Below are 72,089 nucleotides of genomic sequence, written 5' to 3'. Positions count from 1 at the left end.
ATCATAGCAGAGTTATGCACATGAATGCTATGAAAATTAGAATCTCTTTTTAAGGTGTTTTTTTTATATTTTCTTAGATTTTTTGAAAGTACACTTCAGCACTCTGTATTGAAGAGACTAATTCGATGCTATAATCTCACATTTGGTGAGGGTTATATCACATTATTAAACTGGCCTAAAATATGGGGTAGAATTTTAAATGTGCCGACTTGCACCCATACCATGTTTTAAGCTATAAGGTCTAGAAAACTGAAGGAGTGTTTTGCATGTCCTTGTGTGTAGTTCTGTTCTTTATTTGATAGTATGTAGGCCATTATGTAAGACAAATGGAGGACATGACTGAGACATACACATAATGAACGATAATAAGCAAAAGTGGATAATGCTATTTCTTATCTTTTAGGACTTAAGAGCAGGGAAGAAGCAACTAATATGAAAAGTACAATTAAAAAAAACAAGGAAAGAATATTTTTATATCATTCCTAACCTTTGGAACTCAGTCCAAAAGATATCTGACTCCTGATTTCAGCAGGATTCAGAGCAGTGTTAAGTCTCTATGATATATTTTTATTAATTAAAAATATTAAGAGTGAATAAACATGAAAAATTATTGTGAAAATCAATAGGGAAAAGAATGGTGAAAATAAGGCAGAAATACAAGAGTAAACATGGATTTAGTAGTGTATTATCTATTTCTTTTGCAAAGCTGTAAAGATACACTTACAAACCAGATAATAATTTAAATGGGGAAAATTAGGAAACAAATTTATTAAGAGGCATGATTTACGTTAAAATTATTGCCTCAGAAATACTCATTGTTGAAAATAAACCTGAGGGAATGCTTTTCCACTTACTATAAGCCTGATTCTTGATCTTGCAGTATGCTAAGGTTTGCTTCTTGGGCTGTGTGCTTTAATTGTTTTGGCTCAGCATCATGCCGAATTGCAACCGTGGCCTTTAACTGCTAAGAGGATGTAACTCTAGTAAACAGAACAACATATCCATGGCAACCTACAGTTTTAGTTCTAACTTTTCAAAACACAAAAAGGTAATTATTTTTTTTCTTTATATTTTTATATTCCTATGGCTCCTAATAGCAGTGATGACCTCCTGGCTGGGCATTTCCAAGCTATTAATGACAGACTGAGTTATGCGACCTTGACTTCACCTGCAGCCATTAACTTTTCTATCTAGTCATTAACTGCTGAGAAATGCCCTCCCTTTTGGTCATTATTTCTCATATATGCATTTCTTAAATAGGCATTTTCTGTAACAATTACATGTCAGAGTAATTTCATATTTTTTATTAATAAGTACTATCTTATCTTTGTGTTCAAGCCACAGAGATCCTTTGACATCTAGCAGCTTGCACATCATTTAAGTTTCTAAGGAAGAGGTCATCATTTATGCACAGGCAAATGGGAGACAGAGGGCTTAAAACATCACATTTTACATGGGAGGAAAAAGCCTTGCATCATTTGAGTTAAATCTATGGAGCATATTCAGAAATGCTGAGGAATTCATTTTTAGATCAGGCATTTAGATGTACAATGTATGCCACAATACCAGCTAGAAAACCCTTAGCGTTAATAGTAAAGGTGACCTCTAAGTTATCCCTCCTGACTACCGGATCTTTAGACAAAATGGTTAGTAATTTCAGTGGGATTAATTTGCCAGCATTTTGCAGACCCTTATCTTATTTTCTGGAACTCATAGAGGGATCAGAATCCACATGATATATTTCTCTTATCTGTCAGTGCAGCAGCATAAGATAAAAGAAGATTCTTATTGAATGGATATATTTTTCATTGTCCTTCATACGATAGATTAAATGGGTCTTGTATGATTTTTCTTTTCCTGATAGAGCAAGCCATACTTCTACATAAATAACTTCTGTGTAATTTGAGAACTCTTATGAAGAGCTCAGTAATCAATTTCTGTAATTAGTGGCCTTACCTGGATCAAAAACTAAATGTTGCTGGAGGGGAAAAAGGTTGTAGCATTATTTTCAAAGGTGGGACTTAGTTGTCTGCATGAATGACAAAGAATATTATCATATATGCCTGGAAATACCAGCAACAGAGGATTTGTTTAATTTATTTGTTCCTGTAACTCAGACATACAGTTATACTTCTGCAAACATTGTTTGTTCAATGAAGTGCTTAGTCCTTTGCATAGGAAATGTCTCTGACAATATCCTTGACTAACAGGAAATATCTGTCCTATGAAAAGAAAAAATGTTTCCAGGAGACAAAATTTGTTGTTCTTTTTGTTGTTTTTTTTTATTTAGGTGTCTGGTTTATTAGAACATATCATCCTAATTTTGTACAATAGAGGGGAAAAAAGCAGAGAGAGGTGAATGAGGCCAAAAGAACGTAAACTAAGGAAGTAAACTCTGCAAATCTTGATAAATGCAACTCCACCAGTAAGTGACAATATAGGTGAAACATTTCTCTTTTAAACTTTTTTCCATTAGTTTTTTGACAGGAGTACACTAGTTCAGCTTTAATGAGATTCTAGTGTAAAAACTTCAGGGCTAAATAAAAGAAACAAATCAAAAGGACCAGATGATTGCCATTTAATGTGAAAGAATGAAAGTGCAAACAATCATTGTATGACATCTAGCTGTGCTAGTCACTGCAGAATGACAGGTAGAACAATTCAAAGTTACTGATCTAAAGATGGAATAACAGCTCATATGTTTGAAGTGCTCAGAAGATGAAGAAATAAAACAGACTCTAAGATAAGACATGGTTAAGCCTTTTAAATTCCATGCCTTATTGTCAGTATCATTTGAACGCTTTTGTACACATTTTTTTTTTTCCCTCAGAAACTATTTTATCGAAGGAATTACTTTTAAGAGCTGATTTTTATTATTATCCTTCAGGCTGAATGGTGTGTTTTGTTTTTCAACACGATGAGAAAAAATGTACACAATGAAAAGTATATTACTAGTTTGCTAAGCACCCATATTGTATACATTCAGAAGTATGTATTCTGAGGATATATTGTTAAGCTGTGCATTTTAAGCAAGCTCAATAATTCACATGCTAATTTACTCTACAGGTAGCCTGACTTTTTTAACATGCAACCTAACAAATTTGTTATGAATTTCTGTTTATATTTTTCTTGTCTATTCTTTTCTTGATATTATTTTAAGGCTCTAAGGAAAATCACCTATTCTTTCTTTCAGCAAGCCTTTTTATCAGTGGAATAACCTATTCTAGTTACTGCTGGAAACAATAATCTGTAATTGCTGCTTTCAGTCCTAATTTGGCCTGTCTCTAGTTTTTCATCTCAATCTAATCTAAACCTATTTGAGCAAATAAAATGATATTTACCTCATCCTCTGTTACAAGCTTTCAAGATTACAGGCTTCAGGAAAAATCAATACAAAATACCAGCTTAGCAGCAGGTTTGTGCTCAGAAAGAATGCTAACTTTTCTTCCCTGCATTTTCTGACTCTACTCCCCTGGAGTGAAAGCAAACCTTAGACTATAAGGAATGAAGGGGAAAAAAAGAAACAAAAAAAAATCCAGCCTTCAATGATGTGTTTGGTTCATGGTTAGTAGCCACTTTTGAGCTTACACGCCAAAGTGCAGTGCATGGTCAAGCTCCTAACCTTTAGCTTCTGCTTCCACACTACACATCTTACAGAGTTCACCAAAAGGAAGGATCTCGACCTCACGGATGATTTTTCAGACTCAAATACCATCTTCATTTATTATTTATTTGCTTCAAGCAGTTGGGATTTGAGGTATCATCATACCTGACTGACTGATTTAAGGAAGTGGCCACCTCTCTGTGGGGGAATCTCATGAGAATAAAATCCTATTACTTTCCAAAAAGATTACTTCATTTGCTCCCTGAAATAAGCTTTTGATGAAAACATTTGAATGTTGAGTTTGTAAACAACCAAGAATTCTCAGCAGTGCTACCTTTTTTTCTTTTTTCTTTTTTTTTTTTTGATGCTGAAAAGGATGTCTGGTTGTTTTTATTTTGATTTTGCTTTGTTCTGTTGTTGGGCTTTTTGACCAAGAAACCAATTAATACAGAACGAGGGGTCTTTATAATAACTGTACTGTACCTATCAACCTTTTCAAATTATTTGTTCTCCCTCTTTGTGAAACAGAAAAGTTCTTCCTTTTAAAACTTATGTTGGACTTCTCTTTCATAGCTCTCTCTACAGGCTTCCTCTTCCCACCCCCACCTTGTGATTAGTCTCTGATTTGAAAAATTATGAGGAGTTATTGCATCTCTCGTTTTAGACCCAGTGGGATAGTAATCAGGTAATAGTTATATAGTGTTTGAAAAAAGCTCTAAACCAAGTCAAATATTTAACTTAATCACTCCTTTTTGAAATATTTAATTCAGGACTCAAGTTTTCTCAGAAAAGTAACAAAATAGGTACGTCCTTTTCTTTGGCTGCCTGTATAACAGTAACACAGACACGCTCAAAAAAATAAATCACTTAAGTTTTTATTTCCTCAAGAATAATAGCAGTTATATCAATGCATTTAGGGAAAAAATAAAGATTATTTTAAATAAGAGATTAAGACCTAATTGTATTCACCTAACTGTGGTTACTAAATTACTAGCCTAGTCACTCTAGGCACAGCAGTAATCAATGGAGGGAGATAAGTACCGTCAGAGTGCTTGAGTCTTAGGTGAACTGAACTGCCCTTTGGAGATGTTTATTTATTTTCATTGAATATAGAGGGTGGTCAAGGTAACCTCAGGTGTTTCATCCTAAACTTATATAGGATAAATCCTAAGTGATAATTTTACTGCTAGCATCTTCTAAGCCATAAGACCCCTTTTCTGCAGACCTTCTGTCACCCATATAGGGTTCTCCAGAAACCCAGAGTGGCTGAAATGTCTATTAGTTTCTAGTTCAACCCTGACAGAAGCAACCAAATCTTAGGAAAAGCAGTTCCTACATGTAATTACTTTGGTTTTTTAAAGTGATTTGTTAGATGCAAGTCTTTGAAAAATGGTAGAACATTATCTCACTCCCCTCGTGTGTCCAAGATTTGCCAGTGTTTAGGTGAAGTCAAGTCTCTCCTGCATCTCTTTCTTTTTCTCTCCAGTCCTCTTACCTGTGGTAATGATTTATCCTGTAGTCTCAGACGATTATGTGTCTCCTTTCTAAAGAGCAAAATGGGACAGCTTACACGAGCCAGAGCTGTTGTTCCAAGATCTCCACAGATTCTTTTATCACTTACATTGAGCTCATGTTTTGAGGCTATATTTTCTTAATAAAAACAAAAATCTGAGAAATATAATTTTGAAAACAACCACTGATATTTTATACTACTGTGTATTGGTCCCATTAAGCTTCATGAAGATTGATCCCCATTTTTTAATCTAACATAAGATTATTGTGATCAAATTGCCTGTGTATCTGTCAATTGTGCTGATAACTTTTGAAGTCTTCAACCAATTTCAAGCAAATTTGACATACAGGTAAAAGTCTTAAGAATTCTACATTCCTGCAGTAGGCTGATACTGCCTATCCCATCCATATACACAATTCTTCTGCCAGCAATGAGGTATTGTGTCCTGTTTAGCTCAGGACTACAACAAGAACTTTAGCTCCACTTTATCCCTGTGTAATTTCTGGACTCCACCAGCTGTTTTGAAGAATCTCTCAGCATTTTAGGCTAGTTTTACAAAATTAAACTCACCACATCTATATATATTTTTGACCAAAACCTTGACCAAGCACTGTTCTATTCCAAGAGCTCCTTTATATTTAGTTTTCACCACTCCTACTGTAGCTGTTTCCAGATAAAGCTGGCTGAAATAATACAATCATATAGCATAGACACAGTTATATATGTTAAAGGTGTTGAAACATTGGTGTAACCTCCTTCTAAAAAGTTACAAAAGTTTTCACTGACTGCTACAGAAAGTATTTCACCATGGCAAAATAAAAAAAACCTGACTCATTAGACAAGTGCAGAGGGAAGTATACACTCAGTGAAAATGACAAATTCCTTCTTCTTCTTCTTCAAAAAAAGTCTATGACATCTTTTAGCAGAATGTTTTTCTACGTCTATGATTTTTAGGAAAAATCAAATGGAGGTGGCTGAAAATCAGCAAAGCTTGGGGTTCATCCTGATTAGCTGCCTGGACAGACTTTCTGTGTCAAGGGACAAGGGATATTTTGTTCAGGGAACTACTGCTAGATCATTTAAAGTATTTAGGCAGCTGAAAATGTAGACAGGATGAATCCTTCAGTTTATCTTCCAAGACCATGGTGCTTGAGGATTTTTGAAGATTCCAGGAGATCTCATTTGAGTATTTAATACCTATATAATTTTAAAAACTGGTAGAAGAAAGATCAGTGTCATACTGAGCCAATGATGCAGTGGACCAATCTTCAGTTCAATTCAGTTTTGGTCATTTTTGAGGAAGAAATTATGAGGGGTTTTTGTGAAAAGAAACAATACTCTAGACATTCTAATCTCCTAAACTTAAAAATATTTGAAGGAGGGAAGAGATGCTTCAGCACAGTTTCAATGGAGGGAAGCTGGAGAATGCAGAATGCCTAACTGCATCTCATTCAATCAGTGGCTTTTTGTTGATCACGGACTGTAGTAAACTCCAATGGAAGATTGGAGGGTGGTTGCCAGACCAGACTGTCCACAGTGCCCCCCCCCCTCCCCCCCCCAGGTTGTGCACAGCAGCAGGAGATCAACATCACAGTTGGGAACTGGAGTGAACTTGCACAGGAGATGGTTATGCCTGCTAAGTATCCCAAGAAGTACCTAGCAGCTTTTCCCTAGCAGAGCAAAAACAAACAGTAGAGCAAGGACAGGGCCAGTTTCATCCAGTAAAATCTGAAAAAAAAATCTTTATTTATCAGAAACATCTTGTGCTATGGAATCCATAGTAACAGACACAGGAACACAGAAGACTGTGATACTTTTACAAGTACTGAATATATTATAAGAGTATATTCAAGCAGTAAAGTGCCATGTTAGTAGAAATGTTACATCCTTACATAGCCCTCTGTAAGATTTTATTCTACTATGATGCCAGTGGTTAGAAGTGACATAGTGTAAACTTCTGTGATGTAATGTAACAAATGAAGAGAAATAGCTGCCTCCAGAGGACAGTTCAGGAGCTCTGTACTGGAGGAGACATTTAAATGATATCTATTCACTCCCCTGTGCTCCTCCAGTCCGTTTACTGTAGCCACATGTTTTTAGTAGTCTTGTATTTCACTGATAAGATCTTCAGAAAACTGGTATATTTATACCGTTTCTAATACAATGGAGTATTACCTTGTAAACCCTTGGTGCCACCAATATAGGAATCAACACAACTACCACTGTAAATAGCAACAATAGCACTAATAGAAGTATTCATTAACAGTAATAACAAATTCTCTCAATTCCTAGTCATGCATTTGTAAGAAAGACAAGCTTTTTAACAACGTGTCAGTGCTGTTTTTTGAAGAAATAATACTTTCTGAAGGATTAAAGGTTGCATAATTGTAATGACATGACTTCCTCTGGAAAGTCTAAGTTGACAGAAAACTCTGAGAATGCAGAGACAAAGGAGGCAGGCTGATTCTTAAGGGCAGCTGCTCCTTCCTCTTCTGAGCAGGGTGACAAGAAAAGGTAAACAACATAATGACAGAAGTCACACCTCCACAGCTGCCAAGAAACCTTTGTCTTCCACAAGGTGGTCAAAACCTAAAATTCTCCTGTAGATGCTGAGAATCAAACCATGGCACCTTCAGACTTAAAAGAAAAAGTCTCAGCCAGCTGTGCCACAGAACTGATATTTAAGTACTTTTTGCTATCTCAGGGTGCAAAGACTTGTCTTACCTTTCTAATACTGTCAGGCTCTATATTTATTGTCATCAAAGAGCACTGGATTTCTTCACGTATTTTTTTTTCTCCTTGAAAGACTGTTAGGCTCCTCATTTTTTGGTTTTACATGCCTATCAGTTCTAAAAATAGTTTCTTTGTTTCTGACCTCACTTCTAGTAATCTAAATGTAGAATTTCCAAGATAAGAATTTGGTTCTAAGTCTCACTGCCTTTAGGTGTTGAACCTAACTAATTGTTTCCCCTCTCTGAAACTTAAAACTCACAGAATGCCATCATAAGACCTATTTTTAAACCACAGTTTTGCAGCACTGCATTCCCTCCATTCTTCACTAGCAAACATTTTTTCTTGGTGGCTTAGCCCAAGGATCTAAACTGTACTTTGTTGTTCATCCTGCACATCCAATTCTGCAATTGTACCCAGCCAAGCGGTGTGGGTTTGTGCCTAACATTAATTAAGTAAAACAGATAACTTCTAATACGTGGCCTCTCAATTCTGAAAGGCTAAATTACATCAAAGGAAAAAAGTATAGAAGTGAATGTCTTAACACTAAACACTATTCATCCATATGCCCAGGAAATACTGGAGAAGTAAAGAAGCTTTTGGATGCTACACAATGCAGAACTGCTTTGCCCACATGTGCAAATAATGATAGTCTAAGGGGGAACACATAAAGAGTCTTTCCCCCAAAAAAACCCAGACATGATAAAGGCTTCTACTTTGCTTATGTCACCTCTAAAAATTATTTTATTTGAACTAACACGTTTTCTTCTGACTTTCCAAGGAAAGGCAGCAGCATGCTTAATTTGGGGGGTTATTAAATGCAATTTTTGTGCCTTTCCATGTTCTTAAAAAGTAAACTTCCTAAAACACCACTAAGAAAAAAAAAAAGAAAGAAAAAAAAGGAAATTCATGCAGAATGGGTAATACTGAAGGAAATTCAGAAGTTTGGACAGCTTTCCTTTTACTTTTCCATTGAGATACTACTTTTTTTCTGAAGTTTGGAATAGTTTCCAACTATTGGCTTTTTTTTTTTTTCTCCCTGAGATGGTTATTTTTTCATATTTTCTCCTGCTGCTGGGGATTCAGTCTCAATTGGAGGAAGCAGGCATTGAGGTCAAATTGCAGCTTAAAAAAGTGTTCAACCTCTATTTCAGGGATGAACAGAAAAAAGACCCAACAGTCCAAACAAATGCAGAAACTCAGAGAGAAGATTTATTGGTAAAATAAATCCCACCCATTCAGATGATGAGAAATTAATATTATTAGTCAGAATATGCTTCTACTTTAAAGACAATCTAGGTGTCCTTAAAGCTGAGATTGTAAGTATCTTTAAATTTTACCAATTACTTGTACATAGAGGAATTTGGATTGAAATGAAATTCAGCATGCTATGCAGCTGTAGAAATCTCGCAGTAAACATCCTTTTTTATTCTATATTCTTAGCTTGCATTTCTTGTACTTCTTGGTGGATTTTGCCAGACATATTTTGCTGTATTTCAGTGAATAAATTGTAATTTTTAAAAGCTTTTTTCCTAATTTACAGAAGTAATTTTTTTTTAAATTAATATATACAGCAGAACATTCTAAGTTTAAGAAAATTAATTGTACAATGTAATGAAAGATTTTTCTAGATCTAAGACAACATAATTTAAAATAGTCAGCTTAATGTTCTGAAATATAATTTTGCTTTTGTTGCAGTTGAAAAATGAAGGTTTCTTTTATATACTGTATATCCCAAGATGATTTCAAAGCACTTACACTTAGAAAAGCTAGCTACTATTACATATGAATTTTCAAAGCTTGCCAAGGCTTTGGAAGGAATGATGAAAATTACTATTGCACGACCTTCAGGTTTTCTTTGTTTCATAAAAGGCTAAGATAGCATTTTTGTCATTTTTCTTTCAGCTCAGGTCTTTCATCATAAATATCAAAGCATGCAATTATGCCTGCTCGTATCCTACCATATTCTACCTGTTTTCTATCCATAGTGATGGTGTTCTCTTTTAGGATACCTTTTTCTTTTGTTTTTCACAAATCTGAAAGAAGTCCCATGTTTTTGTTGAGTGCCATAAATTGTTCATGAAATGTATGTTGCACTGATTAAAAAGAAGAAGAGTTGATTAAAATGGCTTTTATTCTTTTCTTCTAAGCAAAATCCTAAAGTAATGTTCAAGTGTCAAACCTAACAGGATCATAGGAGACTGATTTGGCCTACAGGTGGAATTTTTAAATACTGCTCATTGTAAAAATGGGATGATCTGCTCTTCTATTAAAATTAGTTTCACGCTGAATTATTCCTGTTGTTCCTTTTCATTTTTCATGTATAACTTGTTGTTCTGTCTTGTTGTGTGGTTTCATATGGCCTGATCATCAAAGACATAGAATGCCCATAGCTGCTGTTGCCTAAATTAAGTCATAGTTTCATAATATACTTTAAAATTATGTTACTTCTATGTCTTAACTACTTCAAATGAGTGTCCATTTTCTTTTTTGCATGTGTTTACTGATCTCTTCCAATTTACAAGGCATATTGGCATAGCACAGGTGTTATGTTAGACTGAAAAATCCATGGTTCATTTGCTTCTGAAATATCTTTTTTATTTGGTTTTGGTTTTTTTACAACCAATACCTTAAACACTAATAACAACTTATACAGTAAAAAGATTAGAATTCTATTAATTGACTGAATAAAAAAATTTTCTTTCTTGAAAAACAGAACAGCAAGCCTTTTTGTTAGTGCTTGCAGGAACACACCTCCTCATTTTTTTGTTTATTATGCTCAGATTTTTATCAAATTTACAATGACACAAGGAATACATTGTTTTCATCAATTTGAACTGTGCTGTCACATGAATGTGAACTTACTGGCTATGTCTTAAGTTAAATGTCAAGGCATATACATTTTCTACATAGAATAAAATTGATTTCAAGTTTCTTTTAACAGTGGTGGAGCAAAAAAAAATCCACTGTATTTTTGAACCAAGTAGAACTGCCCCAGCATGTGTTAATAAAAATGTATATGCATAAATAGCAACAGTGTTACTCACAGTACCTAACATAAAAAATATTTTTAACAATAATAATTTGAACTATCAAAACCTTACTATTTAATAAGATTTGCTGATGTGAGATTGTGATAAAATGAATTAAATTGTTCAAAAATAAAAAGCTTAATTTAATTAAGAGAATAGGCATTTTTCAATCCTCTTAAAAAAAGAACATGAGAAAGGAACAAGCAAAAGGGAGAGGCTTTCAGAGGTTTTTTTTGCATATAGCTTTTGAAAAGTCCCTCTTCAGCATGTAAATACTCCCAGCAAAACCCTCAGCATAATGGCTATGTGTATCAATACTGCAAAAGAAAGGAAGATGACACTCACCATAAGAGAGTTCATTAATTCTTAAGACTTCTAAAATATTAATAGGACTTTCAAACAACATTGCTTGCTTATGCAGTGTCCATTCAGTTCACTGTGAAGTTGAGATGATAGGTGGAAATTCTTAGATTACTATATATCCTTCTTCCTACATCACAGTCTGTGCTTGCTTATTTTCCACACTGAATGATAAATATGCTCAGAAGTTATTGTACATTAAAAAAACCCGACATGATAAAGTATCTGAGAGCTATAAACAAAGCAGCTGCTTTAGAAACTTTTTAATATCTGTAGCAACTCATGAAGGATTTCGGCTTCTGCCCATCTGAAATCCTCTTGAAGCAACTTGGCTTCTACAGTGTCTCTTTCTATCAGCCAAAAACTGCATTTCAAATGTTAAACCTCAATAATAAAGGGATCTTATATTGAATACCACTAAAAGGCATTTTGTTCTCCATCCATAATACTTGGATCTCAGAATGCTTTAAAACCTAGCCATAAAGCAACTGATGCTAAATTTCTTTTTAATTGAAAGAAACTCCTTAATCTATTTTAGCATTCCTTATGCTTACTATAGAATAGCAATGACACTGTTATTTTTTGCAGATTATAAATCTATCTCCCTATAAGCATATCATCATCCATGCTGAAATAATAGCTTCAAATAATAAAAGTTTGCCTTTGCCTTTGTTAGGAAAACCATAAAAATGAATTAAAAAGTATGCAAAGTAATAGGAAGACATTCTAAAGTATTCCCTTTTGCCAGAGGCAGACACTATTAGAGACTGATGCAGGTGTAATATTTATGATCAAGGCTGAAGAGGCCAGAGCTTTGTTAATAAAATTAAGGAGGTATTCCCAATTGCACAAGTGTAAAGTGTGGGTTCCAACCCAGAACCAGGCAGACTACTTCAAAGATAGGGGGTGGAGGCTTTACTTATTGCTTTCAGTATAAGCAATAAATAAATAATAAAATAAAAAGGTGAGATGAAATGTAGTATAGTTGGAAACAAAGAACCAAGCAATAGAAGGTAATATACATAATAGCAATTATGAATTACAATGATCACTGGAACGTCATGGCAGCAAAAGAACAAAATATGCTATGTAGTTGACAGAAATCAGAAAAAGGAAAGAGTCTTCTTCCCCAAATACTGCATAAAATATAAGGCAAGGAAAGGTGTCAGCGAAGGGGGTTCCAGTGGTGAAAATCTGTATATTTAAAGGTTAGCTCTCAAGAATAAATGTAAGCAAGTTGTATTGCATTACTGACTTTATCATTAGGAAAACAATATTGAATGCTTAGCAATAAAGAAGCTCAAAGATGGTACTAATTTTCTATTACTATTAATCACTATTTCTGATAATTAAATAGTAATAATAATCTGATTCACTTAAACCAGCACAGTGCCTCAACAAGCCAGGTTTAAAGATGAGTGATCCTTTAAACCATTTCTTTCTAGAATTACAAATTCTAAAAGCACACAGAAGGAGTAAATTGGAAGTGATAATATACAGGAATTGTTTGAAAACAATGGGGCCACTAAGCAGAAGTGACCACAATATAAATTATTTCAAAATTGCAGGAATGAGACTCAAACCAAAAACAAGTACTGTGACATCAAATTACAGAAAGGATTTTTCATTGGGGTTTTGTTGTTTCTTTTAATAGCATAACTAGTCAAAATGACCCTAATATCAAACATGGGGAAAATTAAATTTTGACTCAGGATAGACATATGTTGACTGTGTTATAACAGAATTATGGACAGCATAACTTACTTCAGCAGAAAATGTAAGACAAATGTCAGTATTTGTAAATGGAAAAATCTGCAAGATTACTTGAGCCAAGCTGGAAATCCTATCTTTGTGAACCCAGTAGAAAGAATCATAAATTGTGTCAGACAAACATTTAAAATAGAGTGAGAGATCCAAGAAGACAAAAAAAAAAATCATATATCCAGAGACTAAAAAACAAATAATGTATTATTTAAGTATGAAAGAAACAGGAGGTATGTGTGAAAATTTGTGGTCTTCGGGGTTCCCAAGGGCTTATGGGACAGACTGTGAATGATAAGGACCTAGCGAGAAAACAGTTCATTTCTTCCCAACAGTATTCATCTTAGGTCATGCAGTATCTTCAAGAGGAGCTCCTTCTTCAATGTTAATTCTACTGTACCATTATCTTCAGATGTCTTAGTTTATGGATGACAGCTGACACCAAGCTGAGTGGTTCATTTGATATGCCTGAGGGAAGGGATATCATCCGGCGGGACCTTGTCAGGCTTGAGAAGTGGGCCCAAGTAACCCTTGTGAAGTTCAACAAAACCAAGTGCAAGGTCTTGCACCTAGGTTGTGACAATCACAAATATCAGTACAGACCAAGGGATGAATGGTTTGAGAACAGCCCTGTAGAGAAAGACTTGAGGATATGAAAAATTGGATGTGAGCCAGCAATGTGCAGCCCAGAAAGCCAACCATATCCTGGCTGCATAAAAAGAAGAGTGGCCAGCAGGTTGAGGGAGGTGATTCCCTCTACTCCACTTTCATGAGACCCCACCTGGACTGCTACATCCAGCTCTAGGCCCCACAGTGCAAAAAAGAGATTGATCTGTTAGAGCAAGTCCATAGGAGGGCCACAAAAAAGAGCAGAGTGCTGGAACACCACTCCTATGAAGAAAGGCTGAGTTGAGGTTATTTAGCCTTCAGAAGAGAAGGCTTTGGGAAGACCTTATTGTGGCCTTCTAACTAACTAAATAAATAAATAAACTGGGGTCAGTGACCAGAAACTAAATTGTTGGAAGAAGAAACCTAAGCTAGGAACTCACCAGAGAAAATAAATTGTCTCACAAAACACCAGTCAGGCCAAACTAGCCTCAGTCCTTGACTAACTGACTTTGTTATCAACAGCACCAGGAAAAAGGGGGAACGGGATAGTGAGACAAGGGGAGTCAAAAGAATCTCAGTAGACATAATAAAGGGGGGTGAAAGATGATGTTTAGTGCTTACATTGTTGAAATTAGCTGAGGTAGAGACAGTCCTTGATAAGAAGAGCTGGTCCCAAGAACCAGCCAATGAGGTAAAGACAGTCCTTGATAAGAAGCAGGAGCAGGCCCCAAGAGCCAGCTAAGACTGGTCTTGCGGCTTGGGTGAATACCAAGAAATCACTGAGCCTGCGCAAGGAAAGAGGTTACTAGCGGTGACAAAGAGGAGTCATCTATCTTCATCTCTGAGACCACCAGACGACCACCATAAAGAGGCCCTGCGCAGGCGCGCTTGGGAGGGGACTATGGAAATGACCTCTCGGAGCAAATTTTAATATGAAGCGGGGACAGGTCATGCATATGTATAGGCGTATTGTGAATATGTAATACCTGACTGTATAAACTTGAGGCGAACTGCCGAGTCGGGCGCGCACGACTTTGGTGGGACTACCCCCCGTGCCGCCCAGCGCTGAATGAACATACCTACTTTACAATCTCACTGATTGTGGAGTCTGTTTTCCGCACGTCAATAGGGGCAGTACAAGCTGTTACGTACATCACCAAAAGTAATGTGTTCACTTCCAAGTACACTAAAGTAGTTTGCAATAGTGTATTAATGCAACATACTTAAATTCAAATGCAAAATCAATGAAGCTGAAGTATCATGAAGAAGTCTGACAGAGGAGAAAACCAAAAGTGACAGTGCAAAGTGAAGTGGAATTTAGGTGCTACTAGATTTCTAATAAGTTCATTTATATAATATCTTTCATAAAATGGTACATAAAGAAGGCTGAATCCAGAGCACCAATTCAGATATCCAATAGAATGTTAATCAGGAGACCTTAAGGACAAGTAAGTAAAAAAAGATGAAATATTATATATGACCATGTGATGACTCAGAGATTGGTTTTAGGAAATTTACCAGTAATTAAATAACTGGAATGATCTTCAGTACAGTAAAATGTTTCCAGGGGTATGGAGACCCTTAGATCTGTGCACTAGACAATTTTTGCTATGCCATGTACTTCAGTGTATTTCTGTAGGACACTTGAAAGGTATGCTAGGACATTATCATTGTAACTGTCCGATCTAACATGGCAGCTTGCTCTTCAGGATCTCTCTGAAAAAAACATCTCTTTCAGGGTATACATGTATGTATATATATACTTCCTGGTAGCTGGGAGCAAAGACAAATTAACTTAAGATTGTAACAAAGAATAGGTCAGCAGAAATCTGTATTCAGCAGAGGAAACAAAGTTCTAGCCACTCATATCTGACTTTTCTTTAGCCTTAGACAGAGTAAATCAAGCAACAAGATTCACTAAAGGTTGCAGAAGTTAAACCTTGTGTTTGTAAATCTAGTTAATTATGGTATATATGTTTGCTTTTCCAGCAAAGCCAGTGAGAGGGAAGGAAGAAGAGATATACATTAGTAAGAGTCAGGTGTAAAGGAGTTCATTTTTGCTTGATTTTCAGTTTCTTGTCAGTTAAGATTCTTTGGATCTTTCTGTATAGAAAACTACCACAAAGCCTTCCTAAATGTATTTAGCTTTTCTTGGGCTAATCCCTTAGCAATTCATTTGTAACTATCCATTCAATTAGCATAGCACCTATTACCCTTGAAATTCTAGGGCTTACTACCTTAGACAAACTAAAGCTTTAGGAAGTGTTAATTAGGAGTTACGGGACTTAATTAAGGCGGAGGAAGAAAAAGAGTTCTCAAACACCATGTTGCATTGTAACATGTATTTCTATTCAGAATAACAGTTAATTCTGTTAGGAATAACAGTTAACAGTATTTTAGTTTGAGGATCCATACATCAAACAAGAAGAAAAAAATTAAAGTTTGACTTGCATAAGCTTTTCGAAGTGAGATATGTTATGTATAAAGCCACCTCAGTTCCAGCATTGTTACAAAAGGGATAACTGAATGTCTTAAGCAGAAAAAACTTTACTCATGTCCTGTAATTCAGGTAGTGTTCCATAAAACACAAAATTCCAAAAATGTCTGGCTGGGATATTAAGCATGCTGGAACTTCAATCTCTAAAGGTCTTCGGTGAACAAGTGTTAAAAAGGGTTCTGAATATTCCTTCCACTAGTAAGAATCCACTAGGAAGGAAGAAGATTGACTAAAGCAGTGTTTTGACAAGAAGAAACATTTTCAAAATATTATGTCAAGTCCTGAATAAAGTTCTTTTGAAGAAAAGGTGTGGCCAGATTTTAACCTGTGTCAATAAATGAAGTATTATTGCATTTGGTCTTTCACTGTCTTTATAAGTAATGCTTATTCAAACAATACTTCCAAGTGACTTTGGTTTGATCCCCCACTTCAGGAGGAAAATACCTGTCTGATGAATCAATATAGATATATGTAGATATATCAGGCAGATATTTCCTCATTCAAGTAGTTTGATCAGAACAACATTTTGTGCATGCTTAGAAATATTATCTGCTATGATATAGATGTCTACCACTTTTCTGAATATACTGTCCACAATTTTATCCTCCAAATCAGTTTTAATTTTGGAAGTGAAAAATGTTAACAGACTCAGAAAAATGTCTTCTGGTAAGTTAAATGGAAAAATCTACATGAAAATCACTGAAACATCTGACAAGCCACCTAAAACTAAATTCATAGTTATTAATGGCATAATAGAGTAGCCTTTCATATTATGATCATGACTATGGGACAGATGTGTCTTGTTTCATCTTTATTGCAGCTTCAAGGTTGCAGTTCATCCATGGTGAATATACTGCAGTCATGTGGAAGCACTCTTCGTGGTGAAACATTTGAGATCCAGTCTGTAGACACAGCCAAAGCATGCAAAGATTAAGTTTTCCTGTAAGGTAATCTTAAAGAAGGATTGGTGTCCCCTCACTCTGTCTTTGTAACTGTAAGAGATAGGCTTAATACTATCTAGCCTGTAGAGGAACTGTATTTTGAATTATGCTGCTTCAGAACAGTAAGTAGGTTCTACCTCTGAATAACTTCCTTAAGCATGGGTCCAGATCCATGGAAGTTAGTAACACTTTACACTGTCTACTCCTCTGCTTGGGCTAATTAGAAAAAGAATTGAGAGTCTTGGTTCCCTGTTTTCCTAAATAAAGTAAATGTGATAGAAAGATCAGCAGACAATAGGGCGAAGGTGATAGCCAGGTAGTGGTGAAGGCCAGCTGTAGATACATAAATACCCAGGAACAAAGGGAGTGTAGAAAAGGAATAGTTTCAAAGAATTGTTCCCTCCCTGTGTTGCTACTGATGTGGGTGCTGCACTTAAATAGTGCAAGTACAGCATAACCACGGTCTCTGCGTTACCTATTTTTCCCTTAAACTTTAGATCACAAAGTGTGATGGCATCAGTTAAGCATGACTGCAAACAGTCCTTTAAAGTATTACTGTACATTGTGATATTAAACCATTTCTTGTTGCAATCAGAAGCAGAAGAGACCACTTAATGCTGGATACATATATGATAATGACAAAGAGATGGTAGAAACAGTGTGATCCTTTTAAGTTTTTATTTAATATATTTATGACCTATATTTCTTTGGGTTTCAAAGAGACTGAAAGAGTAAAAATTGTGATAATTATATCAAAAGCCTGGAATATCAATAATATAGGTACCTGTATTAAACAGAACTTATGCAAACTGTGTTTTTTATTTTAGCATTTTTACTTCAGCCTCCTAAGTTACAAAAGATGCAGACGCCTTCTTATATCTAGCCTTGAAGGTGATGCAGTGTATTGATTTGACACATCTTGAGACCTAATAATCAAATACATGTTTTTATGATTGGCTGATGTTGCCTTGTGTCTGGCTGCCTAAAGAATGTTAAGTTGACTGAGGTCATCTGTAACCTATAGATAATCTACACGACTAATAAAAATGCTAAATAGACTGTCAATCTGTTTTCCAATCATATCAAACCTCCTAATCCAATTTGTAATTTTCAAGATGAAACTAATCTAAAAAATAAAATAAAATATAAATGTTTACTAGAACAGAGTGATATATTTCTGGTACACATCTAGTTGCATTTTAACATTTGAGCTTTCTTTTGAAAGGCTATGATAGTGAATAACATAGCCGGGTAAATTTTTAACAGATCTTTATGGACAGAACATTGTACTGGTGATTATTATCCAAAGTAAAAAAAAAACTCAGCTGTATGTGAGCCTCAGATATTTGGAATGCATTACTCTATAACCTTAAAAATCCAGTTTGTGCTTTCTCATAAGGTATTTTCAGGTGCAGATTCATATCTAAGTACTGTATCTGGTTGAAAGTATACATTATAAATATAATAGTAATATTTGGTACTGCATACAATCAACTACAAACATTTTCTTTTGCTGATGTGGTAAAATGTTGTATATTTCAATTGAGTGGACTTAGAGATATAAAACATAGGAACTGTGACTATGGAATACTGTATTTCAGTGCCATGGCAAAACCCGAAATTTAGCTGTGGATCCAAGACTACCCTTCTTCAAACTAGTGGTGTTAGCAAAGAAGCTGTGGTCCAAAAGTTCACACTGTCAGAGAGTAGGTATTATATTTTCTTTCTAAGATGGACATCTAAAGAAAATCACATGTTAATATAGACTATTAATTTCCATTTTCATCGTTAGTGAGATAATTTCCTAACTTCATTTAAGCTTGGTTTAAACTCACACATAGCAATATATTGGAGGGTTCATTGTTATGTTGTCAGTCTTGTCCAGTTATGTGAATACAGATTTTACAGCATAAACCAGTCTGTAAAAATTTACCACAACTTTCTGCTGCAGGCCCTTTAAATCCAGTAGACTCACAGGCAGATGTGGCCATTTCCCAATTCACTATTTGCCAATATATTTTAAGTTTCTCTTCAGTTTGTTTTTTAAAGATCAGATTCCTGAAATAATGTAAATATGTTTAGGTTAGAGCATTAAATATTGATTTTGAATGTTTTTAATTATATAATTAATATAACAACTCAAACAGATCCATACATGAGAATCCTATTATTTAGCCTTTGTTTTCAGTGGTACAGCAGTGTATTATAAATACAGAATACAGAGTTAAAAATTTTAAGGCCCAAAATTTGTCTTGGCTTCTGGTGTCTTGTTCAGACTGGGGAACTTATGGTATTTTCCATCCAGCCTAATCTCCTCATTTTCCTTCCCATGAAAACCAGAGAGAAGGGGAAAGGCTGCAGTGTTGGGTTCCCACATTTCATCCTAAAATAGGATGGAACAGAGAAGACTAGGAGGTGCTCCTACATGCCAGCCATGCTACCACTAAAGATTAGCTAAAAAGACATAAGTAATACTCTGCTTAGTAGAAGAATGACGAGAATGACGTTACATGCCCTGTTCTAGGAGAGGTATTCACAATACTGAGCAAGATGCTCAACTTCCATATACAGTGAATGAGAAGAGCTTTGTACTTCATGATAGAATGTCAGGTGTGCATGATGACACAAGATGCATTGAGACAGTAGGAAAATGTAAATTGGCTTCTACTGGCTTCTACTCTCATCATGAAATAGATTTGCAAATATTTTACTATATTTTTCAATCACATATGAGGGTTACAGCTTATTTTCTAAAGCTTATTTTCTTAGTTACTCTTTCATGGATCCTTCAGAAGTAATGTATAGCTTTCCAGGACCTTTCAGACAGTTTAAGGGGGGCATTCTGCTTTCAGGTAAACTTTGATGACGTTTTCAGACATTTTGCCACAGTCATTGTTTCTTTTAAAAACAAATAAACAAAAAATGGGGTGGGTTTTTTTTTTTCCTAAATAAAAAATGAACCTGATTAGGGTTTTGATTACTTTCAGGACAGGGGATTTATAAAAGCTCTCCAAATTTAAAACAAAATAAATTTTAAAAATGCATCACTGAAATACTGTAAAGGGACAAAATTAACCTCCATTCTCAGTGACAGGGATTTTAACACAGGTCCATTATCCTTCTTCTTTACAAAATAAAATTACTGAAATCTACTTATGTAACCCATAAATGTGATTTTTTTTCTTAACCTCTTTTGGATACTGTAGAATCCATGTTTTTTGTCAGGCCTTCCTACTTTAGGAATTGTCAATGCTATGACTATTTTAGCTGCAGCTGAACTATTGCACACATAATCCCCTGAACTAAGGATCATTTTCAAGTGATTATTTTCTAGGTGAGATAGTTTAATGTGCAATAAAAAAAATCTAAACTGCAACTTAGAGAAAAATGAAAAATGCTGTGAAAAGTTACTTGGAAATCTCTTAGTTATAACTAAAGTCTGCCTACTCCCTACAGTGCAGAATAAAAATTTTCTACCTTCCTTTCTTCCCAGTTTGGCCAACTAGAAACTTATCTGATTGTGATTTCAGCCAAAGAGAAAGATAAAGGCATTGCCTTCACCCTTTCTGTAGTAGAGTCATGGCAAAAAAACCTGGTAGCTGTTAGGAGAATTGATGTTCTTTCTTGTTCAGGGCAGCCAGTCAGGAATGTTGAAACACTTTCTGAAAGAGTGAACTCATTTTTAGCTATGCCAAAGTAAGGGTCAATGTGAAGAATTTCACCTTACTGTGGGTGATGCCTGATGTTGCAATCAACTCCCAGAAGGCAATGTCTGAGTTGATTTTCAGTAATTTCAGTTAATTTTAGTTAGTTATCAGTAGGTAAGAGAATAAATATCTTGCCTTTTTCTCTTGCTATCCCTCTAACTGGCAGAATTTCAACCCAAGTCTTTAGATCTGTGACTTTCATTTCTTCCTGACTCTGCCAAGAATATTTTTTGGCATCTGGCATTTTAACAGTAATAATGCCAATGACCAGGCATTGGATAGAATCAAAGTACTGGCACTGTATTTTGTAATTTTCACAGGAGCATTTGATTTGATTGACTCTAGAATGCTGATCAGAGGAGATAAGACTATGATGCTCTTGAGGATAAGTCACTTAACTCAGATTCATGACTTTAACAAGAAAAGCACACAGATTTGCTGTACAGGGCAAGGAATCTGGCTTGGCTGAAATGGACTGTGATGTCCACCAAAACTTAGCCTTCAGACCATGTTTATTGAATTTATTTGTCAATGATTTATTCTTGATTGTATTAAATCTAATTACAACTCTATAGGTGACACAGTGTTACAACATGGTTCTAATTCATTGGTATGGCAGGGAAGGATTCAGATAATTTATGAAAGAAACTTTAAAAAGAAAGCTTTTTCTAATGAACAAGAAAACTGCTAGGTATTAATTTCCAAACAAACCCCAAACACTTCTGCAGTCCTTACTCAGGCAAAAAAAAACCAAGCCCTCTACTGAAATACATGTTTAACTCATGACTTAAGGGTTGGATCAACACAGTCTAGTTACTTTTGAGCAATTTTGTGTTGAAATGCTGTTAATTCAAAGCAGGTATCATTTTAAAAGGTAAGAACTCCACTGAAGATATTGTACTTAAGCAATAGATGAAGCAAGAAACAAAAAATCTGCAGTGTGCTGTCAGATGAAAGGTTGTTTAAATTTAGAAGTAAGAAAACCAGACTGTAATATCAATAAAAAGCTATGTAGATTTGTTTTATGTTAATGCTATGGATAGATAAAATCCAATTTGCCTTTAGGCAAATTTTCAGATTTGTAGCTTGACAGAGTATAAGAACACATCACTGCAGCTTTTATGTGAATAAGTCAACTTACTTCCTCCTCAGTGAGTCTGGAACTATGCAAATGTATTTTATGTTTGGAGAGGCCCCTGGTTATATGAAAACAATGCTGTTGTTTCTTTTAGATTTTAATTTAATATTCCGAGCCCTGGAGGGAGAAATCATCATAGACTCATTTACCCTACAGTCAGCGTGACAATATGGGAGGGTACATTTAATGCCTTAGCAGTAAGCATTCTGAACATGCATCCAAAGGTGATAAGAACTGAAATAATCTTTGGCAAAATTCAAATGCAGCTTAATTGAATATTTAAAATCATTCTCAAGATATAACTGAGAATAAATTATGTAATGATGTGGTAGGAATGATTTGATTTTATACTTTCTTCTGCTTAGTAGTACCACAGACGCTTGGATAGGGGTAGGGCAAGTTTCTTGCTGTGAAAGCCATTTGAGGTGCAATACAAAGCATTGTACATTAACGAGATTTTATTATCTCCTGTTCTGATATTTTTACGGATGAAAGTATAAAGGTATTTATATAACTCTTTAAAGCAGGTGGTGGTTTAGGCCTTCATTTTATATTGGCATCTTCTGTTGTATTTACAATTTTTAATCCTTTATATTTTAATATACACATTTTAAAAATCAAAGAGTTTTCATACACAATGAATAGATCATATATGACAGTATGTGATACAAGACATTCCTTTTTCAAGGCAGAAATATTTAGATGCCTCTCCTGTCTCTTGCTTTTATGTTTCAGGTGTTGGGCTTGGGGATTTTTACATTTTTTGACCTGCGGAGAAATCCCACAGCGTAAATGTCTATGCCATGAAAACCTGGTTATGCTTGGCTTCATATTTTAAAAAGTCAACAGAATACCCTAAGTCTTGGATGCATGCATTACTGACATCTAAGCCCTGTGTAAGTACTCCAAATGTTAGAATATGCTAATACTAAAAAGGAAGCAATATATGTTTATTTTGAAAAATATCGAAGTCCTGAGTGTTCAAGCCATTTATCAGTAAGTACACACAATCATCGCATCAAACTGCAGCTTCAGTGAGAGCAAACAAAAGAGTTTTAGCTCCAAATTTCAGTGTCAGACTTTCATCCCTCTCATCAGGTAATGTAATTATAAATGTTGAAAATATGTTTCCACATACACACAAAACTAAGAAATGCATACTTTGTTCGTAATTCCAAGTCTGTTGCAGTCAAGGTATAGTTCAGAGGGTCTCTCTCATGGATGTTTATCAGGGTGACTCTGTTGTTTATTCTACTTTCTGTCCCGTGTCTTCCCTTTACCTGTATTGTGTTCCTTCTGCTGCCGTAACTATGCTAGCAAAATCCAGAAAATATGGGTTCTTTTTACCAGAATAGCTCATTCAAGTCAAGGAGCTGCTATAATAGAACTCTTCTGCCACTGTATGCTAAAATAGCTGAATCCTATCTAGGGAGAGTGTTGCCAGCATTGCTCTTTGCATGTATCTATCCTGTACTCACACATAAGTAAAGAAGTCCTTTGTGTTAAAAATGAAAAAAAACAAGTCAGGAAAAAACAAGTCAGAAATCATTCTTAAGAGAAGAGTGAGTTCTTGAAGTGTTGATGCTGACTAGTGAAGAAGGAAAATCCTGGTGATGAGGAGGATTCCTGTATTTAATTGCTTTAAAATAGAATAGAGAGAAATAGAAGACTTAACTCCATGGAGCTGACTATCCATAATGGCCTCGGGGCAGAGACAGAGGTGGCCTTCATTGCCTTATGCTTGACAGTTTGGTTGCCTTAGTCAAGCTCCACATATGCAGACTGAACATGACAAGGGTCACTTTGAACCAAGTTATTCCTTTTTAATTGCCAGCTCTATTGACAATTCCTTTGGGACCTCAAAATTAGAGATTCTGAGAAATACAGGTTGGTAAAACTCTGCTCTTAAACAATTACATTTACTGATTTGCACATCTTATCAAAGACTTAATGATATTATAAAGTTTCTAATTTGAAAACAGTAGCATCAAATACAAGTGTTCAAATTTGTTTTGATAATGTTACCTTCTGAGATATCTTATCCTCCTGTAGCATGGTGAAAAAGGAATAAGCCATGTGTTCGCTACTTTTTAAAACTTCCTTTTTTTCTAAGGCTGATATGGTTTCCTTTCATTTCTTTAAATATTTGTTGAAAAATTTGTTATCTTTTGCAGTTACTTCGAAGATCTTCTGAAAGGATCAGTCTTTGAGTGATAAGGAAGATAAAGGTACAGTGTGTTTAACAATTCCATGATTTGGAAACTATCACTACTGGAGGTAAGCAGGAACAGAAAAAGTCCATCTTAAACTGTGGATGAACTTATTTTTTTCCCTTACAAACTCACATGTCAAAGCCCTCTTGCACATGCTGAATTTTTGTTTACTGTCAGTTAAATTTTTGCATGTGCAGGAGATCAGGCTATTGGAGCTGTGGGGTTTTGAGAAGATTTTCCTCAAAAGGGGGGATCTTAAAAAAAAAAGCAGAGGTGAAAATGCTATGAGCAGGTCAGTTACAGATCTGTTTCAGCACCTCTCAGAGAAACTAATTTTTCTGTTCAGTTTATACATTATTTTATGTTTTGTGCAATGAATTACTGGGATAACCCTAACATTTGCATTCCATGACTTTTGAATGTTTAAAACAGAAACCTTCACATTGAATTGACAAATGGTTTGTATTAATATAAAACTAGATTTAGGAAAATCATTTAATCTATAAATGACATCTGGTATTTACAGCTTTAGAGTCTGATGAAGATAGATGCGCTACCTTACATGTTTATAATATTTTGTAAATTTGCAAATGCATACTTAAATTGATTGTATCCTTCTCCCATCCTTCAGATGTCACTGGCCCTCTAAGGACCTACTCCAAAGCTCACTTTCATTAGTGGAAAGACTTACAGGCTAAATGTATAGCCTAAAATTAAACAGAGCCTAGGAACATTCCTGAGCTCTGGAATACTACCATTTCTACTGTTAAAGTGTTACTGTGTTCCTCAGCATGATTTTGGCCTGTGCCAGCTAGCCTTCAGCTGACTAATTCCTGGATGTAGTTCAGGAGTTAATGTGAGCCAGACAAAATCTCTAACGGACACTTTGAGTGTAGCCACCATGTTCTGGAGGGTGAAAGAGGTTAGTAGTATGGGTGCGGCGCCTGTGTTAGTTGGCCTTGGTATCTCCTCCTGAGTAGCCACAATGAAGTCTAAACCAGCAAGTTTGGGGGTTGTTGGGTCTTCGTATATTCTCACAGCCTTGCACTGTATTCAATTCCTTGCACAGGGCTGTGTTCGGTTAGAACTGGTCAGGAACTTTTTGGGGATTTCTTGTTTTGATCATAAAATAAAAAAATTCTTTATGGGAATGTCTCTTCCCCAATAAGTGTAAAATTCCTAGTTAAGAAAGGACACAATTCCACTATCCCATCCAAGAATAATAACCATCTGGAGTGGGGAGAGTAAGGTCCTGGCTTAAAAGAATCAACAACTGGGGAACCAGTAGCCTCCAGCCCATAGGAGTGTTCTTCTGTGAGTCAGTGTGATGGTGTCTGGGATCTCAGTGTGAGGCTGAGGACAGGTGCCAGGATGCTGTTATACTCAGAGAGATGGAGTCAAGTGGGATCAGACCTTTTAAATTTGAAGTGGCTCTTTTGAATACCCAGAAGACAGGAATCCAATCCCCTTGGCTTGGAAAAACAGTATATTTAAAGACAAATATTTAAAAAAAACCTCTGGACTAATTCCACTTCTTTGTATCATGTTTCTTTTTCTGACTCAACCAGAATCTTAAAAGTTTTTGATTTTTATTTATTCAGAAACTTGTCTTGAATTTTTAAGAGCAATATTTTAAACAACTAGAAAGGTAAGGGTCATATGGATGCTCTCTCTGTGCATATGTGTGTGATTGTGTATAAACACTCCAGAAAAGGAAAATGCATATTCTGCAGTAAAGTTACATTTAGTAATTATTTCTAGTGTTTCAGTATTTGTTTCTTCTCTTGATGTTAAATATGTCTAGATGGAGAAGTAAGGGAGGGTTCATGAGGTTCTTTACAATGGGTTAATATAATTCACTTTCATGTCAGGAATTAATCTATGCAAGTTCAAGCACAATTTGGGCTTTTAACATTGTTTTACATGAATGCAGAATGCAATTATTTATCATCTTTCCCTTTCTATGCATGTTATGCACAGGAACATACAAAGCCTTTACAGTCTTAAACCTATGTTGCTCCACAGCAAACTGTACTTCTATTATATATTTTCTCCAAAAGGTAGAGACAAATATGTAGGCTGCAAGTTCTGAATGAACTACAGTTATGACTGAAAGCAGGTACCCCCGTGGTACACGTTTGTGTACCTCTTACACAATGTGGACTCTCACATAGCAATGAGAATTTTCTTTGGCTATATTCTGGTGAAAAATTGTTGTATGTTTAATGGATCTTTGCCGGAGCAAGAAATAGTCTCAGTGCATGAGAGTCGATAGAGTCCCTGAGACATCCTTGCTAGAATGGGAAAGGACATATCATTCCTTCAGTTGTGCTCATAATTTCAGTGGCCAGCACGCTTGTGCATGTGTTTCTCAAGTGCCAAGAATAGTCTTCAGCACTCCAAAAAGACAGTGTCTGGGAGAACGAGTTCATTGCCAATCTGCAGAGCCAGAAATAGTGTGCATTAGGGAAAGGAAGCATGTGTTTTATCTTGCCTATAATGCTGTTGCTCTGTGCAGTTCTCCAGTGCTTTTGTAAGGTTTATGGATAGTCTTGGCCTCTGAAATCATAATGTCTCCAGACACTGCTGCTTCTCAGCTCCTTTGCCAAGACAAAATAAGTTAGAAAAATATTAATGTTAAGACTGGGAATATTCAGGGAACTTCTTCAGGTTGCTCAATCTTTTTTTTTTCCAATAGTTTAAACTCTACTTCTTTTATCCCTATCGAGGAAACCTAGGGAAAACAAGTTTTCTAACTTGAGGAAAATCTAGGCTTTATCATTCATAGAAAAAGAAGAAGAAGTTTTGTCTATGCAAGTGAATAATCTCGGTAAGGCATATAAGAAATGTTATGGGCATTAAACTTTTCCTTTTCTTCATTTTAGTTCCAGTATTTGTATCTCTGTTCAATGGTTCTATTCAATTCTCGTTTTGCTTTTCATCTCACTTTTCTCCACATTTTATTTAAAAATTTATTTTCTTGTTTTCTTATCTCGGCTTGTCCTGTTGGGATTCTGCGGCCAGTCCTGGCTCTGTTGAACTTTCACTCACACAGCTTTGAAACTGGTTGAAAATAGACTAAAAAATCATCTGTTGCTGGCTAAAATGTGACTTAATTTCGCACTCATTAAATGGATATTGTGTATAGATGTATATATCTGGACATTGTGTGACATGATCTTTTGGGTTCACTTTCCTGCTACCTCTGACGCTGCCTACACAAAGCCTGCTTCACAACGTCATCTGATGCAAGCAAGAATGGAGTTTCTTGGGTAGCAGAATATCAGTTTCAAGCAGCATAGATGAGAATGCAGTTGTCTTATTTAAATAATACCTTATAACAAGATGCTCTGTGAGGAAGCAAGGGGAAAATAAAGCTGAGTCTGTAAGTTATTAGCCAGAGACCATTTTACATAAGGTATACAGAAACTGTAAGGAAATGCAATGTATTTGGGGTACTTTTGCAATAGTTAATAGATTTTAAGTTCTCTATACAATTCTGAAAAAATATCTATAGCAACCCAGAGATAGAGAATGTTTCCATATCACTACTGATAAAAGGAATCTTGGAAAGGAAATACAAAAGTTGTCAAAGATCAAAAAAGACGCCTGAAATCATTGTAAATATCACCAACAATCAATTAATGATATCTGAAATAAATGTGCATAAAGGAAAGCAACATAGAAATGAAATAAAATACAGCTAATACACCCAAAATTGAAAATTGTTTTAAGAAGTGCCTTTCTCATTACAGCTGAATGTGATTTTCCAGATAGAGGCATTGTAATATGACCCTGTGTGCTGTTCTGTGTGTACAATAAAGCAAGCAAAATTAATCCCTTCCCCTGATGACCTCTAGAAATGAAAACCCATTATAGTAATAATATTTGTACTTAGGCCTTGATGGTTTTGTGCTGAATCTGAATGCCATGAAATGATTGTATACAGTGGCTGATGAGGACACATGTACAGATAAATACATAAATAATCCTCTTTATATAGGTGCAAGGTGACTTTTTAGATCTGGTATGGAAACTAGTTGAAGCCTAATAAAACTGGTAATCATTTTCTTTACTGCTAAGGCCTGAATCTTATTATGCTGAAAGGTCTATTAGGAATGTTTCCCTTTTTAACATGGAATGTATGTAACTGGATCTTGTGCACAATTTTCCTGTTTGTAAAACTTGAATTAAGCATTGAAATTTCTGCCTAAGTTACTGGGTTTGGTGTTTGCCAAAGTATATATGGTATCAAATACTATAATACGTCTTTGTTACCAGTCTGCGGTTCGGTTAGCGAACCCCACTTAAAGGGTAAAAGATCTTTTAAAAAACAACATTATTTAGCTTGGAACAGGAATCAATACTCCATATGATATGGTAATGAAACGCAGACTTTGCAACATATTGATGGACACTGAGAAAGTGTGTGTGGTGAGAGGAGTGGGTGTATTTGTGTGCATGTTGGAGGGACCACAATAGTATTAATAGCCTGTAAAGGAGGTTTCTGACATTTGGTAAACACATGAGTACGAGACAGAGCACAATAGAAACTACAGTTCAGAAACAATGATGCATACGTTACTCTGGAAAGCCATTAAACACATGCGAGCTTTCTTCTGTCAGCATTTGTATTTTCACAGGATGTAGTAGCAAAACATAGTTTTGTGGAAAAGGAAGGCTAAAAAGACATCCACATATTGTTTTACTATTTTGCTTTACTTTTAATATTTGTGTATCTTTCTGATGTGGGCCATGTATCCAAGCCGGTTCGGTTTTGCGCAAACAGTCTGGCTTTCTATTTGTCTAAGTGGCAATAAATTCCCATTGATCAGGGCTTAGTGGAAATTAGAACACCCTCCATGTGCCTCGGTCGGGGAGGCTGCTCCCAGCAGACTCTCGCTCATGTTAAAAGCCTGCTGGAATGTTTCAGAATGGTTGGTGTTGCTGCATATTACTTCACAATGTCAATACCAGAAGGCCTATTGATTTGGATCACTTTCTTTAAATAAAAGAAATGATTTAGTATTTGAAAATAGTAAAAATGGCCACCTGGTGTAAATATTACACTACTTCGTCTCTTTTTTTTAGACTGTCCATCAGCCTGGGAAAGCCTTGAATTATTGCACACTGTAATTATTTAAAAAAAACATATACCATGTGTTGTACTTTCAATATATTGATTGTAAAGGCTTGTATTTGTAGCCTTCTGCTAAAGAATAAAACTTGAATTTATCAATTGCATTTTATTTTAGATTAAGATTAGGGGGATTTCCTTTAAGCAGTGTGTATAGGTGTTTTGAAGAGGGTGACCTGAGAAAGATACAGATACATGAAAGACTTATCAGTCTTTCAGACCTGTACTTCCCAGTGTCAGTCAAGCAGCCCTGGCAGAGGAGATCTGGAGGGGTCTCTTTCTAATGGTGATTTCCATATGAGTGTCAGCAGACTACTAAAAAGTGAGAGAGAGGGGAGCTATGAAAGCAAAAAGGACAGATATTAAATGGGAGGCAATATACGCTATGCTAGTATTTGTACACATGAAACTTCATAATTAGTAAATACCTAAATCAGCTGATTAAATCCATATTATAAGGAACTAGAAGTCAAGATTCGTCTGTATGAAATAAAGATTGCAAATAAAGAGGGTGTGATTTGGTTTTGGAGGTTGGGGTTTTTTTCTCAAGAGGTTAGGAAGGCTGGAACTCAGCCACATATCAAAGTGTGCCATATGTCAGGAAGGATCTTTCTTTTCTGTAACAGTAGCTTATTATCTAAAAGTATTTTCAGTATTTTCACCCAGATTGTTTCCCATCCCTTCTTTTGGGTTCCATTTTCCTTTGTCTGATCCTTCAGGATCCTTCCTGATACCTCCTCACCCCACCTAAAAGCTTTGCATGTATGATGTACAGTCAGGGGGTGATGAAGCCTACTGAAGGCATGCAGCTCCTTGGCATTCTTTGGTGTCCTTCTGGGGCTCTACCATGCTGAGGATCCATTTTGAAATCCTGGTACTATTCTATAAAAATAATGCAGCTTTCTCTGCTAGCTTAAAATGTGTTGTTTTCAAGAACAGCATCGCTCATGCACAGCCTGTTAAACGAACACTTGTATTCAAATAACTTACTGATTATGCAAAACAACTCTGCCTGTTACGGTACACATTCAGTGCAGAAAATTGCTCTGTTAGTTAGACTGCTTTTCCCGTCACAATGAAACATACATCTGCTTACAGCTAAAAGTCCAAGGGCCTGATTTACTAAAAATTAGTGATCCATCAGATTGATGGGCAATCTGCACTCTTGGTGCCTTGAAATTTCTTGCATCAGTCACCAGATCATGATTTACTAATAGGGTTTCAGGGCTTGCAAAATAGCACAACTCTAACCACATATTAATATTTAATCTGGCATTTTAAGTGCACCTAACAAAAGACCCCAGAGCTGCTGACAGGACCCTAAATTGTGAATTTCTTAAAAAGGAATTGACTATTTCCATAGTGGTTTCATGTAGAAATCTGAAATAAAAAGAAATACGTGAGTTAAGCTCTGCTCATGAACTTACAAGCCTCTGACTATATCTTCTTGAAAAACTGTTTCTAGTTGGGTTTTTTTGTAGTCTACCTTCATTAACGTATGACAAAGCTTCCTCTGGCAGTTTCACTGTCCATAGCTCATGATGGCAGAGAAATTTTGAAACTCATTTCTACATTGTGTGCAATTAAATAGTCCGTTCTTTAAATACTTAATCCACTTGGCAACTCTAGAAAGGTGCTAAATGAGGGTAAAGATAATGTATAAATCACAAAGGCCTCTTTATTACCATGAAATTTAGTAATTGAATCCGCATAGACTTAGTAAATTGGGCCCTCTGTGTTTTGTATAGCATTTTTAAGTAACCAAGATAGGCAAGAAGCTGAATTACATATTGACAGTGCTTCTACCATTTCATGGCTTAAACAGAGCAGTAGGGTGAGTTAATAAGCAACTTCTCCTGCTGCTGTCAGATGAATATTCTAATTTTACAAAACGTATAGAGTGCATGTCTAGAAAAGGGTTTATTTGTTTCTTCCATTTTCATATGCCATAATTTATGAAAGATGTTCCCAACACCACCTGTAATAACAGAATGTTTATTAGTGTGCAAATGAGGGTTATAAACGATGTTGCTTATCTATGGAACAAAACACAAAAGACAACTTATTAGCAAAAGACAAATTGCTCAGCAAGTTTCAATGAGCTGCTATGTTTGTCGTGAAAAAAAGCTTTTATTTGCACAGATCAATGCTTTTATAATCCATTTAAAATAATATACTTGCCACTAGGTGGCTATTTCTGATCAGATCATTTTACCATTTTAATTACATTTTTAATATCCTGGCTGCATAAACAAAGATAAATTACAAGCCTTGCACTATCTGGCTGCTAGCTCAGGCACAATCTGTAATAATATCAGCTTTTGTTTGTGCCTCCTCTAATTAGATTCTGAAATCTAGGCTTTATCAATCAATAATTTTAATTTCAGAATTGCCTTTTGATCTTACATTTCATGTTTGTTTGCAGAAAATGATCAGTAGGACAAAGCTGATAATTTATGCAGAAACAATCTCTCAGCAGAGTTACAAGCGCATTCCTAGCCATCAACACAACCCGGCAGACTAAGCTTGACACAGGTCTAATTAGCATGCAGATATGTGTCGCCTCATTGGCAATTCAAATTGCTTTTTTATAATGTACCTCAAATTGTGCTACTCAAACATTGTATTTGATTTCCCAAGCCCCCTGGGCATCCCATAATGTCTCCCTTCATCCTGGGTACGAAGCATTTATTGAACAATCTGCTTCGACTCTGGCTATCTTTTTGAAAGCACCCAAACATCGTAACCATGGGACCAGCTTTTCCTCCTTGTCAGACAGCAACTTGTTCTTCTGCGGAGCGGCGGGTGCCACGTCCGTAGGTTTAGCGATGATATGTTACCTTGCGAGCTCCTGCTCCCACGGTGGCTGCTCTGTAGAGGGCTTCGTTCCTGTGCCACTCATCTAAAAAGGGGGAGGATGTCTACAGAGCACACATTAATATGCGGCACATAACCACATCTCTGAATGCCAGCCTTCCATTCTTCATTAAACAAAATGGCTGGATTGCAGTGATTGTTTTCCCCTCCGCACACGCACGCGCGCGCAGACACACACACCACGCACGCAGGCACATACCCACACACCCCCCACACGCACTCCGGCTTTCTCTCATTTCCTCCTTCACGCACACACATGCACTTTCCCCACGCACACAAACACACACACACACATTCCCCCACACACCCCCCCACACACGACATTCCCTGCCGTAGCGTGTTGTTGTCAGTACGGTGAGTTACGTGCGAAAAGTTGTCTGCGGCATGCGTGACACGCGAGGAGATTCCTGCCAACGTCAGGGCCCTTTTTTGCCATGCAGCAACAAGTGGCAGAATCAATGGTGTACAGTTATTCAGCAATGTAATTCATTTCACTGGCTTTGGCTCCTAGCCAGATCCGCCATCTGTCTCTTGCTCTCCCTCTCTCTCTCTCGCCTGAATTTGTCCTACATTTCGTAATGTTACGTGCTTGCCATCCTTATTCTATGTCAGAGGTACAGCACGAGCCTCACCCCTGTTCCGGCGTGGAGTTCTCTGAGTTCAGTGGCACTTTGGATATTCCACTTCGGTGCCACGGGAAGAAAAGGGTAAGCAAAAAACAGAGGGATAGCTGCAAAGAAAATGGTGTTCTTCTACCAGAAAGCCAGAGCCTCCGCTTTTTATTTAAAGCATTGATATGGATCTGTCTCACACGGGAACTTTTCCTGCTTCGTTAGAGTATCTTCGTTTTCTTTATTGGATGCTGGCACTGTACGCCACTGCACAGCTCCGTGGAATGCCTGCTGTTGGATACTTGCAGATCCCTGCCACCAAGCAACCTCCTGCATTGGAAATCGGGTGACTACTCCAGGATCTTATGCGTGCTTGCTGTTTGAAGCTGCAGAAAAGTGAATAATCAATTAAGTATTGATTTCTTGTAAGATTTGGTAAATTTCAAAGGCAAGACAAAGAGGATGGCTTAAGGAAAGCACTGCAGGGACTTGGCGTAAATTAGACAACTAACAGCAGTGCAGAATAAAATAACACCTCAACTGAATATTTCCTTGGAAGAATTAGCACTAGCTATTGGAAGACGATGGTGGATTTAATCAAGACGGCAGGCATGCTTGAGTTTTAACCGTGAACCTGAAAGAGGAGCTAATTATAACCACCTTTTTATATGGAGCTAATTTGACTGAATGGATGCAAATGTGCTTTATTTATGGATGAAGAAGCAAGCCTTACAGCATTGACTTTGGGATCATCGCATATGCTAAGCTTTACAGCTTCTCTAAAAGTCAAGCCTACAGTACATTTTTATTTACTGAGAAGGTATTTATATGTAAGCATAAGCTAGCCGTACAAAAGATTCATCAGAACAATGTACTGTGGCACTGAGGATCTAATTATAATTTTGCAGCATTTCATGTTTTCTCTAATTTGGTGCTTTTCAACCCTTGGTTGTGATGGGCTATAAATGGGACAATAAATGTATGATTTAAACTATTGTGATTTTCATTGTGTAGTTTATTAATCGTACTGTAGTTTTCTTAGCGTGTTTCTGAATTATTCAGCAGTAATTTATAATGAAAGAAGCAGAACTGGTGGGGTGGTTTTAAATTCATTTATAATCTTCTTACAGATCTAAATGTACAGGTTCTACCAGCCGATGAGCTCTATATAATTACGAAAGAATGTAGAAATTTTCAGATAAATGGGGCACTGACTTTACAATGGGCACAATATTGTATAATCAGTAAAAGGAGGATTGTTATGTTTTGACTCTGTGGAGACTGGTCTTGGTTAGTTAACTCCTTCTCTGCTGATAATGGTAAGCAAATGTACCTTATACGAGAAAATAGGGGGAGAATGTAATGTATTAGTTTGATGTTTTGCTAGTCTGAAACCTTAGCATTTTTTTTCCCCATTTATTTCCATTTCTGTTACTTTTCTTTTCCCTATTTGCTTCTCTGGTTTTTGTCGGGTTTTTTTTTTCCTCCTGTCTTGCAATCTACATTCCCTGAGCAACCACAGGAACCAAGTTACATTAAGCTTCAACACAAAGACGATGTAAGAATAATGAATCCTCATTTGCATTGACATTTGTATTCAGATTTGCCAGGCTATAAACTTGGCAGATCAAGCGGAATATTAAGTAGAGGCTTCCATGGTAAATTGCGACTCTTGCAATTGCTGAGTCTTTTTTCCTGTTTTTTTGCATATGTGTGGTGTGTGTGTGTGTGTATGTGTGTGTACATATGTATGTATGTGCATATCTGTAGTGGCAGGTAAAGTCTCATGACTACTTGATTTCTCAGAAGCACATTGGCTCTCTTTCTCTTTCGGTATATGATGTCAGTTTATGCAAAATGAAGCAGGAATACACCAGCAGTAAGCATTTTAGTTGAAGATATAGTGTGACATATGACTAAAGTATTAACTCCCTTGTCTAGAGACCACGTGAAAGAATTCTTTAAGCAAATAGATAAACACTATTGCAAAAGCAAACAGATCTTCTGCATCAGCTGGAGGTTTGATTTCACTGCAAGTAGAGTCCAAAGCACAAGCTGTGACATAGCACTAAACCTACCTGCAGCATAACATGATACACTGTTTTATTTCTGATGGTGCTAATATATGCATGTATGTTTCCATTAAAAACTTGGGCCTTGGTATGCCTACTATCAGGTGCTCTCCACTTTGGTTTGGTTGGACTGTCTCCAGCTTTACAGTAGTATGTGTGAGAGAAAAGTTGGCCCTTCTCATCCAGGGTTGGACGTTGAACCTTTTCCTTTGCTGACATTTGCTGAAGAAGAGGTGATCCTAGCTATACATTTCCATAAGAATTCTTCCCTTCTCTCTCTGCATGAACCTTTTTCAGAATGAATAATTGCAGAAGTTATCATTCTCCTCTTCAACTTTGTGTTATTGAAAGTAATTTACACACAAACTTTGGAAACTTTAAGTTATCTGTAACATGGATTACATTATTTCACAAGCAGTGAAAAACTGTTCAGTTAACAAGTACTAAAAATGCTCCATAACTCGTATTTGCTACCCATAGATTTTAAAGTAGTTGTCTCAGGACTCCAACAAAGTTCTCTGGAAAGAATCTGAGAGTGGCACTGAATTAGGACATGCAGGAAATGCTTCCAGTGCCTTCTTTTTGTACATAGCCCCTCCCTACCACATACATAAACACAAACTTAGGAAAGAGAATGGCAGCAGAGTCCATAGCATGTGTTTTCATAATGGCTTATAACCGGCTTCTATGTTAAAGAGGTACTATGATAAAGAAAAATCCTGGAATTTTTTCCAGTCTTTCCTAAACAAGTTAAGGGACTGAATTTAAAAACTTAATCTATCACTGGTCATTTAACTTAATCCTCTGAAAAGCAAGTGCAATGCAATGGCTAAACCTGTTGTAAACAATACTATACTGTATAATTGTTCGCTATAATTTCAGCTGAGAAAGTCATATCAGCTTTGTTTTCTGTTAAAATACATAAAACCCTAATAATGTTTGGATTTACTTTCATTTTGTTTTTACACGGTAATAGGATAATTGATCATGCAGGGAACGGTCAGTTGTAATGTAGTGTTTGCTAAAGGTGGAAGATGATATGCTGCTCATGTAGAACGGTGACCTATGGCAGGCAAAGGCAGCCATGCATTGTTATTTGTTTGCTATTTCTGAGAAGCTTTAGAACTTGATTCTTTTAATATGGGGAAAAACATGGAATATGGTGTCTATTTCCTTTGAAAGAGTATTCTGGGCTACATTTCTAAAATGGTGCTTAATGTAGAAGGGAAAGGTAGAACTTTCAAGATATGTTTCCATACTCCACTTCCTCATGCACATCATCTTGATAAATTAATATTAAACTTTGTTGTTTGGGTTAGTATGTGTAGTTGCCATTAACTGTTTTGGAAATTTACCCTAAAACAGTTAACAAAGTGGTACTTTTCTGAGAAGGGAAAAACAAAACAATATCTCATTGGCTTCTCCCCCCACACACACACAAAAAAAAAATCCAGTGTAAAAGAAGCCTTGAGATTTAAGTTACAAATCCATAGAGAATAACAGATTAATAAACTGTCATGTTTTTGCTGGACATGCATTTACAACAGTCATTCACTAAAGTGAATCCTTTGGAAAATTAATTCCTGTGGGGGTTTTTTTGGCCCTATACAAAATTCCTCAACTTTCTGCTGCCTGTGACTATAGGACCCAAAGAAAGGAGAGATGAATGAAAGTACTATAAGGTCCAAATACATTCATCATATTCACTGAAAAAAAAGATAAAAACACCTGGCATAAAGGAAGGTGTGAAGCTAATATTTCCTGGGAGAAACTCCTATCTGTTCCCTGGCCTTTTATGTGTACTGTGTTGTTGAGTAAAATCATAGAATCATAGAATGGTTTGTGTTGGAAGGGACCTTCAAAGGTCATCTCGTTCCAACCACCCTGCCATGGGCAGGGATGCCTTCCACTAGACCAGGTTGCTCAAAGCCCCATCCAACCTGGCTTTGAACACTTCCAGGCATGGGCCAGCCACAACCTCTCTGGGCAACCTGTTCCAGCATCTCACCACCCTCACAGTGAAGAACTTCTTCCTTACGTCTAATCTGAATATAAACTGGAGTGCTATTCATAACAAAAATATACTGTGCGGTGGGTATTCACCATCACTGGACAGACTGTAGCACAGTCAGCCCAGGCATAGCATACAGATGCTTTAGTAGGAAAGCTCAAGGCCTGTTAACAACATTTCAGTCTAGCTTGTTGTGTTGCTAAAAAATTTAAGAGTCTAACAACACAGAGCTCACTATATATAGTAAGGCCCATAGAATTTAAAAGTGGACTTCATCTTGGGACTGAATTGTAAGCTTTCTGCATCTGCAGGAATGTAGTTTCCTAAATAGTTTTCTTCTGATTACTTTGTGCATGTAGCAGCAGTTTGAACTTAGGCAATTTAACTGTTTTTGTTATATAGACAGTAAACCTTTTCCCCTTCATGTTTTTTGTTTCCTAGGCAAAAAGGAGACAGAAATGATTTTTAAAAGAAGCAAATAGGTAGAAATGCAAACAAGGGAGGAGAAGAGATAAGTTTGAGACTGAGAAGTGGCTTTTGCACTGGCTTTTTGTAAATGATAAGAGTTAAATCTTTCTTTCCGAGGTGAAACTTTTGTGTTCTGCTTTATGGTTGCTTCAGTGGTATGTCTTTTGAGACATTGTATCTGTAATCTCCAATTGTGCACGCTGCAGTAATTTACAACTAATAATTGAAGGTTTTGTGCAAGATTTTCTAGTTTTGCTAAAGACTGCTGGGAAAATGTAATCTACTGAAATGCATTATTTGTGCTACTTTGGCAGTCCAGGAAAAAGTTCTTTTCCTTAATAAAATAAATATGCTTTCAATACCAAGCGCTTTCACATGGCAAAGCTTTTAATTTAATTGCCAGGATTGAGTTAGCTATTTTCAGTTTCAAGCAGTTCTTCGATTACTGAAGACAAAATATAATGACTATAAATATTGTTAGATAATTAATAAACTGGATATGCACAAAATTCCCTCAGACCTGAGATCACTTTCTGTGGTTTGTTACTTATTGCATCTTGTATCAAATTACAATGCAATCCTGTAATTTGTGTTTGCATAGCATCCACCATAATAAGGCTCCAGTTCTGATCAGTATCATAACATAAATAATAATAGAAATGCATTGTTTTAGACAATAGGCAAGCTTTCCAGGGTGGTTTTTTATTTGCATAATCAACACTGTCTCATTTAGTTTAGTGGTTACTGCTTTTGGCAAAATTCTGTGGTCATTAATTGTGCTTTGAATTTCATTGGGAATTTTCCTTAATGAGAACAGATTTTGATGCAAGGTCAGCTCTCTGAAAACCATACCAACCCACGCTTCATTATTGTCACAGTGAGTCATATAGTGAGCAACATGGAAATCACTTTACTCGGCACTGAACTTGGCCAGCTCTAGGGCTGAATTCAACACTTGGGTAACAAAACTCAGCAACTGAGCATAGGGGAAGATTGAGGAAAGGGGAATCTAATTTTTGAATTTTAGGTTATTACAGCACAGAGATGAGAGGCAGGGGAAAGTTTCTGTGAAATGGAGGAGGGAATACTGGATCCTGATAAAACATGTACAAGGAGATGGGAAATTAAACAATATTTTTACTGTTAACCTGATGTCCGTAGTTAAAAGAAAGAACAAGAAGCAGAACACAAATTCCAGTCATTGCAACTTGCAATGTATAACTACCAGTTTCTCCTGGATCCATAATTTATGTTGGAACCTGCAATGAATCATGCCACATAGAAGTGGTCCTAGGCTGCAGAAGATAAATCTAATGACACATCAGCTATTACTAATTTAGGGCTGCTCTCAGTAATGTAAGTGGGAGTTTTCCTGTAGACTACATTGGGAGCTGTATTTGGTCTTATTCACAATACACTGAAGTTACTTGTGCTATACTATGCCACAGTCATAAACACTGAATAGGAGGTGGCATTTTAAACATCTGAAATATTCTGAGATGTGTTTATGGGGCCATATTCAGTTTAAATTTTGCTCATCCTGCTCTAAGCATTTTCCTATTAATAGTTAACATAGTAGTTTATCACTGTTGTTTAGAGAAGCATTTGATTTTTCCTTCCAGCAAAATTGAAGTTTTTGCCTAATGAATTCTCTATATAACATATAAAATTTCCTCAAAAGCACTTTTCACTTTTTTAAACCATTGTACTCTTCCTTATAACATATAAATAAAATGCTGCAAAAGACAGGTTAAAAAGGATCCGGCTATGAAATTTGTTTTCTTCATCTTGTATTTCTCAAATTTATGTTAGCTTTCCTTCTGTTAACAAGTGCATTTGTGTCCCAACCAGTCAGTAAATTCCACCCTGAAAATCCTCGCAGCCAGAATGACCCTGGTGAATCTTGGATCCACAGTAAAAACATGGAAACGAACTGGTATCCCACTGACATCTTTCAGAATCTTCTTAACAATTACCAAGCCCAGTATACCAAAAAATAGAGAAGTAAGCTATGGTGAAGCTGTTGGTCAGAAATCTAAGTTTGGGGGGGGGGGATGGGAAAAGTGAAGAAGGAAAGACTTATGCATGTGTTGTTGCATCGTAGGAGATATATGGGGCAATGCTGGCAAAAAGGAGCTTCCCTCATAGATCCAGTTAGATACAATTGGTGGGCAGCACTCTTCTAGGACAGTACTCTTCTAGGAAATTATTAGCAAAACACAAGAATATAGAGAGCTTTATAGTACACGGAAACATTATTCACACTGTTTAAGCAGTGGAGTTATTTTAGAAAAAAAGACAAAGTACTTTCTAGAATCAACAAATTTTTTCCTCTCTATTCACAGCTTCTTAAAGTTTTCTAACTACTTTGTTTCACACTTTCAGCAATATTGTGTATGATCTTTAAAATTCTACCATCAAAATTGTTTTCCATTTCTTATACATACTACTTCAAGAGCGCTTCTTCTCATACATAATGACTAGTACTATCTGGATGACCTGCTGAAAGTGTTGAAGAGTTTCTCAGCAGGATCAAAGTTAAAAACAGAAAAAAGCTGTAATCTTCTTGATTATTTACAGGGAGATCACAAGTTGAGAGAGAACGTTACCTCCTCAATAAAAATGGATGATTGTCAAAAACAAAAGCTTAGCATCCTGTGGCGGTTTTTAACAAGTAGTCCACTAGTTTTGTCTCAGTTATGTACTCCAATCTTTTGTTCAATCATTTTTTTCCAAATGAATCTAAGTTCTGGTGTTCCCTATTACTTGCATTTGCTTTCCAATTAGTGCTTTAATCTAATTCTACACCAGGACACTTCCAGATGTTTACTGTTGTGAAGTGTTGAGCATCTTAAGCATATTCAGATCCTCTGACCTCAGCACCACATAGGTTTTGCTCAGAATACCTTGTTATTCCTTGAAGACTCAGTTAGCATGCTCTGTGTCATTAAAAATCAAGTACAAGGGTGGTGATACCTAAGTTTTGCTTTCACTGACATTTTACATTAAAGAAAAAATAAACTGTTTTTTAAAGCTAAATCCAACACTGGCCAGTATTTGGGATCTTTTTCAGATTGGGAGTGCCCATTTCAAAGAGTCATGAGTGACAGCACTATCTAAAATCAGACCTCTGTCCCAGCTATGAAAAATGGCAGTCTCCAATCTTTAACTTGCCTTTTGAAAACACTAACTTCAGTCAATGGTGCATTTTAGATGGGATGTCTTATTTCTTTAAAAAACAAACCATCATTCATGCTGAATTTATCTAATACAAAAAAAAAAAAAAAAAAAAAAACCCAAACTGGTTTTAATGTTCATTTTACAGTAACTATGTATTCATGCACAATTGCAGCGAAGATTTCTATTACCCAGGCTGTAAATATGGTAGGAAATGCAATGCAGAGAAACATAGTAGAAAGAGTTCTTGTTTCTGCCCCTGAAAGGGCAATACTGGACAGAGCTGGCTTGAGCACTGTTATAGCCAGTACAAAAAGGGAGGAGTTTCTTCCATTCAAAAGAAGAAAAAATATTATCTTTTTATCATCAAATCATTTAGAAAAGAAACCACAGGTGGGAATCCTGAAAGCTTACATGAGTAAGAAAGGTCAAAAACCAATTTCTGACTCGTTGAAGACACCCTCCTGATTCTTTGAAGTGTGATTTTTTTTCCTTTTTTTTTCTTTTTTTTTCCTTTTCTTTTTTTTTTTTTTCTTTTTTTTTTTTTTTCCTATGGGTTTTCTTGGCCAGCCAGGCAGCTTATTAGACAGTCAGGCTGCTGCATTTGACTTTTCTAAAGAATGTGTTGGCTTCTTATTTGCACCTCTATTTAGTTTAAGGTTTGATCTGTGAAGGTCTATTTGGTTTACATGTGGTGATATCTCTATACTCTTGTGATTACACTTGTCATAAAGAGCAAGACTGTTTACTATGATGGTCTCTCAGCCCTATGATTTGCAACTTCCAAACATGCCTAACTCTGTAGATCTTCAAAACATGGTGGAAAACCCTATTTAAAAATCAGTTTTTTTCATGAAGGTGTTGACTGACTTACTTACTTACAGAAAAAAATGCACAATAACATTCTACGGTGGGCATCTGCTTTTGAAGGTATGACTGTGTACTGTGACATGGCCTTAATAATACATTCAGTAAAACTGTTGATAATTGCTAAGTCAAACAAATATTTCTAAATAATACACTTAGTCAAAGAACAGAAAGCATTAATTTTCATATTATATCTCAAAGAATTTGTCTCCCAAAATATGTAGCATACTTTACATTGTAAGTAAAGCAAATGGAGAGAGAAAATCAAGTATAGGGAGGGGAAAAAAAAGATTTGATACCCTGCCACCTGATAGCAGTCACGTTTCCCATTATTGTCAAATGTGGCAGATTTTTGCTCATAAAAATTACTTTGTGGGGGAAGGGAGAAAGAAAAAGGGGGTTACTGACTCAATTACAGTCCTGATACTTCAGCTAAACACCTTACCAAAAACTGGAGATAATTAAAAAATAAAAATGACAGAGACCATAGAGGTAAAATCTCCTGGGAAGTTTTTCCTATATGATAATGATTTTAGCAACATCTGTCTGTTACCTCTGTAGGAATCTGATAGCATCTCACAGTAGTCAGGGTTGGAGGAACATTCTGTGCTGGACAAGAGTCAACCCTGAAAGACAGCATACATTTTCCTGTTAGAAACAACCTTTTTTTTATCTGGACTTGACTGAATCATCAAATTATTTTCCCTATGTGAATATCCTTTTCTGAGATCTGCTTTTATCATAAAGCAGAAATATGTCATTTGTGAAGGAGTGAAAATATCTGACTACAGCTTCTAGATTCAATTTTCTTTATATGAAACATTCCAAGATCTGTTCTTATTTATAATTCTTATTTCACTAAAAGTGCCCCTTAAAGATAAAGTTTTTCATAGTCTTATTCTAGACATACTAAGAATAAGTTTATTACGAGTTAGTGTGTTGTTGTACCACAGGTTGCACAGAAGTTGCTATGATATTGATTGCAAATGACCTATTGAAATTTGGAGGCAAAAAATACACACATCCCACTTTCCCCAAGGAAAAAAAAAAAGAAAACCCAAACCTGCTGGATTTCAATTGAAGGTTTGCAAATCATTGTGTGAAATACTAACCTTTCATCGCATTCAACAGATCCTATTATGTGACAGTATGAATCTTCTAATCAAGCTGCCTAAAACCCTCAGGCCATGGCATGACAATACAGTAAATCTTGCTTCAGAGCTCTTGCTATAGGACTGGAAATGCCACAGCCATGTGATGCAAAGCACTCATCTGGTATAAGATCACTCTTATGTTTGTACCACTGACTTTTTGCTGGATCAGGTATGATTTTTATTCCTACAGCTGACATAAAACCCCTATAAGAGCAAAAAGCTGATATAAATACGATATTGCGTGTTCTGTCCAGTTCAGCAGTAATGCAATGGCATATCCATGTTTGAACAAAATCAAATTAGTACCTGATACTGCAAAAATCTAGTATAAGTGGTGGTGAAATTGAAACCTCAGAAAAAAATCATTTTCTCTGTGGGGGCCTTGCTGATTTCCAAAATGTCTAAAATTATTAGGAGCGCTGCAAAGTCATATACTGAAGACTCATCATAAAATTAAAGACTTTGTTCTACATGTAGACTTAGGTACCTAGTGGAACTTACTAAAAGTTTGAGTTCTACCACATAATACTCAGTACTAGTAATATGAGTACAAGTATGCAGTATGAGATCCTAAAAATCCTGTTGTCCTGTGCCGTATCGTGTATAAAAGTGTGGGCGTTAATTTTTTGGGATATTTTTTCAGTTGCTCCTAACTGTTGACCAGAAAGTTGGAAGGGGTGACATCCTTCTACAGTACATTCTCACTGGTTTTCACTGCCAAAGTTTTCATGATAATCATCAAAATTTATACCAACAATTGTCCCTGACTGTGCTTAATAGTAAAACAAGATGGAAAGAACATTTTCAAGAACAAATTGTTCATTTGTATGCAAACTACTTGTGCTGAATTTGTTGAAAACCTCTTACTTTTGCCTTACGCCCACACCAGTGCTGTTCCAAAATATTCCAGTTTCAGCATACTTAATTCTTATTGTTCCTGGCACAGCTTGCAGAAGAAAGGGATTCTGAGGGGATTTCAAAGCTACTTGTGTACAGTATAACAGTTGTCTAAAGCCTAACTGAACTGTGTCAGTTAGCATCCAGTATAATAATAACATGCTTGATACTGCTATACTTTAAATACAATTGTACTCTTTTTTGTAGAATAAAGGAGGATCAACAGATGACCTAACAGTTATTAGTAGTCCAAATAATAAGCCTACTTCTTATTTAGTTGCCTTTCTTTAGTGCAAATACATTATGACGTATTATACTTGGAACTCAGAAGGATCCGCTTTCAAAGTTTAAAGCAACTGTTGGCATAAATGACTGTAAAAAGACTTTTGAAGTGGAAAGTATTAATCAAAACTGGAAGATATTCAAAGGCAAATTAAATGCATGTTCATAAAGCTACAATTTTGCAAACAAGTTAGGTAAAAGGATGTTAAAAGGAGAAGCTGAAGAAGCAATAAAACATGACTGAAACATATAGACAAAATAAGTACATTGAAAGAGTTTTGTGAGATTCTCAGGAGAAAGTTCAGTTATGCCTACTTTTGATTTTGGTGGTGATGATGGTAGGAAGAGAAGGAGTGCAAGTGATTAAGGCATTACTGTAATACTTCAAGTAACTTGGATCATTTCCTAACACCTTAAAGCCTTTGGAAAAAAAATAGCTGTAAATACCTGTTTTCCAGCCGCAATCAGTGACACCATAGTTTTTAATAACAAAGGCTTGGAAGAGCTGTAATTTTTCCAAAGCTCTTCTCTAGGCAGCGTTGGATTTATTTACTTGGAAAAGAGAACTAAAAGGTCTGTGTTTCAGATTTCTTTTCTTCTTTGCATTGATTTTGTTTGGAATTTCAATGCATCTGGGCATCACCAAATGTGACACTATTTCTACCCTCAAGTCTTATCTTACTGGTGTTTGAATGTCCTTGACCTTATGCAAGTGAGCTGGAAGTCCATCTGTCTGACTGTTGCAGAGACTCCCAAGCAGCAGCTATGGCAATATTCTTCCTGGCTATTATGCAAGTGCATTGGATAAAAGCTTTTCTTCTGCCTGATGCATGTAAAGTGATGAGGAATCCCAGCCTTTGCATTTTGGAGAGTGCAGGCTGCCTACCAGTCTGACTCTTCTCTCCATCACCCACAGAAGAGCTGGAAATAACGTGGTTGAAATCACCCTCTATCTGAAGCTGCCAAGCCTTTGTCTACTGACTGTTTCTGCTGAAAAGCCAAAACAGGGGCTGGTATTTTTCAACTTTTCTGTGATCACTTGACATGCAGTTCCTGACTTCAGAGGTAAGTGTCATGCCATCTTACAGTAATGGCTGTCAGATAATTCTGCATGAGTACAGTTTTAACTCTAAACTGGAAGTAATTTAATACATCTAATAAATATATACAATTGTTGTCCTTATCCTGACTTTCTGTAACTGATGCTATCTATAACTCTTTGCATTTTTATGCACCAGCATATTAAAATTTCAGTCAAATTTTGCTTCAGTTTGCTTGAAGAAAGTGTGTGTGTGTCTGCTCATCTGTCTCTGTGCATATGTGTATCGAAATAGATTTTCAAGGTGGTAATGTGAAATATACAAGTAAAGAGTTCAGAGATTGGCTGTAGACCCAATCATATGTCTCATATTGAAAGAGAATTACTTGGCTGATTTGTCTCAAAGAGATTTTGGCAGCTTTTCATTTGTATTTTCCACCAGTAAGAGACATCAAAATAAGCACAAAGATTATTTTTCCCCCTAAACTGCCAAATTAAAACATTTGCTGTCGGTTCCTTCCAGTTCAGTGCTCTTTCATAGAATCATAAAGTAACCAACTATGTGAACAAGAAAAAAAGTCTGATAAATATTTGTATTGGGCTTTTTTCAATCAGAACTTCATAGAGATGTTGTGTTGGAAGGGACCTTAAGAGGTCATCTAATCTATCCCCCTGCTCTGTAAAGGAACAGCTATCCACAGAATGTTACTGACAAACATTTGTCTAACATTCTTTAAAAATAGCCTTTGCAGGGTCTTCCTCCACCTCGCTGAGCAACCTGTTCCAATACTATTCTTTTAATAACTTTTCCATAATATTTGAATTAAATATTTTTCTGATGCAAATACATTGATTGCTTCTTTCCTTACCGCCAGGGAATATGAAGAACAATTGATCACTCTTATAACAATCTTTTATTTAGTTGACTACTTTTATCATTGTTTTCTCTCAGCTGTTTGATTCTGTTGATTGCCTCAGTGGCGAGATAGATAGATATAGATATATATTTATATAACATTGGTCTCATTGGTATAGAGTTTGACCCTGCCATCTTTAATAAATATGGATCTTTGCCAGTGAATCTGATATCACATTATATGCATGTATATATAAACATACTGAGAGAGAGAGACTACAGCTTCTAAGTGAGCAATCTGTAATAAGTGTCAATATTCAGGTAATAAATTTCACAATTTCAGAAACTATGAAGCATAGATAATGTATATTTATATAGCTGATATATTTGACTTTCCACTTGCTGTATATATATATGGTACTACAGTGTGTGCAAAAATGGTACAAAATAATGAATAAACTAAGAATACAAAAATTCATTTTGTATCAGAAAGAGCTCCTGTGGCTTTGGGATAGTCACATTCTGCTTAGTGACCAGGATATAAAAGTGTGTGTCAGCTTCAGGCTAATTATTTCATAGCCAAACATTGTCTTTATGAGTAAGGCACAAAAACATACAAAGACACACACACAAAAAAAATCACAAACCACTCGTGCTTCTGAGCTTCTAAATCAGAAACAGAGAAATACCACTAAAAATACAGGCTTCAGTTTAGTTCAGATTTTTTAACCAATGAACTCTGGGCAGGTTCACTTTTTTTTTTTTCTGTGAAGGGTTCACCCAACCATCATCAAAATCAGTTGTAATGAAAAGAACTGCAATATAAAAAAAAAAAAAAAAAAAAAAAGCTTTGAAAGACCTTAAAGTTCTGAAACTTTTGATCCAACACATGTTGTCCACAGGCCTTCTTAAAGAGATTTCCAAAAGGGGAAATCTATCCTTCTAGTTCCAAATACAAATCTGGAAAAAAGGTCAGAAGGGGAGCAAGCACCCTCATAAAAACTGGAACATTTGGGTCATTATCCCACAATACGATATATTTTCAAAGTCTACTACTCATTTTTTGGCTTCTAGTTTTTATATCCTTTGGTATTTCATAGCAATTTATTTTTCATGTCACATGTTAAAAACAGGATTCCATGTCTTAACAAATGGAAAAGTTGTAAGATTTCATTGTTTGTAACACTCCACACTCAGCATTTGTATGGGATTAACATGCTCAGAACCACAGAGATACTGAGCTACAGCTTCATCCTCCATAAAAAAGAATACATTTTTATTCAGGAAAGAAGAAGTATCAAAGTACTTTCTAGTTCTTTGCATGCACTTGTCTAAAGAAACTTTTTCTTTCTTTCCCTTTCCCTACCTTCCTCTTCTGCTCACCAACCTAAGAGAAAGTATCGCTTTGATTAACTTTTGTCTGTAATGTTGTAAGACTTATATTCTCTAAAAGATACATTTGGACTCAGATTTGTAAAATTTTTGTAGAACACTATCTAATGATCCAGTCAGTACAATTTAATAATATTGTCACAAACAATTCTTTATTTTTCTCTTTTGTGTTTAATGTTGCGGCCTGAATTTGCAAATGCAGTTCTACTTGATATGTATCTATAGAGAAGGAAAAGGATTTTGATAGTTAAAAATTATTGCCTTGTTTAAAATCTTACTCACTCCTCATTTGATCTTCTCCTTTGAAACCATTTTAAAATGTGACAAAGGTGAAAAAGGATCTCAGAGAAGGGCAAGCCATAGGCAGCATTTGAATACCTGGGGATCTGTCATATTCCTATACCAACACACTGGCTTAGTGAAAAATTGAATAAATTACTATTTATTGATTTTTTCACTATTTATAAATTGATGGGAGAGTGTGTAATGAGATCATGCCATTATAATAGGATCACAAATGAAACCCATCCATGAGTTGTTATTAAGGATGCATTCTCATTTTCATTTTGGTTCACTTTTTTTCTGGACTGTAACTACTAAAAATGCCTTTACTGTGAAAATCCCTGAGCTGTATTTTGTGCCCATTTCATTAGGTACATCCATGTTTCCTACTGCTTGTACTTCCCTGATGCGAGGTGGTTAATAAAGGAATAACAGAAAAGTAGACATTCCCTGTGTTCTAGAAGGCAGATTGCAAAGGACAATAGCTTGAGTTGTGGGTCTGAGTGTAGTGTGTCAATTGGTGATGACAAAGGACCATATTAAAACACCCTTCTTTAGGCACATTGTTTTAAAAGAAAGCATTTTGCCCTGGAGGGAGTTCTGTGTTGAGTACATTATGGTCTGGATGACTGAATCACAGTCCGTGCCTCAGCCCTGGTGCTACTCATTGAAAACCCAGCTACGCTGTAGACAGGAGACCAGTGCTTATCTTCCAGATCAGGCTCCTTCCAAGCATGGAATACTCAGAAGTGAGGTGAAGGTCTCAGGGCTGAGATGGCACTTAAACCTATGCAGTTTGAATCACATCCTGATAGCCCGTCATATGAACTAATGGTCAAAGATAAACTTAATGGAAGAAGCCTATCTACAACCAGTTGTTGGAAGAGTAAAAAATTAGGTTGACAGAATATGCTTCCTGAAGAAAAGAAATGTAAAGCTGGTGGCGTGTTTTAGAGGTGGTTCGATTGGCATGACTGAAACATGAAAAATTATTTTGGAAGCAGCACTTCTTGCAAACTAGAAGAGAGCATGTCCATTTCAATGTATTGGCTGGAAGCCTTTTTAAAGGATCTGAAGCAGATATGCATAAACCCTTATAATGTCCTTTTCTGACTACCAGAAAACTTCCATGCTAATTTTATCAAGCTTTGTACATGATTACTAAGATTGAACAGAACCTAGTGCACAATCTTAAATACAACTAGACAAAATGTGGCTATGACTTGCTAGGATTTACTCAGATTTTAAACAGCAAGAGTTTAAATGGGCTCAAAAAAAAAAAAAAAAAAAGAAGAAGAATCCATCTCATATTGTAAAACTAAGATCCGGAACTTAATGGACCTAAAATGTTTTGGTTTGGTGCTGTCTATAGTATTCTGAAATATTTATAGTACCTAGACACAAAAAAGCATGCATTTAGAATTGCACATCAGTCTTCACTCAGAAGTGCTTTATTTTGTCTAAGTTACACCCTGAACATAACTGTAACATAGCATTTGAAGTTAATTATACCATATCTAGGAAACACCCTGGATTTTATTGCAAGGCTGGATATGCCAAAGGTTTGGGTGCTTCTACTGCCAGCAGCTAGTATCACCGTAGGAAAGTCCAGCTTCTGGCAAAACAGGATAAAACAAGAATTTTTATAGACATAGTGAAAATATACATATATTCATGAGTCAGTGGAATGAGTCACAAAAACCATGTTTTCGCTTGAGAGGAAGCAACTTTAACCCATATTACTGAGTCTTAGATGGGTCAGTCTTTTTTTTTATTGTAACTAGTTTTATGACACCTTCCTCCTACTTCTCTACAAGTATGAATGAAGATCATGGCATTCTCAGGGTTCCTTTGGTCTGGAAAACTCACAACTTGGACAGCAAAGTGCTTAGGGGACCAATTCCAGCACAAAGAAAAATGATTTCCTTCAGGAGGAGGAGAAACAAAATAGTATAAAACATAAAAAGAGCTGTTACAGCACAAGCATAACACTAGAAGATATAGGTTTGCTAATTAGAAAATTATGTCTGATGCGTACCTTTTCTAACTGCTGCTTAAAGATATTCACCAGTGTGACACTTTTTAACAAAATAGGGAATGAGGTGGCTAAAGCTCTAATATACTCTGAAAATTTAGGACTGGTATTTCTGTTTCCCCGAAAACTCTGGTGTACTCCTGAGCCTTACTGTGACCCTCTAAAAAAAGCACTGTGAGGATCTGATTCTTGTCTTCTTACTTTATGTGCTCTTATACCTTTTGCAGTCTAGTAGGCTGATAGAAAAGTAACTGGATCCATAAATATAATCAACAATTATAAGTATCACAAGAGCAGAAATATGTTCCTTAGCTAAATCTGTATCTTACATAAAATAATCCAATTTGATTTAAAAAAAAAAAAAAAGGAAATACAAATATCATTATTAAATTCTTTACACTTACTAGTCTTGGGTTGATTTCCCTTACCTTTTTGCATGTACATACAAAGTGTGCACAATAATCCTTGCTGGAATTTTCTTAGCATAGGTTTGGTGAATACCAACAACAGGAATTTTATGACTTTGGTGCATAAGTAATTGTTGCAGTGAAAATTCCTGATTTTTCAGAAATAAATGGTGCATAAAAGCACATAAAAGCTCAGTTAATATGTCTGAGCTTGTTCAAGAACATGGCCCAGCTCAACCAATGGAACTAGTTTTTTATTCAGCAGAGACCTCTTAAATTCATTGCCTCACTGCACAGTAAATCTGTTCTTTTAGCAGGTTTTTCTTTTAGCAGGTAGTCAATTAAGGGGGGGACAGGTGTCCTTATGATATATATCTTTGCAGTGAAGTGAATGTTCTTACAACATTTCAGTTATCTTTAAATTTCATCATATATTATTTAAAGAGTTGTATCTTAACTAAGTTTATGATTTCCTAGGGTGACATGATTATATTTTTAGGCATATAGATGGTGAGGGGAGCATACCTGTATAAGTAAGTCTCTTTCTTTTCACACTCTCAATTCCATATATTTTAACCAGAGAAGAAATACACTCTCTTCTGTTTGTAATTCTCATCTTCTACTCTTCCATTAACTGGTATATGTGCTTCAACTTAATGTGGATAAATAAATGAACACCATAAAGTTAACATTTAGAAATTTAGGATAAGTGGCAAATAGAATACTTAAAATGTACAAGCATTACATTGTTGGTCTTCACTGTTAGAGGAATTTCATAGACTAAATGTCAAAATGGACATAGGTACATTTGGGATGACAGAACACAAACATACCTGTAATGTTTATCAGATTAATTTTTACCTTCTGAGCCTTACAGTGATGTCACTCGTTGCTGTAAAGAAACAGAAAAAGGACAGCAGATTCTTTCATTGAGTGTATGCCATACAAGTCTAATTTTAATTAAATTCCCTACAATTTAGTGTTCATAGAAATCAAATAATTGAAATATTAGATGATTCTGAAATGTAAACCTTATTTCTAATGTAGGCATTAAGCTGTTATAAACAACCATTCTATTCTTAATTGAATTTTCAAAAATCTCCATTATTTAAAAAATAATAAATGTACTAATGGAGTTTGATAAGATTACTGTAACTGAACACTGCTATGAGCTCCAAATACTAGGAACACTGCATACACTGCAGATGAATTAGCTGTTCTTAAATTAAGGAATATTACAGTCAGTAATGGTATGACATTCTTTTTTATGGCCATGGCTTGGGTTATAATGTGACAGAAAAAAAATGTAATGTTTCCAAAATGACAGTTTTTAGATTTGTGTTGCCTGAGGTAGTTCAGCTGAACAATAAACTATAATTTGATTGATGGAAAATTGAAGTGGTTCATCTAACTTGCCAGGCTGTCTTACCCAAGGCTTTGGTTTTGCATGTATGATGATGTATCACAGTTTTGGAGATAATGTTGTTTGTATTATACATAAGATTTTTTTTACACATAAAAATGAAGTCTTCATTACCCAGTAAAGATCAAAATATGCTATGGATTAGCAAGGAATCAGATTTGTTTGAGAATGGATTTGTACCTCAAAATGTGTTTGTTCTCTTTGTGAAACCAAATGATAAATAACATATAGGACCAGAGTGTCTTTATTTTTATGAGCAAATCAGCCATATCACCAGTTATGAAATTATTAACTTAAAGGAAGGGTGACATCTGCACCCAAGAGAAACAATCAGAGAGTGGTAGCTTTTCTTTTATCCAGAACTAATCCTGTGAAATAACAGACTGGTCAGCAGAAATCTTTTAGAAAGAGCAATAACATTTTTATAGATGTATTAATATATACTTAAGGAGGGAAAAAAAGATGAATGAGAAAATAATAAAGATGCTATTAAATACATATTGGTAACATTTATGGGGTTTGGGGTTTTTTTAATTACTGATGCAGTGTGTGTACAGCAACAGTTTCAGAAAAATTACTCTATAATTTTTTTAGCATCTGTGAGGAGAATTTTAAATTGCTCAAACTATTCAGTCACCATCCATTTTTTCCTTTAAATATTTTGCATCAAGCAGGATGTTTGTCCTGTGCTCTTCTGTCACCAAACTAGTAAGGCCAGCCATGTCTAGACAGATAAAAATAAGTCATGGCATCTAGTTTCAGCTGCTGAAGGAAGCAAAATTTGAGGAAAGGATCATATAGCTGGGAGTATGATTATAATGTCTTGTTTTGATTCCTTTTTTCCCTTCATTTTCATTCGAAAGGAAAGGGCAGCTGTTGAGCCATTTTGAAGAAGGGTCTTTCTTGCTCTTTCTCTTCCTCCCTAAGTAGAGGAAATAGCTAATATTGGCTTTCCAAGTGAAACTGTAACACTTGAACTTGAAAAAACAGGAATATTACATCTCTCTCTGCTATTTATTACCCTGCCAAACACTAAACAAGGCTATGATCAAACAAAACTGTGGTAATCCAGTCTTCTGGGAGATTTAATTGGCGTACTACACTCTTTATTTTTTCTACAAAATGTCCTGAATTACAGACGTTCAAGAGTTGGGGCTTAATCGTCAGATAGAGCTTCTTATTATTACACAGAAATACAGGAGAATTGTATTTGAGGCTATCCTTGAAGTAACAGAAGATCTGTCTGTAACGAGATTTCCAAAATTACTGTAGGGAATTCTCTACAGTGGAAGTGCTTTCTTCTTGGGTCATTACATTGCCATAAGTCTTAATTTTCCAGGCATTTTACTCCTTCTCCCTCTGTGTCATGCTTTTTATCAGGGTTCAAATCTGGAAATACCATTGTCTTTTCAAAACTGCAGCTTAAAACTGAACCATGTACTCAAGGAGATGAATAGAGACAATGTATCAACAGTAGGATTGGCCTTTCTCTGTTAGAAAAACAAAATAAAAAACCAAAACAAACAAAAAACCAAATCAACCAACCAAACAAACAAAAACAAAGAAAGGCTGAAAGACTGCTTTTCTGTATTTTGCAAAGTAAACCAGAGACTAAAGGAGAAGAAGCTACAAGATGATAACTGTTTTTATTTATGGAATATAGAGAGAAATCTAATTATGGAAAGAAAGTAAGGATCAGCTAGAAGCATAGGACTGGAGAAGACATTTTGGATCTTCTATTCAAACTCACAGACAGAAGATCATATAAACCCTTTTACAAAGTTATTGAGCTCTGTCTGAAAACCATTTAGGGTAATTTTTACTGCAAGGCTGTTTAGGAAGCCGTCAGAGTCTTACTGCTTGGTAGAGCAGTGAGTTAGGAATGTCCTTCCAGTTTCCAGAAAAATGTAGTAACTGACAACTTATTTCCAGTTCCTCAGCTGGGAATAATCAATATAATGTTTCATCTGAAGTAGCTCTTCTTTCACCTTAGTATTACTAATGGTTTATTGATAGACATATCTATTTTGGGAAATCATCCGAGAAAAACAACTGGAGAAGGGTTGGTAGGAGGAGTATTAGTTGATGACCATGGGATCATCACCGTTTTGGAGCCATGAAAAGGCAAATTTACAAAGTGAGGGGTCAGAGCCAGCAACAGGGAACTATTCATAACAGTACAGCTTGGTAATGGCTACAGCTCCTGTTGCCATCATTCAAGGATTAAATGAAACTAAAAGAAGTATACTAAAGGAAGCAAAAGCAGAGGAAAAACAGCAGGGATGATCTGCTTTTCCTGAGAACATCAGAAAGGGAGAAGAGAGAGATAAACTAAAAGGCTATATTAGTCCAAGTAATAATAGTAGTGTGAAATTGGTCCTGAGTGTCTTTGAGTTGGCAAAAAAAAGGAAGTTCTGAACTGGTTGGTCACAGAAATCCTTGAATAGTCTTCTGGTTGGAGCAGTGGGGTGAAAACCAATCTGCTTTTAAGACACTGCAGACACTTTACATCTCCTGGCAAACTCCATCCCACCTTGACTTTAAAACATTACCTTCTTTGTTAGCATATTTTTTTCCCATTATATATATATGCATCTGATTGTACAGGTTTTGAGGTGGTTATGCATGGATTAATCCCCTTTTTGGAAGGTCTTTTCTCTTTATCTGTGGAAAAGCTTCAGGCCTCAAGTTCTTGAGATCAGGTTAACCATATTCAAGGTTTTCAACCCAACTGACTTTACTACTCAATTCCCATAACAAAATAGATCCTTCTGAAATCCCAAACCTTACCTACTGTCCTACTTTTGTATATTTTCCCTTTAATTTAAATTGAATCAACTTTTTAATTAACTCCATGTTAATTAGTTACTTAACGTTATTTTCTCCAAAAGTACTTCTGGGGGATACTTGATTAAGAAACATGTCGGCTAAACACATCTAGGAATACAGAGTTCCTCTGGTTATTAGTTGCATTTGTTCTCCAGCGTATACCCTGAGAATTAAAATTTCTCAGTGTTGAGAATAGTGTTTCTCTCCATTAATTTTACAGATAACTCTATCCATAGAAACATCCATATCTGATTCCCTGGGTGCAGAGAAGACTTCTGTCCTTAACTACCCCAATGGAATTTCACCATTTCACCAGCCTTCCAAAAAAGTTACTTTGGCCCTGGAAGAACCCTTTTAATATATGCCTATTCCTTATTCCTTCTTTTTTTTTTTTTTTTTTTTAATATCTTATCATATGCAATGTTTTTCTGCCATTTTGTCCCATTTTGTCTGTATCTCTGGATAAGCCCAGACCTGCATTTCATACCTGTTTTCTTCTCCAAGGAACTGATCAACCAAGTTCCTTTTTTCCCCAAATGTCTGTTTCCTGTTCTCCGTCACTAGTTCAGGATTCTCTACTTTGCTGTACAGGTTCTTGGCATTTGAGACTACTTCAAAAACCATTAAAAAAAATCCGTAAAATGAGCTAAAAAGAATTTAAATAGGTCTATGGTAGCAATTCAAGTGCCATGGTACCTCAGTGTCTCACTAACATGCAGAAAAATTGAGATAAGCAGCTAGTAGTATCCAAAATTTTCAGATGTAGAAAACCAAGGCAGATTGATTAAATGTTTATCCAAGGTCATACTGGAAGTTTGTATAGAAGTATAAAAGTATTTACTGCACTTTTCTTGTCTCTGCAGTGCCATGCCTTAATCAGAATACCTACCTACCCTCCATCTGCCTGCAAAACATAGTAACATTGTGGGACTGTTCAAATGGCAATAGGAAAAGAAGACCCTCAGTATGCAATGGCTTGTCAAACTTTGTGACAGTTCACCCTTCACTTTTTCCTGGTAGTTATTGTCACAGCCATCTGTATGCTGATTTGTTTAAAACACAGTTTGTAGAATATGCAACCTTAATGTACACATCTAAATTCTTTGAGCTCTTTGAACATTAGAGAAAAGCAACCATTTGTGACTTTTTAATTGGTGTCAGTTGGCTGTATCATTGTTACTACATGACATATGTTACAAGGACTGTTCCTGCTAAAGGTAGGTGCATAGAATGTCACTTTACATTTTTTGCAAGTAGCCAATATGTCATCAGTTTTGCATAGCACATCATTAGCAACATCACACAGGGTGACAGTACATTGTGCCTAAATACGAAATGCTGATTCCTAGCAAAAAATATATTATTTTTAGGTTGGAAAGCAGTTTCTGTATCATAATGTGGCTTTCTGAACCAAAATGATTCTGTGGTCTGTCACAAAATTGCTAGCTGACAGATTCTACAGAGGAGTCTTTTACATTTATTCACATTACCAACACATTGCAAACAGTGTCTCTCTCATTTGTTTTGGCCCAAGGTCCTCTTAATCTTGTATGAGTGCTAGCAGGCTATTTCCAAGAAGAGAATATAGAAACAGATTTTTGTTTTAAAGATTTTTTTCAGGTACCAAATTTCTATGCCTTCTTTCTAGTTGATTGAGGAATGTAGAAAGTTATGTTTGTTCCTAATTATACTTTAAAATTTTATAAATTTTTAAAAGAAGTACAGCTATGATTCAGATTATTTCTACTTTTCTCTGCCCTCAGACAGTGAGACTATGTGCTCTCCCACTCCTATTAATTTGAAGAATAAGAATAGATTATTTGATTTTAAGGCCAGGTGAGTCTGTTTATCCTCAGGGGAGAATAAGACATGATGTGAAATCCTGGATTCACTGAAAGCAGTAGCAGTAACTTCTGCAGAGCTAGGATCTCTCCCATTGTTCTGTACGTAGAATTCTATCTTAAATATGCAGGAGATTCCTGAATACATCTCGGGCTTTAAATTCAACCAGCCTTTTCTATATCACAGCTCACTTTCTGGTACTAGATGATTTTTAACCAAGACACATGCTTGCAACCATTAGTAAAGTCTTTGTGAAATACAATAAATATTCAGATCGAAAATTCCACTAGCTCAACAGAAGGCATAGACTGAAAAATCTTATTATAAATAAGATGACAACTGCTATCATTTATATATAACATAAGAGGGCATGCAGGCATATAGACTTAAAATTCCTAGCCATAAAGTACTTATAAACCAAAATCAATTTATATAAAGCTTAATTATAAACATATCTCTAAGTTTACAGGATTGAAATTACAGATTCTACATTTTAAAGAAAACAATGTCAAGGCAACAAAGCTCTTGCTCTGCATTTAAAAACACAGGTGAGATCTATATTAAACAGAAGACTTGGAAACAGGGAAATACTTGAGCATATATGAACTGATTTTCTGTAAGAATGAAAATTACTTTTTTTTTTTAATGAGTTACCAGAAGGTGATACCCAGATAGGATTTGTAGAAGTAGGATTGATCCTCATGACATCTCACAGCTGTAACTAAGACTCTTTAAGGTGGTTTTCCCTGGATATAAATGATGAAACTGACCTTACACTACCCAGAATATCAAAGATCTAATAACCCTTCTGAATGATCTGTTGATTAAACCAAATTGCATTAAACCAAACTCAGGCAGGAATGTGTAATTTGTGACCAAGTATCAGTTTCCTATTTTGAGAGATCAAAAATACTAACAGCCTTCCCAAAGAGCAGTGTCCTTCATTGCTTTCAAGTGTAAAAAAGCTAGTGTGAAACATAAACAAAGATCTCTCACAGGGACAAGAGATGACTTTGAAAACCAAATGACATTGCAAGGTTCTCTGCCCCACTGGAAAATTGAAAAACAAGGGACAGTACTTATATGAATACCTTTCACTTTTCTGAGGCCAAAACACATTTGTAAAAGTGCAGTCAGAAAATCTGGGAAAGGCTAGTCCAGCACACAGTATGGAGAAGCCAAAGCTGCAAAGTACCAGCCTTGGAATGCCTCAAAATATACTCAGATCAAATTTACATAGAAAAAAAATAACATTAAAAAAGTACTTGTCTGGTGCTTAGAGGTAGCTATGGAAAAGAATATAGAGGGGGCATCCTGCCTTACAAATAGCAGAACCAGAAGAGAAAAAAAAAAAAAAAAAAGAAAAAAGAAAAACAAAAAACCCACCAAGGAAAAGTCCTAGAGTACTCTGCTTCCTTTTGATACCTTTGTGTGTTTCCTCACGCTTGGTTGCTCTTTAAATTTCTCTCTCCCCAGTCTGCTACTGCTGAGGCAATTATCCCAGGACAGTCCCCCCTGCAGATGTTGCAAGGGCTGCCTTTGACCCATCGGCACTTTTATAGCTGCCTAACTAGCCTCCCCAGATTCAGGAAGTAGAGAGCTTGCCAAGTTACCCGGAGGTCTGGAGGGGTTTAGGCCCCTACCTGCCTGGACAAAGCATCAAGATGACTGTAATGAAAAGAGTCTGGCACACACTGAAAATCTCTTTGCAAGTGGAATTCAAGATCATGCTCTTCAGCAAAAGCATATGATAACTCTCAGGCTAACAGCTGGGCTTCCTTGCAACATCCCTGTGGGACCATTCTCCTTCTCCCATCATTATCCACAGCCTCTAATGCTCTGCCCACTTGCTGTTGTTCCAGGTGAGCTCTTCCTTTAGCCTGGCAGAAATCATTATAAGGCCAAACCATGAAGGAAGATAGAGCACAGCCAATACCACTTTGGGCTGTTGGTTTGTGCAGCACCTGTGAAGAACATTTGGGATTAAATGACCACTCCTAGGCCATGAGCACTGCCAGAAAAGAAAGTCAAAATGAGTCACTGGGCAGATATGTTTTGTCTGTGTGACTGGAAGCACTTCCATAGGTTGCAAGTGTGGTATGGGAAGCCAGAAGGCACATCACTACGCTAGGAGTCTGTGAAGAATGACAATGCTAATGTGAGACAATGAATAAGGTCCAACCTGAGGAATGTTTCCTGCCTATGCCCTCGACTTCTCTTCCATCATTAGCATTTCAGTGCTGTTCTCCTTAATCCTCTCGATCCTCCTTTGCCACACTAAGCACTACAGAAAGATTCTCTGAAGTTTTGCCACTGCTTGTGACTAGATGTCCTAAGAGACTCAGCTTAGTTCTTGGAGCAGGTGCCAAAGAAGTCCATGCTCTTCTCCATATTAGCTCAGGTAACAGGGGTACACAGTCAAGCTACAGCACTGGCTCACAGTCAAGTGCCAGTACCTTACTGCCAAATGGTGATAGCTGACTCTTCTAGGGAGAGGTAGTTTGCAGCTCTGGCATTAGTGTTATATTGACCTGATTAGCAGTTGCCTTAGCTGGACTGTGGTCTTGCAACAAAGAAAAATGGCTCATAGCTGTGGATGGTCAAGTCCTGTCTTCCCTGGTTGTATTCTTGGGCCATGTTATAAACTTCCTTCATGTCCTCTAGCTTAATCTGGTACTGATCACTGACTGTTTACAACTGTGTTGCATCAAAAAGACAACTCTTTAAGAATTCACTTGTAGGAATAAACAAACAGGGTCATCAAAGCCATCACTGTTAGCACAGTGATTGGTTGTACTGCTGCAGAGGCAGAATGTGAAAGACCTGTGTAAATATTCAACTCTGTCTTCATATGTGAAGATGTTTCTTACAGCTAAAAAAAATGTTTCCACGAGGTTAAAATTATTTTTGCATCTCGTGAATCCTTCCCAACATTACTAAAAGGGGACTAAATGAAGGGACTAAAGCTACTAGATAAATGAGGCTTTATTTAATTTATTCATGACAGTAGAATGACAGCAGACATCATCTTTTGAAAGAACATTTGTTATAGATTCCTTATAGAATTAAGGAATGGCTAAAAATTGTTCTCATATATTAATCTTTTGTGAAGAGATCTAAACTGAGAAAAGATTTGAATGCACATTTATTAAAATCATTATGCCTGTTGTAACATTGTGTTTGAAGGAGGCAGACACAAGGGAATTGATTGAAATCACAGTCTTATGCAAGAAGTTATGGATTCTGCAAATTAAAAAGTCCAGGAGAGAATGAAAGGTCCTTATAATTGTAGTAAACTCTTTGGAACATGATGTAGGCCAAAGGCTGTAACTTTGTCCTCATACAACATTCTTATTCAAGAAAAACATAGAAATATGTGTGTAGTTATTGGAACACGGATTTTTTTTTTCAAGGAAATATTCATTATTTTTCAGTCTCATTACAGTCCATTTCAGACATGGACAATGCACTGAACTATTTCCATGGGCTGAATTAGATACAGGCATCACAAATACAGAGCTCATTCTGCACGTCTCAGAAAGGCCAGTTATCAGAAAGAGTCTCTCTCCTCCTTAGCACAAAGCTTGTGGGGAAAAAGGCAAAACAGCTAAAATTCAGAAAAGGAATGTTGATATCACCTGTTCAGTCTTGGGGGCAGACACCAGCAGAAGATTGAATTTCTCAATGATTCATACATATGTTTAAAATACATATGTAGCAAAGGTGATACAAATCCTTTTTTCCGCTTTCACGTTCAAGAAGCAACACATTTTCTGCTCAGAAGTGCAGCTAGTCACACCAGTCCACGCCTTTATCTAAACTAAACTGTGTGATCATGGTCTGACTGAGAGCCACAAAGAAATTCTCAATGACTCTTCTTCAACATCATATTAAGTATATGAGACTGAAAAGATCTTTGCATTAGCTGGTGTTTCTCTTTCCAGTGCTGAGGTCCTTTTTCAAGGTCCTGTTTCTAATACTGAAAGTTTCGGTTGGTTGAGCCAGTGTATCTCAGGGTATATCACTTACCTATACATATATGCATGGCTATGTAGTAATATGGATATATGTAATATATGCTGCATATGTATGTATACATATATGTGTATATGTGTGTATATATATATATATACAACTTCAAACCTGCCCTTGAGTCCAAATTAACCTGGCATCCAAATTGATTGGGCATAGTATGTTTGCATTTCAGCATGGGCTTTGGCAAACCTGAGAGATGGCAGGAACCTGTGTCCAGCACTGTAAACCTTGGTGTTTGAGGATTTGCCCTCTGATCAGATGCATAGTCAGATTACCCCACTCCCTTATCCTGAAAAGCTTTGCAACAGCTTCCTGTGGGTTTTGTGCCCCTCACTACAAGAAAGACATTGAGGTGCTGGAGCATGTCCAAAGAAGAGCAGCAAAGCTGGTGAAGGGTTTAGAGCACAAGTCCTATGAGGATCAGCTGACGGAACTGGGGTTGTTTAGCCTGGAGAAAAGGAGGTTGAGGGGAGACCTTATCGCTCTCTACAACTGCCTGAAAGGAGGCTGTAGCGAGGTCGGTGTTTGTCTCTCTTCCTGAGTAACAACTGATAGGATGAGAAGAAATGGCTTCAAGTTGCACCAGGGGAGTTTTAGATTGGCTATTAGGAAAAATTTCTTCACTGAAAGGGTTGTCAAGCACTGAAACAGGCTGCCCAGGGAAGTAGTTGAGTCACCATCCCTGGAGGTATTCAAAAGACATGTACATGTGGTGCTCAGGGACATGGTTTAGTGGTGGACTTGGCAGTATTAGGTTAACAGTTGGACTTGATGATCTTAATGGTCTTTTCCAATCTAAACAATTCTATGATACTATGTTCTCCAACTCTGTCTGGAAAGCGGCATTGCCTGCAGCAAGGGAGAGCCCTGATGGCTGTGCACTGCTCTTCTGAGAAGGGGCACAGTAACACTTAGGGGTGTGTAGCCACCAGGTGTGGCCCAAGCAATGGACATACTTTATTTCACCATCAGAACCACATGCTGCCATCACAGAGGCTTCAGATGTAGATTTCTTCTCTACTTCTGAGTTGTTTAGCTTTACCACTCAAAGAGTGTGACCCTCAATTTTTTCTTATTTCCATCTCTCCTAATTCCAACTGGGGTCACACTGTCATTCCCAATCTGTGGTAGCTGCAGAGTGACTAAGCTGCCTGACATCTGTGACGATAAGGCATTAAGAAAGAAAAGAATTCACTAGAAAAGTAGAATTTGTTGTTCTGATGTCCTGGGACTGTTAATCTTGGTTATGCATATTTGGTTTTGATGGTGCCATGTGGAGGACTGGAAATGTCTAGGGAGATTATAAGTAACAATCTTTTAACGGTTATCCAACATTTAAAACATCTGAGAGAGCTGTTAGATTATCTTCTTTTATAAAATTATTTTTGTCTTTGATGGGTTATTTTAATGTTTTCTGACATTAATGTAAAAACCACAATTCACTGTCCTGAGTCCCCATTCCAAATGACCTTGCTACAGCAAAGCAAATAGTTGTAAATACAATCACAAAACACCTATGAGAAGTCAAAAAAGGTTATAGCATTAGATCCAGCCCATAAGATGTAGTTATACAGTGCTTCTCTTTCACACAGCTGTTACATCTTTGTAATTGTACCTCGGAAGAGTCAAGCCTCACCCAAGGCTTTACTGCTGAGTTCTGCCCCAGCTTGTCTGGAGCACATCAGTGACAGAACTTGGCGCCACTGTCCTCTGAACTCCCTTCATGGATACAGCTTGAAGTGGGAGAATCATTCCCTCTACTATAGTATTTTTTTGCTTCCCCTATTAAATCCATTATGAATTTTACCTCCATTTCACACTGTGCCCACATATAATAAAGAAAATTTCTGTCCTTGCTAGAGCTTGCTAGTCTTAAAACTGTAGAGTCTGTGCTTCTGCTGTCTCTCTGGAAGCTGTATGATGTAGATAATATTGCTGACCTGTCTAATGCTGTTAAATGGTCCCTCCTAGTCTGTTTACAGTTTTCCTGCCAAGCTGGGATCAGAACTATGACCTTTTGCCCCACCTCATATGTCTAAGCCTTAACTTGTCAATCATACCAGATTTTCTGCTTTTGCTGTGTTTCAGCAAGGTTATTATGGTGCACTAAGGCCATAAACCTATTTACTCTCTTGTGGAAGTCCAGCACATATGGTACTACTGACTCCTCTGATGCTTCCAGCATGATTTTCTGCTTGTCCCTCACAAGATCAAGGAGCTCTTTCACCCTCCTGCAAACAGGAGCATGTAAGGCATAAGCCCCATGGTGTCTTGAGACCCCTTGACATGCAAGCAAAGATTGCTATAGTTATTTGTCTTCTTATCCCTACTTTTGGCTTTGTAGGTCTCAACAGGACATTGGTTGTCCAAGTAGACCCTTGCAAACCCCTCCCCATTCTCTTGTCCTCACATTGCTGGTATTGATATAGGAAGATCTAGAAACTTCAGTCCCAAAATCACTTCCAGAGTACTTTGAGGGTACTAAAAAAAATATTTGTATTTTGTTTGTACATTTCCTGATGGATTTTCTTCTTAACCTACCTCAAAGGGCCATCCCATCAGATGACTCTATAATTCAGAATGTACTTAAGATGTAAAATATTTTGAAATACAGTAGAAATGATTCAACAAAACAGCACCTAATATTATCTGTGATCAAAAATATATGAAATGGGAAACAGAAGAGCATACAAATTGATAAAGAGGCCAAATAAACTTTTAGCTGGCCGGCCACTTGTTTTGTTTCTAACAGTGGACAGTACCAGATGAGGCAGAGGACATTTTAAGACACTGTCATGTATAATTATTAAACTTTGCTCATATAAAGTTTCTTTATAGCCCCTATCATAATATTCCTTTAAAGCATGAACCTCTCACTTTTTAAATCTTTTTTTTTCCTTTTAAAATATTTTTTCCTTCTTTTTATTGCTTTTAATAAATTTTACGTCAACTGAAGAAGCTGCCTTGCTCTGAAAAACTCTTTTTAGGTGGAAAGATAATTGAAATTAGTAACATCATGGAGAAATGATAGGCAAAGGAACTCTGTCATAAAGGCCACATATTCTTCCTGGATATTGGAGTTATTTCTTTTCTGTTTCTTTTGGTCTTGTCTTCCAAACAGGTATTTAAAAATATATAGTACACAGTGTACTAATATCTAAGAGAGAAGAAATACTGGAAAATTCTGACAAAATAAGAGTATTTCTGTCATATATCATATGAATTTTTTACACTTCTGAACAAACATACTATCCTACTCACTGTGTCTTGTATGAACTTGTGAGGGTCCCAATTCTAAATACCAGCTATATTTAACTTTATGTCTATGTTTTTCCTTTTATATACAATGCATTTTATTTATATTAAGGGTCTTTTAAGACACTATTTTGTACAGGTGCTCTAGGAAGAGTCACATCAATACTTTTAATCTTTTAATTATGTAACTTAATTTCACATCTGGAAGCTTTACCATGCAATAATTGAAAGACATTTTTAATCTGAAGAGAAAAGGGAGATCTTATTCAGTATGAAATCAGACTGACATGGTAACATTTGGATTAATGAATTTTTTGTTAATTTTAGAAGACTTACCTTCCAAAGTAATTTAAGGTTTCTGTGTTTGTTGATATTGCTTTTTAATGTGACAACTGTGACATGCATTTCCACAACAGATGGATTAATGTCATTTTTTTTAAAATTACTTCACCTAGACAGGTGCTTCCTGTATATGTTTGACATTAAATTAAACATTGCTCCAGATGTTCTGTTTGTAGCAAAGCCAGTTAATTTTATTAGAACATTTAATCACAGATCAACAGCGTAATAGAAATGCAGTCTATGTGAAGCAGATATTTAACAGAACTTCCTAATGTGGAAGAATCTATATATGGGACTGAGGTACACAGTGTTTTAGGTGAATCCCATAAATGTATTGATGTGGCATGCTACATTTTCTGAATTTAGATCTGAAGTAATGTTATTTGCTTACCTAAAAGAATTTCCACACAGGATAGTTAATTTTGATTGTAGGATATTGATAGCATGTACTCTTCCTGATTTTCACCCCTCTATATATCAAATAGCTAACCTAAGGTAGAGTTTAAAAACAGTGTATTAGGAATTATAAGAGGTTCCTTATCTTTGAGTGTGGGGAGTCTTGCACTGTTTTAATGCTTAGTACCCTTCCGTTAATCTAGAGTTGCATACATTCACAAGTAATTGCCCTGCTTCCAGTGCATGCACTAAGATCTCTTATGCCAAACTTAAATATCATTACATGCTTAGCTGTTCTTCCATTAAGATTAGCTATAGATTTCCCATTAATTATTACATCATATTTATTCATCATTAATAAATTAGATCTCTGTGTTCTGTCACGGACCACTTGGGTCTCATGAAACAGGCAACGAAAAAGCTTGAATATAGCCCTGGTGATTCCAGGGTAAATGTAAAAAGACTCATAATTTTTTACTTTGAAATATTAGTTTATGTATATGGACTAATAACAACTTAAACCCCTGTGATGATTGATGTTTTTTGTTGGCCCGTCACCTCATTGTATAGAAGTTTGTTTTAATGAGTTTCTCTAATGAATATTTTATATTGATACTTGGATGAATGGCATATGGTAAATGCAAGGTAAATTACAGCTCTTTAAATAAATATTTTTCATAAATTATTTATTTTGTGATGCCTGTATTGGTTAGATGTCATGTCAGATGAAGACTGGAAATTATTTACTCTAATACTTATTTGAGAGTTGAAAAAGTAAAAGACTTTTAATTATTAACAAGCTTCCAATATACTCATGTAATTTATGGGAAACTACCATAAATTGTGTAAGATTACAATTTTGTGACTATAGTTTTATTTGTGTCATGCAAAATAGAATAATCTCTTGTGTCTTTACAAGAAATTTTATTTATTCATACAAAAAAATATTGTGCTGTTCCTGCTAAAACCTATTTTGATGAATTTCTGGCTTCCAAAGGATTATGAGTTATTGTCAACTGTCATTATTTCCATGAGAAGTTCCTGGTTATTTTTAATGGTGCCAAAAATTAAAGTTAAAAATCAACAAGAACATACATAGTGGATTGAGTGCCCTTGGTTTGTGTTGGAGTCCATGACTTACAAATGAAGCTGCAGAACATAGCTATTTCAATGCTTAGTAATGACCCAGTTGTAGATCCCCACTGAATTATTCCCACTGTTATTATTCTCACTGAAATTAAAGAAAGCTGAGGGCATTCTAGCATCTTTCAGAACTGAACCATTTTTTCTTTCAGATATGCCAATGCCTATCATACAAAAACAAAGACAGACACTGGAACACGAGCACAAAACTGCAACAGTGTCTAGATACTGTAATCTTTAAATGTGCCATGTTAGAGATGAATACAATTTATTTGTGCTCACCTGAAGATAACTGGCCAAAAATGGGAGGTTTTAACTTTAGACATTACCTACCATGCATATGCCTTGAATACTAGGAGCTAATTTCATGACTAATATATTCCATATGCTTTCTAGAATAAACAGAGCTGAGTGCTCAAAAACTGTAAGTAAATCACGTGTGTTCAAGAGATTTTTATACATCTTTAATCTAAATTTATAATTCAGGTCATAATTCTGATGTGGAACTTTTTCTTATATGTATATATATATATATACAGTGGTCTGCTTGCACACTGTTCAGGATGGTGGCTAAATGCATGATCTAGTCTTTAGTAAATGAAATATTTTGAAAGTACTAATATATCACTGCTTTTACAGAAGTCTTTAAGGAATAGTCTATGAAAATGGTACATAGTGGTTATTGATTATACAAACTAAGTGAAGTGTTAAGGCACTTCATATCATGTGGTAGCACTCTCATTGAGGTGAATGGCATGTCGCATTGTTTTTTCAATTGAGTTGAGTCTTATTCTAGTGGCCAGTTCAAAACTGAACTGGTTTATTATGCCTTACAATTTTCTTCAAGGAAAGCTAGTGTTCATTTGTTAGGGATACTTCTGTTACAATTGATATTTTGAGTTGACTCAAGTAAATTCCCAATACCTATATTTAAGACAGTGGGTGCACTTCCTGTTACATTTGGACTCCTCGCATCAGGGCCATATTGGATTATAAATCCTGTAGAAAAATTAAAAAATGAAACATTTCATTTTAGGTATATTTAAAATATTTGTCAGTTTTCTTCCAATGCCTCCGCTATGGTCCTGTGTGATTTCACAGGACTAATAACACAAATGAATAGCTTTTTTTCTTGTCTACTTCAGAGCTTAGCTCCATTCCAGAAAATAACAAATATTCAGAACATTATGATCCAAATTCCCAGTTAAGAAGAAATCAGAAGTGTGGAGTTAAGTGTATGTTATTCAATATTGTTTTATTTCGCATGTACACAAAGTCTGCAAAATAATAGTTGCAGACGGTAGGCCATTCTTTCAGTACAATACTAAAACATTTATCCAAAACAGTAGTTCTCCTTTTTCAACAAATCAACACTGATTAGAGACCAAGGCAAACAAAAAACTCTTCTAGTAATTTTGGAACTTCTTTTACCCAGAGCATTAAAACCCAAGACAATAATGCATATTATATTTTCCCCAAACTGAACATTTGCTCATATTTTAAAGAAAAAAAATTAAAATTTGAAGATGAAATCTAGAAGCCATAGATGATTGCTATAATGATGTTGCTGTGAGTATTTGGTTTAGAAACTATGCAAAGAAATGGTACACTTCATTACATTAAGGCTGTCAACAAATTCAGGCACCCATTCATATGGAAGTCACATATAAGCTGTGTTTTCTGTTTTGTTTCATTTTGGTTTTTCCACAACTATACCTCCTTTCCTGAAGAATTCTGATCCATGTCTATGCCCAACCCCTTTCAAAAACTATACTTCATATTGGAAAATTCTGCTTCAAAGATTGACTGTAGTCTTCTGTTATTACAGGCTGATTCTTACAACCTGATTTCCTACTCTGTCTTTAGAAACCTCAGTAATGTTAGTAGCCTTATCTTTTTGTAAATGTTATTCTATTTAAGTTTTTGATTTGTCTTCTCTTGGATTCTACTAAGTAAAGAATCCCGTTCCAATAAGTACAAAAATCTCACGCATGAATGTGCATGTATAAACTAGTGACGAGTATGTGTTACAGGTCCCCCTCTGTGCTGGATCCACAGGAAATATATGTCTGTTATAGCCACAGCTACAGGGGATTGGTTTGTTTTCTCAAGCTGTAGTAGCTCATGCTGTTAGCTCTGGAGGTGCCTGGTGTAATCTACAGTGAGTTATCCAAGATGGTATCTGTTACACAAATGCACAGATGCCCACACAAGCATGTTCATTGCACATTTCTGTTGCATAGTTCTGCAGCATAGACTGAAGGTTGCAGTAGACTGTGGGTGGAAAAGCACTTGTGGCGGAAATAGGAGGAATTATTCTCTCTCTTATTCTCCCAGGTGGAATGGCTCTGCAGACACCATTCCCTTCCAACACTGATTCTGGAGAATCTCTGTTTCCTCACTATCCACATCACCATGACGTCTGACCAGGAACAGTTCAACACGCCAATATTTCTTAGCAATGAACTCTATAGATAGTTTGCCATCAAGAGAAGGCTTTGCAGTAAAGCTGGTAGCTCAGCTGGAAACTATGCCGTCTCCAGAGCCAAGTGTGCTGCTGCTCAGACAGCTTTCCATGCTGGTAAGCACTTGTAGTTTGCCACCAGGGGCTCCTTAGTTTGTCAGACCTAGACTGTCAGTTGTGTTGGGAAGCGCTTTTCACCACAGTCAGAAGACATTACAGAGAGAGTGCAGACATTGTTAAGAGGTATGATGGGACAAGAAAAGGGGTGGAGTGTTGAAACATGAAAGTGTTCAGGGTCAGGAAAAAGACGAGGATGGAAGGGGCAGGGAGTTTAAGTGGGAATTTGGAACTGGCATGCATCTACCCCATTGTCATCTGTGATTAATGACTCCCTTATGCTCTGGGGACTGGAAGGGGTCACACGACATGGCTAGAGGCCTTGCAGCACACCACATCCTACACCTAATCATCACGCATATGCTTATGGGAAATAGATGTTAACGCTGATGAACTCAGAACAAAGATTTAGCATCATGGTGAGAACTGCGTGTTACTGGTGACTTAGTATGTGTGCTTTTACCCACCAGGGGCAAGACAGTGCTCTCTGTAGAGTCTGCTCTATGTAGACTCTCCATGGAGTTAGCAGCTAGCTGGACAGCCAAGGCACACTGCAAAGGAGATGCTCTTGACTGACTGATATGTACACTTGCCATGTGTTTTAGGTTAATATATGTGCATGCATACATGCACATTTGGTTTTACAATTAATCCAGTTATTACAAAAACTGGTATTTTGGGTTGAAACTGAACAGATTAAAGCTTGAATCAGTCAGAAAACATTCTGATGTGTTTTCACTTCTGCAAGCATAACACTCTGTGCCATGAAATGCTGTAACCCTTTCACCTGTTTTCTGTAATCAGGATCTGCTCTATTTTGTTAACTCATACCCTCTACAAAGATAGGGTTACCACCTATTTAAAAGGTATGATATGCATGTAGGATATGCTGTTTGTGTCTAGAAGTTTCAGACAGAATAATATAGTTTCTTATATTCACGGTTACTATGAGTGTCTGTGTATGACAACCTGTAAAGAAACTGAAGCCCAGTTTTCAAAGACAACCATAGCAGACTTTGGGGAAAAAAATTCAAGCCTACTTACCAAAATAGAGGAAACATTGATCAACAGAATTAGGAAACATCTTTAAGCATCAATTACATGAGATTATGCAGTTTCTATACTAGTCAAAAAAATAACTTTCACATTTATGAGAGTTAGCACTGGGACAAAAGACAAGGTTCAAATCAATATGTTGAACGTGATGGAGGAAAGTTTTTATGTTGTTCTTCAGCATGTTCATAAAACACAAACAAACACTGCTACTCCCACAGCCCTAGCTTTTATTTTTTGCCTTTTTTTTTTGTTTCCCCAAGAGAATTTAATAAAAGACCACACCCAAAGAGGTTTTCTGCTGTCTGTAGTACAGAAAGATTAGTATTACATATTGACAAGTGTCTTATTACTCACTGAAAATGCTGCTTCCTCTGGGTGTATTTATAAAGATAAATATTTACCCATCTAATACAATACCTTCTCCATTTTTAAGGGAGCTTTGTGCTATCAGACTGGAAAGATGTCTGAACATTAGATAATTGCACTCAGTACTCTTAAATTATACACTTTTAAAAGAATATAGAAACTGTTTTTAAAAATGCATTTTAGTTCAGCAGCAACCTTTTGACGCCCCCAGACAGTATTTTAAGAACTCATTTGTTTGAGGGGTTTTTAATCTGGAGACACTGAAAAGTTACACCTGCTGTGATGTCGTCAATCACGCCAGGAGGAAAAATAGTGGCATGATTTGTTATCTGTTATTTCCCTTGCTGTGGTGACTGTCTCCCAGTGCCAGGTCTGTCCTTAAGGCCATCACTTATAGGGACCACTGTCTGTCAAAACCACAGCCAACTTTAAGGGCTGCCTTTGTTGGAGCAGACAAATGAGTATGACCTTTAACAATAAAATAGCCACCTACTGAGAGAGATGAAACAGCAACTGAAATTAAGAACACCATACGGCCATTTCAAACACTCAGGAAAAGTTAGGAGTTGAACTATAACTTAATTATAAGAGTAAATGTGGCTAGATGTTGTCAATAATGAAACAGACATGGTCAGAAATATTGATTAGCAATGAGGACGAAAACTTATTTCATCCAGGAATCATCCTGCATTTCATTAATTATGAATGGGATTGATGGGGTTCATAAAAAAATGCGGAAGAGATTAAATTATAGCATTTAAAGGTTTATTGTTTTTTTTAAGTAGGTTGCAGAAGTGTACAAATCATTTATGAATATTCTAGGCAAGCGAGGGAAAAAGATAAGAACACACTAAACCTTTGATTTACACTAATAGGTACTTCAAAAGATCTTCAGAAAAGAGCCTCTGCCTAGTTAGTGATTAGATGTAAGGTGGTCATTGATATTTTGTAGGGTTTCAAAGCACACTCTCAGAATTCCAGGCAATGCATTGTAAAGACCACAGCACAGTTTGTGGTTTGAAAGGCTCTTGTAACCCAACCTGGCAAGTGGTCAGTGGAGACTATATTTTACAGAGCAACACAAATCAATCTTATTGAGCACTTTTCAGGTAATATAATATTCTGCCTGTGACAATAATGAAATTAGCCTATGGATTTTGTTTAAATATTGAAATGCCATTTGAATATTTAATGAAATACAGTACTCTATAGATATGCAGATTTTTGTGGTTTTCATAAAAAGAATATAATTGATTTTATGAACAGGTACTTGAATATCTTCAAGTTAACAATATTTTTTTTGTTGTTCCTTTTGTTTGTGTCCTTGTTCATATTCAGATAGACCAGATCAAGCAAAGCACTGAATGCCTTCAGCTTCTTCTGAGGTCAATAGAAGTCGAGGACACTCAACAGAATGGAGGTGTTTAGTACCTCTAAGTCATTTAAAGCATTAATGTATTCATCACAATTCTTAAATCACCACTAAAGCTTGTATTTTTTTTTTATTTTATAAGAGCAAATTTTTTTACCTGAGTACTTTCATTTTTCCCTTGTTGCTATTCTTATCTGACTTATTGTTTGATTTCAATTCTTTTACAGATGGTCTGTTTACTGTGACTGGGTTTTGTTTGGTGGGGGTTTTTTTCCTAGAAAGTATGTTTTATCTCATTTTCTCATGAAAAATAAAATCACTGGTTTTCAAGGAAAGAAAATCTCCAGAGATCTGAGTTCCAGTCTGAGAATCAGTTCAAGGTGAAATCTGCTCGGTTTTCTCAGTATAGACCCCAGTACAGAGATGCACATCATAAAAAGTAACACAGAATTTTCTGTAATCAAAAGCTTTTGCCAATCTTAAAGGTCCAACTTTTTAATAGGCCTGGACTCTCAATTGTAATCATACTCTAGAGTGGTTATCCTTTCAGCTTAGGGTTAAAAAGCTTTGACAAAGCACCATAGGGAAGCTTGGATTGCCCTTACCTACATTGTACCTAGCCTTGGGATAGATAAATACAGTCTCATTCTCTAATGCTACTGACTGCCTCCAGGAACACTAAATTTTAAGAGAGGAAAACATGAATCCTGTATTTCAAGAGAGGTGGAACTAAGCCATTGTTCACTCCCCTTAAAAAGGATATTCAGTGGCCAGTTCAGATTGCCCTAGGGACACCTAAAGCTGCATTAAGTACTTGTGAAAGTGAAAATCCACTGGGAACCCAATTCCAGTGTTTAAACCTCAGCATGAGCAGTGGAGTTCCTAGCAGGGTTCACTTTTATATGTCTCTATAACCAGGTTCAAAACTCACTGTACGTGCAGTAAGGATCTGCTATTCCAGCTAACCTACAGAAATACTATAAAGAGACAGCCCTTTAGAAAATCACTAACATGAAGAGAAAAAAGCAAACATTTATTTAACTACATCACGACAAAGGCAGGAGAAACGGCAGCTATTTAAGAACTGGCAGATCCCTTGTACAAGGTTATGCACCTTATACTTGACTAAGAATATTTTTAACACCAATTTTTGTTTTAATTGAGGAATGATAAGAAATCCAGGCTTGCTCCTGAGCTGTGTAATAAATAGAGCTGACAAGAGAAAGCTGTTCCATTTCATAAGAACTGGAGGATTTCCAACATTTGCTTTTATTTCACCTTGGATACTCCAGGGGGACTATGGTTTTGAAGCACTGTACATTCAGAATGACCAGTGGCTGAAAATTATCACCTTAGCTAAAAAAAATAAACAATGCTTCTCATTCATGGGTTACTGGATCGCTGAGGTCTGTGTGTTTGGATATAACACTTGCAGCTTCAAGACCTGTTAACATTTTGATTGTTATTTTCTGAATTAAAATAAATGTGGGTGCTGAAGTTCCTGCTTTGTAAAATATAGCATAGATACGGGTCCATTGTCTTCATTTTCATGCTGCGAAACCCATAATGGGAATTGCTGTTACTGAGATGGGCAAGCAGAGTTGAACAGTCTCAGACATTGTTTTATTATTTGAGACCGACTCTGACCAGCTCGCTACTTCAGCCCAATGTGGAACCTATATTTAAACATTTTTTCCTCTAGGTCTTGCAGCAGTTTCATTCCAAAAATTGCATTGAACCAGCAATTTTTCTGCTGATAATGTATAGACCTTATTCATTT

The sequence above is a fragment of the Haliaeetus leucocephalus genome, unplaced genomic scaffold (assembly GCF_000737465.1).
Source record: "Haliaeetus leucocephalus isolate CR32 unplaced genomic scaffold, Haliaeetus_leucocephalus-4.0 Scaffold506, whole genome shotgun sequence".
NCBI lineage: Eukaryota > Metazoa > Chordata > Aves > Accipitriformes > Accipitridae > Haliaeetus > Haliaeetus leucocephalus.
The sequence above is the reverse complement of the archived record's forward strand: the minus strand, read 5'-3'. Positions refer to the sequence as shown.